This window comes from Molossus molossus, unplaced genomic scaffold, assembly GCF_014108415.1.
Source record: "Molossus molossus isolate mMolMol1 unplaced genomic scaffold, mMolMol1.p scaffold_m16_p_1, whole genome shotgun sequence".
NCBI classification, from domain to species: domain Eukaryota; kingdom Metazoa; phylum Chordata; class Mammalia; order Chiroptera; family Molossidae; genus Molossus; species Molossus molossus.
Genome location: NW_023425344.1, coordinates 229452687 through 229522821, shown reverse-complemented (window position 1 = coordinate 229522821; position 70135 = coordinate 229452687). Strand labels below are relative to the sequence as shown.

General features: G+C 52.0%; 1 protein-coding gene and 1 long non-coding RNA gene across 2 annotated transcripts; one reads left to right on the top strand and one right to left on the bottom strand.

Annotated features, from left to right (window-relative positions):
* Positions 1–18510: 18510 nt before the first annotated feature.
* LOC118634906 lies at positions 18511–23366 on the bottom strand. Its single transcript, XR_004960417.1, has 4 exons — positions 22613–23366; positions 20294–20476; positions 19407–19518; positions 18511–18750 (listed from the first exon to the last, which is right to left on the bottom strand). It is a non-coding gene; the product is annotated as an uncharacterized LOC118634906 (long non-coding RNA).
* A 19621-nt stretch (positions 23367–42987) lies between these two features.
* Positions 42988–47254, top strand: IRF2BPL (interferon regulatory factor 2 binding protein like). Its single transcript, XM_036279517.1, has one exon. It carries the CDS (start codon positions 44089–44091, stop codon positions 46423–46425), a length of 2337 nt encoding a protein of 778 aa, XP_036135410.1. The 5' UTR covers positions 42988–44088; the 3' UTR covers positions 46426–47254.
* Positions 47255–70135: the final 22881 nt, after the last annotated feature.

The following is a 70135-nucleotide window of genomic DNA, read 5'->3' as shown; positions in this document are numbered from 1 at the left end:
TCATATTGTTTCCTCCATAAGTCTGAAATCTGGGAAGATACAGGACTGGAACGCTGGAAGCCATTTTGCCTTTGTAAGAAGAGACAATGGAGAAGAGCAGAATCAAGGCATAAGATGAAACCAAGTCTTTGTGATCCCTGGGTCAAGCTATGCTTAAATTCCTGGTCTTCTCAGTAAATGAGACAGCATCCAGCCCTTTTTAAAGTCATTTAGAGTTGAATTTTCTGTCATTTAATGCAACCAAGAGAGCACTAGGTGAGGCAAGGGCCACATAGACTTGGCCTTTTTTGCATGAGGGCTGATTCCCCTGGGATGTGTGTGGTCCCGCTCTATCCTGCCTCTCCTTAGCTGTCTAGTCACTGAATGGGCACTGCTTCTGGCCAGTAGCTCTCAACCATGAATGATTTTGCCACCCAGGGACATTTGGCAATGTCTGGAGGAGTTTTGATTGTCACAATGAAGGAGAAAGGGAAGGAAGGGATGCTGCTGGTATCTTGTGGATGGACGCCAGGCATTGTCCTAAACATCCTATAATGCACAGGGCAGTGCCCACAACAAAGAACTATTGAACCCAAAATGTCATTAGTGCTGAAGTTGAAAAGCCCTGCTCTAACCCCATGCTGAGCTCAGGCTGTCTGGAGCTATTCCCCTGGAGAAACTGAGGCTCACTGAATGGGCTGTGTTCTCACCGGGGGAGGCCTTACCCTGAGACTCTCCTGGCTGGTCCACTCCAGACAAAGTGTCAACAACTTGTTTATGATTAAGCTCTTCAGGACACTGATCCAAGAGTGTTGTCGTTGCCCGATTGGGGTTGTGACTGCTTCTTGGCATCAAGGTCTGGGAGAGAGAGAAATAGGTGGCTAGGAGACAGAGATTTTAATTTAGGGTATAGCATCTTTTATTTTATTTTATTTATTTATTTAAAAAAAAATTTTAATCCTCCCCAGAGGACATTTTTCCATTTTTTGTTGAGAGGGTGAGAGAGAGAGAGAGAGAGAGAGAGAGAGAGAGAGAGATCGACGTGAAAGGGACATTTCGAGTAGCCGCCACCCACATGACCCAACCAGGGCTGGGGACAAACTGCAACTGAGGTACGTGCCCTTAGTGGGAACTGAACCCAGGTCTCTCTGGACTGCAGGCTGATGCTCTAATGGCTGAGCAAACCGGCCAGGCCTAAAAAGTTTTTTATTTAAAATTTTTTTTTCTTTATTGATTTTTAGAGAGAGAGGAATGGAGAGGGAGAGAGAGATAGAAACATCAATGAGAGAGAACATTGATTGATTGCCTCCAGGGCATAGTATCTTTTAAAGAGTATTGGAGCACTGGCCAGTTTTGCTCAGTGGTTAGAGTGTCGGCCCGCAGAGCAATGAGTTGCGTGTTCGATTCTGGTCAAGGGCACGTACCTCAGTTGGGGTTCATCCCCAGCCCTGGTTGGGGTCGTGCGGGAGGCAATCAGTCGATGTGTCCCTCTTACGTGATGTTTCTCTCTCTCTCCCTCCCTCCCACTCTATCTGAAGATAAATAGAAAAAGATCCTTGGGTGAGCATTTAAAAAAAAAAGAGTGTTGGAGCCCTGTCTCCATCAGATTAAAAAACTAGGCTTGTCACTATGGAAAACAATATGGTGTTACCTCAAAAAATTAAAAATTGAACTTCCATTTGACCCAGTGATCCCACTTCTAGGAATATACCCTAAGAAGCCTGAAACACCAATCAGAAGGAATATATGTACCCCCATGTTCGTAGAAGCACTATTTACAATAGCTAAGATCTGGAAACAGCCCAAGTGTCCATCAGTAGACGAATGGATAAAAAAGCTTGGTACATATACACAATGGAGTACTATGCAGCTGTAAGAAAGAAAGATCTCTTATCCTTTGAGACTACATGGAGGGACCTGGAAAGTATCATCCTAAGTGAAACAAGCCAAACAGAGAAAAACAAGTATCATATGATCTCATTTATGGAATATAATGAACATAACAGTCTGAGGAATGGGGTAGTCCCAGAGACGTGGAAGTGGGGTACAGACTGACAATCCCCAGAAGAGGGGGTGGTGGGGGAGAGATAAACCACAGAACTTATATGCATGTGTGCATGAACAGTAGACATCGACAACAAAGCTGGGGACAGGGCGGGGAGGGAGGAAAAGGGGGAATCAGTGGGGGAAAAAGGAGAAACATCTGTAACAAAAACTAATTAATAAAAAAAAGAGAAAAAAAAAACTAGGCTTGTTTAGGTCTTGAAATACTAACGTCACAGCACAATAAATTCTTTTTGCTAAATATAGAGACCCAGGGTCTGTACTCCCCGAAGACTGCTGGGGAAAGCGGGCTTTTCTAGAAGCTCTGACTATGGATTGTCCCTGCTTTTCAGGCTCACAAATCCACTTGCCTTCCAGCCTGTGCTCAGTGGGTCCTTGCTGGGAGCTTGCTGGGGTGTCTGGTCAGCAGACCAACGCTCTGAAGACCCCTCTTAAAGCAGGACAGAGCTAGTCCCAAGCTTGGTCAAGGAAGACTCAGGCAGTTTCTTTCTTCTTCTTCTTTTTTTTTTTTTTTCAGTAATAACAAACAAGATACTTAAAGGACTGCTCAGACCACAGCTCCAACATCCCTGGGGTATTTTTAAAATTTTTAGCAGAACTCTGCTTCCGGATGCTCTCTTCTGGCTTTGCTCCAACCCCTCCCCCCACTGAGTTGACTTCGCACAAAGATTTTTAAAAAAAACTAGTGTTCCCAGGCGCCGCATCCTCCCAGGAACCTTTCCCCAGCTCGTGCCACCCGCTGACCTCAGCCTTGCTTCCCCTCTGGGGTGAGTTCAGGCCAAGACAGGGCGAAGAGTTCAAGGGTGTGGGTGTTTTGCTTGGGGACAAGGAGTCCTTTTTGTTGTTGCTGCTGTTCTTGGTGTTATTTCCAGAAGATAGAAAGGAAAAAATAGTAAACATTTTTCAATTCTGGACAAAAGCTGAGACAGAAATTGCCGGGGTGGGGTAGGGAATGAAGGCCCGAGAAAGCTTGAGCTCAGCGGGGCCAATCTGCTGAGTGTGGGATGCCATCAAAATGCAACTGTTTCTGCTTCTCACTGTTCCTGTGAACCACTCAGCCAGGGAGGCGGTTTCCCTTCCCTGGGGGGAAGCCCAGCCCACTCCAGCCTCTTCTGGTCACGCTCAGGTTTGGTCATTTTATGGCACAAAATCCACGGTCCATTTAGAGGTTTAAAGCACCCAGTCATAGATACGAAACGACACCTCTGTTCCTGCAGAGATAAATCTTCCTCCTGCCCTACTTAGGCCTGTGGTTGGGGTGTGGGCGTTCAGGGACTGAGCTTGGTAAAGGAGGCTTTTGTCTGTTTTCTCACCTGACCATACCCCACCCCAATTGCTGGATGCTTTCAGGGTCTAAGGGGAAGAAGTGAGGGGACAGGGGAATGATGCAATTCTTCTTTGCCCAGTCGACAGCTCTCTGGGCCTCGCAGATGGTGAGCGCTGTTTTCTGGGGCATCTCCTGGGTTCTCGTCTGCATCTCCTTTTCAGGTAATGACTTTTTTTTTTTTTTATCCTCAGTCGAGGACATTTTTGATATTTTGTTCAGATAGTGGGGAGGAAGAGAGAAAGAGAAACATCGACGTGAAAGGGACACATCGAGTGGTTGCCAACCGCACAACCCAACCAGGGCCGGGGACAAACTGCAACTGAGGTATGTGCCCTGGTTCGTGCCCTTAGCGGGAACTGAACCCGGGTCTCTCTGGACCACAGGCCAACGCTCTAACCACTGAGCCAAACCAGCCAGGGCCGAGGTAATGACCTTTGATTCCCTCTTCAGCCCTTAGGAATCCAGCATCCCCTTCCAACTTCTTCCTGCTGAGACCCCCTTTGCCTCTGTAGGAGGTGCTACAGGATTCAAAATTAGCCTGATCTGGACCTCTCTGCCTCCAGGGCTGCATCTGTACACAGAACGCACCCACCGGGCTCCTGCCCCAGTCCCAGTGCAGCCGGTCCTGTTGGCACCGGCCATGAGGGCCCACTGCCCCGAATGGCTTCCCAGAAGCCCCTATCACAAGGCCTGAGGTGGAGGTGGTAGGCCTCTGGCCCTATTTGGGGTGGAGCTCACAGCATAGCTTTCCTCTCTCAAAAGTTTTTCTCTTTCCAAACCCTCCCATTCTGCACACTCTGACCCTTTTTGTATGCTTAATAGGCTGAGGGGCCCAGGTTCTTTCTTCAAGGTTTCCTTTGTAGATACTGCGCAGGGAGGGCCCACTTCCTGATATTCACACCCCGGTGGAGTCTCCTCCCACCCCAACAGGCTGACCCTTGTAAAGTAAACACTTGCTCTTGCAGAAATGACAGTCTGCGATTTCTGAGGCTAGGTCGTTGTTGTGGACTCGACTGTGTACCCTCAAGAAGATATGCTGCAGCCCTCGCTCCCAGTGTCTGTGCATGTGACTTTATTTGGGAACAAAGTCTGTGCAGATGTAATCAAGGATAATATTAAGATAACATTAAATTAAGGTAGTTCCGAAATCCAATGACTGGTGCTTTTATATGGAGAGAGGGGCACAGAACAGACAGACACAGAGAAGGTGAAGATGGAGGCGGAGTTTGGAGTTCTACTGCCACAAGCCGAGGACCATCTGCGGCCACCAGAAATGGGGACAGGCCGGGAAGGTGTCTCCCCTAGATCCTCTGGAGAGAGTGTGGCCCTGCTTACACCTTGATTTCAGACTTCTGGCCTCCAAAACAGTGAAAGAGTAAATGTCTGTTATTTTTTAAAAATATGTTTATACTGATTTGAGAGAGAGAAACATCTATAGGTCGGCTGCCTTCTGCATGCCCCCTACTGGGGATCGAGGCCCACAACCTGGGCATGTGCTCTGACCTGGAACCAAACTGGTGATCTCTTGGTGCATGGGATGATGCTCAACCACCTGAGCCACACCTGCCAGGCTAAATGTCTGTGATTTTAAGCTCCCCTGTTTGTGACGCTTTGTTATGGCTGCCCTAAGAAACTAACTTAGTCATAAGAGACATTGTGAATTCCTTGTTCTCTCTCGGCTCACTCATCCTGGAGGAAGCCAGCTGCTGTCGGGAGGCTGCCCGAGCAGATCTATGGAGAGAGCTATGTTCCTCATGGCAAGGAGCAGAGTGAGGCCTCCTGTCAACAGCCAGCACCAGCATGTCACTGTGCGAACGAGCAGATCCCAGAGCCCCAGTCAAGCCGTCAGATGACGGTGGCTCTGGCTGGCATTTGGCTGCTACCTCCTGAGAAACTGTGAGCCAGAGCACCCAGTTAAGCCATCCCCGGTTCCTGACCCACAGAAACTGGGCGACAGTAAATGTTCATTATTGTTCTAAGCCACTAAGTATTAACGTAATGAGTTGTGCAGCAATAGATAACAACTACTGTGATTCTGGGGCCTCAGTATAGCCTGAAATAGGAAGAGCTGTATTTTCAATTCTCATATGGCACTTAGAATGGTGAGGGGTCCTGGTGCCATTCTCTCTGGGGACGTTTCCAGCAACGGGCTTCACAGCCATTTGCAGTGAGGTGTCCTACGTCATCCAGGGTGAGCACCTCCCATGTGCCAGATGCTGTGTTAGGGGCTGGGGCTAGAGGTGAGCAGTCTTGTTCATGGCTGGTGGCCATTATGGCTACTCCTCGGCTGCTGACAGATACGGGCGAGAAAGACGACACTCATTTGTAAAGGCAGGAGGGGGGGGTGTTGAGACACCAGGAGGAGAAGCCTTCAGCCGCGAGACTGCAGGTGGGAAGAGGATCAAGCTCAAGAGTCCACGTAAATAGTGGGAGGTGGAGATGGAACCAGCATCCCGATCTCTGGTTTTGGATCTGTGCTTCCTGATCTATATGAGGTTGGTTCATGGTACCAGGGTCTCTGCAGATACCTGGAGGCATGGCCTTGAATCCTGCCGGACACTGTCCTTTCGATAATTGTGTCTCTATGGAAAGATGGAGGCCCAGAGGCCCGGGATCTTGTTTCTGCTCAGCCCACTTGACCAAGTCACACTTGCAGATCCTTTGAACAACCAAAGGACACAACAGCAGCCCCTGCTGAAACAGCACAAGCCTGGCTCTCACCTCCATCTGAGTCCCGGCCCTTCTTACTGGTGGTGCTTTTTAAAAAGGCTGGAACAGAATTTGCCATGCCCAAAGGTCAGTTTGGGACCAGGTAAGAATAGCCATCATTTCTGGAGGATGTACTCACCAGCAAGCGCTGTCTCTAACCTTCACAGCATCCTCCCAGGCAAGGGATTATGACCCAGCTCTGGCACTTTGGGCAAGTGGAGGTAAGGACTGAGCCCAAGGTCACACAGCTAATGAGAGACAGAGCTGGGACTCGAACCCAGGTCTCTAGCCTGGGACTGTCAAACTGTGTCACAGAGGGTGATCCAGGGCATTCGGTCTGGGGATTAAACCAGGGCCCCAGGGACTGAGATTTTCTTCGGGCTCAGGAATGACTGTGGGCAGGGGGTGAGGTGGGGAGATACTGGGGCAGTGAGGTTGCCCAGAGTGGTGGTTAAAGAGAGTGGGTTCTGATGCCACACTGCCCAAGTTTGAAACCCGGCTTCCCCTTTCGTATGCTCCACATCTCAGATTCCTCATCTGAAATTGCAGAGGAGAGCATGCACCTCACTGGGTTGTTGGAAAGATTAAAGGAGATAATGCATGAAAATCATGGTGAGAGTAAACAGTCAGTTACATTTTTTACATATTATTATTGACATTATTCTCCTTCTATGGCCCTTAGACTCTATCAGATCAGTATTTGAAAAGGGACAAATTTAAATAAAACGGGTATATAGATGGAGACTGACGGAAATTTGAGGCTGGAAGGTTGTTTTCAGGTTTTTTTGGAGGGTTTCTTTTCCAGCTGTAAGACAGCTCTGTGTCAGGTGATGAGTGTGATTAATTGCGATGAGCTCCTCTCCAGAGGAAAAGTGTATGTCACTCTGTGGCTTCCATCCCGGCGGGTGCAGTTACCCATTGTGTCCACGAGGTGTTGCTGTCAATCACGCTTTGTCTATCTGTAGCCAACCGAGATACTTAGGGCCTGGAACTCATTCCCAGACTCCCACTCAGGAAGGAGATGATGCAAGGGGCTGAGCATTCTTCAGCAACACCCTTTGAAACTTTTCTTGACGCCACGACACTGTGTAAGTAGAAGAAGGGTGTGGTGGCCAGGAGTGACACACCTAGGTGACCCAGGTTAGGTGCAGAGCTGGAAGAGTGCCAGGGTCTCCTCCTCCCAGTTAGGTGCACCAACCCCACGCCTATCCTGCATGTGTAAGAGGTTTGCTGGGGACTGGAGCCTGGTTTCTGGGTCTCTAGGGGTGGCCAGCTCAGAGGATGTGATTTGAAGCCGAGGGCTCAGGGTGACAATAAGGTCCTCGCCAGATTCCCTCGAACCCTGGTTTGGCTGGGTTGTGGCAGGATAATGGCCTTCATCATTAACCTGGGAAGTGCTCCAAAACCCAGCCCCTGAGGAAGAGTGCCTGGTCCCAGCCCCTGCTCCTGAACAGAGTCCGTATGGCTCTGGAGCCAGGGCAGTGCCACACACCGGGGAGAAGACGCTGCCAGCCAGTACGAAGTTCTCCACCCAGAGTCACCCTTAGGGGACTAGTCTGACTTTAGATGAAGCACCAGAAATGCAAGAAGCTACGGACCGGCCACCCTCCCGACCTCAGCTTCCTCACCTGTACACAGGAAGGGTGTTCTGAGAGGTGGTGTCTGCAGAAAGTCTACTGTTTGGACATAGTAGATGCTCAGCAAGCTCTGCTCCCATTTCCTTCCTCGTTTCCTTGGAGCCTTCTGGAAGGGGCCAGCCTGGCCCCATCCTGAGGCTCTGCTCTTTCTTCTCTGAGGATGAGGAGCTTCTGTGATTTTGTTCCCCTCCCTCTTCATTTTGCAATAATCACCTCTCAGCGGGGGAGCCGTTTGCCCTGGGGCTCCATCCAGAGTGCCCGGGAAGGCCTGGTCTCTGAGCTCCTCAGGGAGGGGGGCCTCGGCCTGCAGGAGAAAACAGTGCAGTAGAAAGCAGGCGTCTTCCTCTGTGAAAGGGCAGCCAGGCCGCCCGCCCTGCTCCCCTGGAAAAGGCAGGTCAGCCTTCACCTCCCACTAGTCAGGCAAACGCTTGGGCAGCAGGGAGGGACCGCCCCCCACCCCAACACAAGATGTGGAAATGACAGGAGGGCCCAGGAATATGGAATTGTGATTTTTTTTTTTTTTTTTTTTTGTAGAGCTGTTGGGGGTAGAGACAAGGGCAGAGACAGATCTGTCTGGGATTGGTTTATTTTTATTGCTTTTTAAAATCATGTGAATAATCTAAGTTCATTGAAAAAAATAGAAAACACAGATAAGCCAAGAGAAGACAACAAAAATCATCTGTTAATGTCTTGGCAAATATCCTTTTTCTATACTTAGATACATAGAAAATACTTTTGTTTTATTAATAAAATGGTTTTTTTTTTAATCCTCACCCAAGGATATTTTTCCATTCATCTTTAGACAGAGTGTGAGGGAGAGAGAAACATTGATGCAAGAGAGACACATCTACTGGCTTCCTACTGCATGGCCCTGACCAGGGGACGAACCGCAACGGAGGCACGTGCTCTTGACCAAAACTGAACCCGTGACTCTTCGGTCCGCAGGCCAATGCTCTAACTGCTGAGCCAAACCGACCAGGGCAAAAAAATGTTTTCTTATTGTACACAGCTTTAAAACCTGCTTCCTTTTCCTTCTTTTCCTTCCTTTCTCTGCCCTCCCCTTCCCTCCCCACCCAACAATACACTAGGACATCTTTTCAGGCCAACAGATCAGTATACTTCCCCTCCATCGAAGTTACTGCTCTGCGATGCGAGCCAGTAGTTGGGAATTTCCTCGTTTTTCTGCCTCCTGGGCACCTGCACCTGTTGGTGCTGAACATCAGTCCTGGGGCAGCTGGGGAAGTTTGGAGCCCAAGACAAATAAGTACACACCGTCCCCACAGACCTATGATAATTTTGACCTTTCGTGGGCCCTCGAGCAGGGTACAGCGCCAGGGAAAGGGGGGGATGAACAGAGGGCAAAGCCAGGGAAGGGGGCGCGGGCGCACAGGTGTCCAGAGGCTCTCCACCCCACCCCGGTGTCTCCTGGAGTGGGAGGAGCAGCTGCTGGGAGGCGGGGACACTGGGGTGGTTAGGGTTCAGGGGTCAAATACAATCCGACTCTGTCATCCATCAGTTGGGACATTTAAATAAATGACCAAGCCCTGGATTATCATCCGTAAAAATAATCATAACTACTAATCACATGAATGTAAATGTAAGGATTAAATGAGAGAATTTATAGAGGAGAAAATGTTCTACAAGGTAGCTGCCTTTCAATTATTATTAGTTTTGTTATTGTTGCCATTCTCCAGTTACTGCAGGAGGCCCTGTCCTCCCTCCATACCCACCCCTCCTCCTGTGCTTCCGTTCTCTCGCCTTCCCACTTCAGGTTTCTCTTCCCTGTCCTCCTGCCCGCTGGGGCCCTGGCCGGGCAGCTGCAGCACCAGGCCACACGAGGGCAGCAAGCCCCTCTCAAATGGCTGTCTTCCTCTCCCACCTCCCTCTGCAGACCTGGGCAGCTCCTGGAAAGAAACCAGCCCATACCTGGGCGCAGGTAGGGAGGTGCTGCCCAGAGAGGGCCCGTGGTCCTCAGGCTGAGCTGGCCCCTGCAACCAGAGTTCCCCAGCAGGCAGGGTGGCCTGTCAGGTCTTGCTGGCCTGGAGCGGAGCTGGATCTGCCAAAGAGAATTGGAGATGGGGGGGGGGGGCAGGGACATGTGAGAGTCTTTCCCCCAGGAACCCACACCACACGGCTCCAGGGACCAGAAGAGACAGCTCCATCCAGCCAGGGGGCAGCCCTGGGAAATTGGCCAGTTCAGCCTGGTCTTTGGGACAATTCAGAAAAGGGGATGAAGTGAAGTAAGTGGGAGCCAGGGTAGCACAGTGGTTAAGCCCATAAACCCTAGAATCTGCTGGGACCTGGCTTCCAGTCCTCACTCTGGCTGGGTGACCTGGATCAAGTCGCTTAACCTCTCTGAGCCTCGGGTTCCCACCTGTACATCACAGTGGTACCTACCTCACTGAGTCTGTGAGAGGTAGTGCCGCATCAGTGGGAGCTGGAGTTATCTTTATCATCAGCAGGCAGGTTGGCCTGGAGAGCTGGGTGAAAACCGCGTGTAGGAAATGAACGTGTCTCCCCAAGTTCCTAGCTGGGCTGGGGTGTGGGTGGCTGGGATTGGAGAGGAAGAAATGAGGGCTGGGGGATGGTTGGAGGGCGAGAGCTTATAAACCTGACCGCCTTTGCAACCGGGTGAGTGTCCAGTCACCCCCTTTGTCAAGGAACATGTTGGATTTGTCTACACGGAACCCCACACATGTACCCCCGAAGAGGCCCGCCTCCTCCCGGGGGCTCGGGCAGTGTCTGGATAATAAGAACTGAGGCAGAGACGCTGCGCCTGTGCCTGTGGGGGGCGGGGAGGGGAGGAAAGAGGGTTGTACTCGGCGGGAGGAACCACTGGCCTGGGGTGGATGGAGGAGGGTCAGTGGAAGATTGCTGACTGGCTGCCACAGGCCTCTTCAGGGGGTGGAAAGGGTCAGGTATTGGAGAAAAGGGGCTTCGTGACCTTGAGTAGCTAAGGGCCTGATGGTCACCTGGGTCCACCCTCCAGAGAAGCAGGTGCCCCCACTGGCCTTCTTGCCTGCACACTGGTAGCTGGGCCCTGGACCAGGCCTCCCCCTTCCCACCGTGCCTGCTAGTGAGGAAGGGCCTCCCCAAGGGCAGAGGGCTCTGCTCGGGCAGGTGGACCAGGGTGGGTGATGGAGAGTGAGAACGTGTCTGCCTATGGTCTTTTAACTTCTCCAGAAAGGTCACCTAGGGGTCTCCATTACGAGTGGTCTGGAGCCCAGTCCGATTTTCTCCTACAATTTAATCTACTCCCTGGATGGCCTCCAGTGTGCAAGCCACTGACAATCGCCAGTCTTTGCAATTGATTTCCTGGAAGCAGCCAGCCCAGCCAACAGCCACTTGATGGATATGGACTAGGGGGACCGACGCAGCCGAGCGGGGTGCAGGAGGCCCCAGGTCGCCCTCCCACACAGGGCAGGGTGTGTCCACTGTAGCATGCATACACTTCTTTGCCCACCGGCTCCACCTCGAGGCATCAATGCCTAGACAATGCCTCACGCATTTGCACCAGGAAGGAGGCCCTGGAGGAGGGGCTGGTCGCAGAATTGTTTGCACAGAGAGAACTTGGAGACGGCTTATCTGTCCATGAGGGGAGGGGACTGCCACCATCTGAATGTGGATCGTATCCCCTGGAACTGTGCAGAGCCGGGGGATCTCATGCACATTCAGAAGCCCCTTGGCCCATGCTTCGGAGCTGGGTGGGTAATGGGGATGCTACCCTACTACCCAAGAGTGGGAGGGCAGTGCTTGAAGCAACCGTCACGTGCACTTGTGGATACAAAAACAAGGGTGCTCCTATATGCTGACATGAGAAAATGTCCAGGATGTGCATTTTAAGGGGAAAATTTGCATAGCAATATGGTCAGCATGATCCCATTTATGTAAAAGCAAAGAAAAACAGCCCTGGCCGGTTTGGCTCAGCGGTTAGAGCGTCGGCCTGCGGTCCGGAGAGACCCGGGTTCGGTTCCCGCTAAGGGCATGTGCCTCAGTTGCAGTTTGTCCCCGGCCCTGGTTGGTCATGCGGGTGGCAGCCACTCGATGTGTCCCTTTCACATCGATGTTTCTCTCTCTCTTTTCCTCTCTCCCCCTCCCACTCTACCTGAACAAAAAATGGAAAAATGTCCTCAGGTGAGGATAAAAAAGAAAAACAGTGATCCTGGCATCATGCTTGTGTGTGTGTGTGTGTGTGTGTGTGTGTGTGTGTGTGTGTGTGTGAATGCCCAGAAAAAGCCTGGGGTGATATATGATACTCAGCCCACTACTAATATAGGTCACTGCTGGCAAAGCGGGGATATTGCTCAGACATGGGAATAAAAGGATCTTTTCACTTTTTCTTTACCTCTGTGTTCACTTTTTTTTTTTTATGGAGAGAAAAAAAACTAGCCTTAAAAGAAAAGAAAACGCCCCCCTTGCCTCCGTGCTTCTTGCCTGACCCCCCCCCCCCCCCACCGGCTCCAATTCCCATTCCCCACCGTACTTCCTGGGACAGTGGGTCCCTCCTGAGCCACTTATTTTTTCTCTCGAAGGAGAAACCCTGAGCAGGGGACATTGCCAGGACCCACATCAAAGGCCCCTGTGACAGTGCAGGGGACCAAGAGCAGCCCAACCTCCATCCTGGCCTGGTGACCCGGTCCCGCACTGTGGCCGTGCTGTCCAGGAGACCCTGCAGACAGCCTGGGGGGAGCGAGGCCCCTCCCACGCGGCATGGGTCTGGGCAGGGGAGATATGTGGGCAGAACCCAGCAAGGCCCAGGGACTGGAGGGTGGAGCTGTGTTAACTAAAGCTCCTTTATCCTGGGGACCCCTCCCCCACACTGCCAGCTGACCCCGCCACCCCAGCGGGTGGTGGAAAGGGGGAAGGAACAGCTTTGCCTCCTGCTGCTCGCCGCACAGGGATGCTGGGGAGTCTTCTGACTGCAAGGCTGGGGCCCAGCCCCACACTGGCCTCTGGATCGAAGCAACTTTGCTGCTAAGAGAGTCAGGGCCCCTCCGCTCTCCCCTCCACATGGCCTGGCACGGCCCGCTCATCCTACCAGCCCGGGCAGGGGTTGGTTGTGGTCTCCAGGGGCTCTGCTGTGAGGGAGAAGCCTGCTCTCCTAGAGACCTAGGAGTCTGCCTGGCCTGCTATAGGCCCAGCCCCAACTGCCGGGAGCCTTTCCTTCCTCCTTCCTTGTTCCGGGAGGAAGGGGCAGGACACCTGGGCCACACACCTCTTATGTGCCAGGAGCCTCCCTGGGTTCTTCTTTTTTTTTTTTTTTTTACTGTGTTTTTTATTGATTTTGAGAGAGAGAGAGAGAAACATCAATTGGCTGCCTCCTGCACTCCCCCTACTGGGGATTGAGCCGCAACCTGGGTATGTGCCCTGAGCAGGAATCGAACCTATAACTTCTTGGTGCATGGGGTGATGCTCAACCCACTGAGCCACACTGGCTGGGCCCTGCCTGGGTTCTTGATACTTAGCCCATTCACATCTCTTAACCATGAGGTGCGCGAGCTTATGGATGTGATCACAGACATGGGGTTGGGGGTGACTTGGCCACACAGCGGCGCAGCACACAGAGCTGAGACTTGTGCTCAGGTCCCTCTGCTCCAAAGGGAGGCTCATACCACCTCACTGCTCACGGGCTGCAGGGCGGGTGTGCTTGTCACTCAGGCCTGGAGAGCAGAGACGGTAGTGATGGAGAGGTCAGCAGGAAGGATCTAAGCTGGGCAAGGAACCCAAGGGGAAAGCCAGTCTCCAGGGTCTCCTGAGGGCTCCCAGCCACTCCCTGACCGGCTCTCCTAGGGGGCTGCTCTCAGGGGGCTCCGGGCTTTCTAGTCCTCTGGGGCTTCCCTGGCTCTGACCGGTGTCATTGAGTTCAGAGCCTGGTCTGCCTGGTCTACCACGTCTGCCCCTCCTCGTGGATGTATTGGCCTCTTCTCTGGCATCCCTCTCTCCCGGCCAGACAAGCGAGACCCCTTTTTCTAAACTTTCACCCCCTTATTGCCCAGATCTTTTAGCCAAGATTGGGTTTTCCATGTACAAATCAGCAAAATGTGATGCTTCCGATGGCTCAGATCCCAAGTCTGCCATCACTAGCCACGTGACCTTGAGAATGTCTCTGAACATCTCCATATGTCAGTTTCTCCCTCTGTAAAACAGGGGGCGGGGGGTGATAGCAGTATTCCCAGGGCCGGCGGAAGCATCCCCAGACATGCAGAACCAGAACCACTCCGGGCCAGCGGTGAGCACTCTGTACACCTCTGCTCTTACTGCCGTCTCTCTTCCTCCGCGTGCCTCACGAAGGCTGGATCACTGCAGACCCAGGGCTGGGAGGAAGTCAGAGTGGGCTGGATGGAAATGAGCCATGGGCCTGACGAAACTGCCAGATGGTGCTTTTCTCAGCGCCTTAGAAAGGAAGAACAAGTTCACATGCCGGCTGGGGAGGTAGGGGGGACCAAGACGGGAAACATGTTTTTAAATGCTCTATTATTTTGCTCTCCAGCTTTCCCCAGAGTCTGTGGCCTCCAATCCCCATGGTCAGGTTCACAGGACTCCACGCCGGCAGAGAAGACAGTGGGTGTCTCTTGGCAGATGCAGGAATTCCCTGAGTATCTTGAATTCCCTGAAAAAGCCCCATGGAGAGAGGGCAGCCGGGAAGGGGAGTCCATGGACACTGGCCACCTGTCCTTGGGGAAGTGCAAAGGGCCTGGGGCACTGATGAGCTCAACTACCACCAGATTCTACACATAATGTTTAATAGTAACGGTGGGCAAAGCCAGTGCAAACATCTCTAGCAGACTGTCTTTTCTCTTGGTTTCTTTCTCCCTGCAAGGGACTCTCAACAAAACAGTGTTTCTTAATGAAAACAACATCGCAAATCTTCATGGCTGGCCCTGACATACCTCATAGCTCCTTCTCTGTCTTCCCCACGAGGCCGCCCTGAGGGTGAGATCACCACGTGTGTCCTGCTCACCACCGTGTCCTGATTCCCACGCCGGATCAATGTGTATTTGTGGACAGAATGACAGGAGCTCTCAGGAAACCCAGGAGCCTCACCGAGAGCCAGCTGATGTGAAAGGGCCTTGCCCAGTGTCCAGCACGTAGGAGGGACTCCGAGTCTGGGGGTGGCAGGGTGTTTGGTCATCCACCTGGTTTATTTCTGGGCTAATACCTCCTGCCAGCAGGTGCAACCATAGCCTGCTCACCCAGGCTGTTAGGGAGCGTCCCCCAATCCTCTCCCTGCGATGAACCTGGCTTCAGCTGCTCCTGGTGTCAGCGCCCCGCTGGCTCTCTGCTCAGTGGGTAGCACCCACCTTCTGCTGCCCAGGGTCTTTCACACCAGTGCGTTCAGGGTTGTTTCCCGAGGAGGGTGGAGAACATCTCTAGTGACCCCGGGCCCAGTGCAGCGCCTTTGCTCACAGGGGTCCAGTGCCTCTTGAGGACAGTAAGGAGGAGCTTCCCTTCTAAGTTCTTTCCCAGCACGGAGGACTCAGGCACTTCCCGGCAACAGGATTCATCATCTGACCAGCGCTTCCTGAAGTCAAAACATTGGAAGATCAGCTGACCACGGGCCTCTAGAAGCCATCTGATGTAGCCACTTCCATCCTCTCGTTTCAGCCCACCTGGACACTCCGGTGACCTGCTACTCCTCCAGGGTCCCCGGGACAGAGGAGCCCTCTGGCTGGGCGTCCTGCTGAAGGGTGATGAAAGGTCACCCCACCCCTGTCCAGCCCACCTAGGGCCACTCTATTTTCCCCACCCCACACTGCCTGCAGGCCTCCCTCCAGGTGCTCCGACATGCCTGCTCCTGCCCACCCCTCGGTCTCTGCATAAACCAGTGGTTCTCAAACATGAGCGTGGTCAGAATCCCCCGGAAAGCTTGTTCAAACACAGATTTCTCGGCCTCACCCCCAGAGTTCCCCACTCAGCAGGTCTGGGTGAGGCCCGGCATTTGCACTTCTCTTACGTTCCCTGGTGACGCTGATGCTGCTGTCCGGGGCCCACCCTTTGAGGACCACTGGTGAGCGCTCTTCCCTCCTCTGCTCGCGGGGATGTCTGCCATTTGTTAAGCACTATCTAAGGTCCCGTTTTACTGTTATCAAAGTGCCTGGCAATGAGGCCGATCTTCAGCCAGACTATCCAGGGATCAGTTCTGGAGATTTCCCTCTGGTAGACATGGGGAGGACTTAAATCCAAGGATGTAGCTCAGGGTTTGCATTTGGAAGACTCTTTCAGAATTTGCCATCCCCACCTGCCTGGGCCTCGCCATGGTCACGGTCACCTGCAGTGTGTTTCAGGGCTGGGGCATGGCCCCCACCGCTCTGGCTGCTCCCCACACGCTTGTGGTTCCTGGCCTTCCCTCACTGCCCGCCTGGCACGGAGCTGACTCACCGCCAGGGGGCGTGGTGATTAGTATGCAGGGCAGGTACTGGAGGAAAGCTGTCTCCACACAACAGCTCTTGATGTGTTTCTCTGATTAATGTGGCAGAGAGAACATTGCAGCTTTTTCCTGAATGGTCGCCACGTGGAGCCAGAGTCATTAGCATTGAGTCTCCCGCTTGCCGTGACCTGCTGACCACCCTAAGTAGATAAAAATGAAAATGGCCAAGACAGCTGCAAGGCTCACAAACAAACTGCTTGGTGGCTCTGCAACCACGGGCGACTTTTATGTGGAAGCTTCCAGAACAGCCTTGCCTTCCCCATTTCCTCACACCCCCGTAAAAGCTGTCCCTGAAGTTTGTGCTTCTGTGACTGCTGGTCCCCAGTGAGGACGGACAGACCCCTTTCTCAGGAATGGAGCCCCAGAGGGACAAAGCATCACTGCCTCCCCTAGTGTGTGCCCCAGGCGAAGGACGATGGGAGGAGGGGCGTGGGGTTCCAGCAGAGGGGTCAGACTGGGCGAAGGACAGGGGTCTGCGCTGGGGTAGGGAAGGCGGGTGGGTGGAGCGAGAAAGGAGACTAGGAACTGGAGCTTTATCCTGAGGGCAATGGCATTTACGAGGTGAGAGAGGAAGTCTGCGTCTGTTTGGTTTCCCATTGTCTTCCTGGTGCCTGACACAGCGCCTTATACACAGTAGGTGCTCAACAAATGGTCGCTGCAGAACAAATGACGGAATAAATGAGTACATGCAAAAGAGACTCAGAGGCTTTGCTGGGAGCAAGACACGGCATTATGACAATCCCCCACCCCCGACTCCAGTGTGATAGATACCCAGGGGGTTCAGTGTGCGGTGGGAAGAACAGTTAGGCAGCTGTGGCCCCGAGGCAGGTGGTGGTGCTGCTGCCTTGAACTAACACCGACATCCTGCAGCGCACTTCCTTCTGACCTGTGGAGCCTGGTGTATCTCGGGGACAAAAGCTTGAGTTGTTCAGGGAAACTGAGGCAACCAGAGGGCACCTTAACAGCCTCCCAAGGATGGGAGTGACGGTCAGAGGGACTCCTTTTATATCATTGCTCCTTCCTTGGCTCTGTGTGGTTGGGCTCAAGTTGCCATGCTGTTCTGAATTATTGGTTTTGATTTTTTTTCTTAAGTTGCCACTTTCCTTCTCTGGGTCTCAGTTTCCCCATCCGTGCAGTGAGGGAGGGCGGGAGATCGGAGAATGGCTCCAGGCTCGCCGGGAAGAATGGTGGGAAGACGGCACAGGTGGGCCAGTCCTCAGCTCCCAACCCACCACGGTGCCTCTGTCGCCGCCCCACACCACCACCCTTGCCCCATTTGGGTGCTGGTCTTCCAAGCCAGCCCCACAGCATTCGCTTGCCAAAAAGCAGGTCTCTGAGCTCAGCCGGGGCTGGAAGGGAAGGAGCAACGGCGCTAATTGCAGAGCCAGCAGGAGAGGCTGGGAGGAGGCAGCCAGAGAGAAATCATCTTGTGATGCGCCAATTACTGATCAGCTGGGACATAATTGCGGGGCTGCCATCCCGGCTGCTGGAGGTACCAGGTCTCCCTCTCGTTAATCAACGATAATCCAGAATTACGACCCTTAATGATTTGCAAAGACACTTATGCACACACGCACACATGCTCTCATACGGACACAAGTAATTGATAATCAACCATGTAATTTGAGGCACTAATTCTGTCCGGGCCAGATGACAGGTTCCATCCTGCTAGCAGAGCCCAGATCGCAGCCGACTCCTGCCTTGGGGGCAGCTTCTCTGGGGGAGCGGGGGCTCCTTCCTGCTCCAGAGTGGGTCTCCAGGCAGGTGGCATATGAATATTGGTTTGTTCCCTACTTTTACTTCTCTACATTGTCTCATTTTTGCACATTGTTATTTGCAGCATTTGGAAACATCATTGTCATTGTCATCTCTTATTCAGAGCCCTGAACCCGATGGTCTCTAACTTCAGTGCATGTTTAAATTACCAGAGATGGTAAAAAATATGGATTCCTGGGCCCCGCCCCAGGAGATTTGGACTAAAAAGTCTGGCATGGGGTCCAAGACTCCGCACAGTTCATGCATGCCCCCCAATGATTTAAGAACTGATACGCTAAACCAGTGGCTCGCAACCCTGGCTGCACATTGAAATCACCCAAGGAGCTTTGAGAACATTCTGATCCCTGGGACCGAAGGCCAGAGACCCAGACTTAATTGATCGCACACGGGGCATCAAGGTTTTTTAAAAGCACCACAGGTGATTATGAGCATCAGCCGGGTTGAGACCCATGCCTTACAATCCTAGGGCCACTCCACAGGCATCTGTCTTCCCAACCTGTTCCCGTTCTCTTTGCCTGGGGCACCATCACCTCACAATAGTTGTCTCACAATAGTATCACCTGGGTATTTGTGAAAATGCAAATTCTGGTTCAGGATGGGGGGAGGGGCAGGTCTGTCTTCCCAAACACATTCCCTGGTGATGCTGCTGCTGCCGGTCCTGGAAAAGTAGGACTCTTCCTTTGTTCAAGGCCCAGGCATGTGGACTCCTGTTGACCGAGCTCTTCTGGGAAAGGCCCGGTGCTGATGCTGGGCCTGCGAGGAGGAACCCAATCCAGTCTCCTTCAGGTGGCTGACTCCCCATGAGTCATGTGTCAGGTCCTTTCAGGTTCCTGCGAACAGGACAAGTCAAACTGACTCAGGTGCTGCAGCCCCAGGAAAGGACGGTGCCTGCCTCGAGGAAGCGAGGTAAGGTCAGTTCTTGCGAAGCCAGGGGAGGAACACGAGAAGTCATTGGGCAGGAGGGCCAGGGAGGATGAAACAGAGGCGCGCCCCTTGTGGTGGGTGCCCAGCGGGGTTTAGCAGGTCCCTGGAATTGAGGGTTTGGGGGAGAGGCTGGCAGTAAGGAGGCTGGCCCACCAGCGGGAGAAATCTATTTCCCCTCCTCCTGCATCTGGCCTCAGCATGTGGCTTGCTCTGACTGGTAGAATTTGCCGGAAGTGACAGTGCTGACCCCACAGCTGGCTCTGAAGGAGCCTGGGAGCTCTGCCTTTATTCCTTCCAAGCCCAGCTGCCAGGTAAGAGATCCAGCTCCCCGAAGCCGCCATGCCGGCCACGCGGAAGGCCGTGCAGAGGGTGCCGGGGTGCCAGGCATGGCAGGAGAGCCTTCTTGGCCCTTCTCTCCCAGTCTCGCCACCAGCTGATCGCAGCCAAGCGGATGACCCCAGCTCATGCCATGTGGAGTGGAAAAACCAACCAGTTGGCCTTGCCCAAATTCCCGACTCCCAGAATCATGAGAAATAATAAATTGTTGTTTTAAACCACTAACTTTTCGAATCCATTGTTATCCAGCAACAGATGACTGGAACACTTGGGTTCTCGTCTTGGTTCTGACACTCACAGGCGAGACTGGTAACCTTGTCAGACCTCAGTTTCCCGCTCTGCAAAATGAGGGTTAAATGAAATTATGCATCGAAAACTCTGGGCGCAGGGCTTGGCACACCTGGCCTTCTCACACGGAGAATCTGCGATTATTATCGAGGCAGTGCCAAGGTTCCGGTACCCATGCTCCCCCCTGAGGGAGTGACAACCATTCAGATCATCTTGTCCCAGGTGCTCCCATGAATGGCCATCATTCTCCTCTAACAGGAATGGCCGGTCACCATGGCAGCATCCTGGCTAAGAGCCGTGGCTTCTGAGCCAAACCAGCCTGGACACAGCCCTTCTCTGCCGGTTTCTAGCTTTATGACCTCAGGCAAGTTATTTAATGTCACTGAGCCTTGGTTTCTTCACCTGAAAAAAGAGGAAGTCTGTTGAGCTCCTCCTCCAGGAAGTGTACCCTGATTAAACTCTCCCACCACATTTCTCTAAATAGAGCTTTGTCATGTTCTGCTTCCGAGACAGGTGCTAATTTCTGAACTTTCAGAAGAGGGCTGAAATGACCCGTATTGGTTGCAAAAGGGTGTGGGGGACCCTGAACCATACTTTAGTCATAAAAGTAGCTTGTTTTTTTAAAAAAATTTTTTCCTTTACTGATTTTAGAGAGAGAAGAAGGGAGAGAGAGATAGAAACATCGATGAGAGAGAGCATAGATTGGCCACCTCTTGCATGGCCCCACTGGGGATCTGGCCCACAACCTGGGCATGTGCCCTAACCGGGAATCGAACCAATGGGACCTCTTGGTGCATGGGTCAACGCTCAACCACTGAGCCATACCGGCCAGGCAAAAGTAGCTTGTTTTTCTCTAGCCTGAAGAGTTCGCGTCTTGTCCTCACACCACGTCTCCTTAGGAACTGGATGGGGCCTTGGGGTGAAGGCTATAATTCGTTGCAGTGTCCAGAATGTGTGGATGTATGAACACTTGTCCTTTCCCTGTACACCTTAGGGACTCAACGACATCTGCAAGAGAAATATTTCTAGAAATCAAAATGGATGATTTCTTGTCCGGCTCACCCCAGCTGCCCTGCCTTCGGAGGACACTGAGAAGTGGATCCCTTTTCACTGCCTCTCCCACCACCACCCTGGTCCCAGCCACCATCCCTCTGCTTGCATCCCTCCACTAGCCCTGTCCCCCTGCTCTCCCACCCGTACCCCAGACTGAATGATCCTGTTCAAATGTGGGACAGATGATGTCACTCATCTACTCAAAACTTGCAATGTCTCCTGTCTCGCTCAGAGTAAGCACCAGTGTCCTCTCAGTGGCCCTCAAAGCCTGATACCACCTGTCCCTCCCCATTCCCTCTCTAACAACATGTCCTGTTCCCCTCCCTTGTTCTCTCCAGGACAGCCTCTCTGTCACATGCCTCAGGGCCTTTGCAGCTGTCATTTCCTCTGTCTGGAACTCTTTCTACCAAAGAACTACATGGTTCACTCTCTCACCTTCTTTAGGTCTTTACTTAAATGTCACCTTTGTAATGAGGCCTTCCCTGGCCAGTCCATTTAAAATTGCCCCTTTATCCCCGGGCGCTCGAACTCCCTCTTCTGCTTTGGCTGTCTCCCTAGCTCATATTACCATCAAACATCATGTTTATGCTTATTTATTTTTCTGTCCCGTGTCCCCCCAACACCCCTCCCCCCCACACACACTAAATTGTAAGCTCCAATGCGGACAAGGATTTGTGTCTGTGTTGTTTATTGCTATTGCCCCAATGCCTTGCAATAGCTCAATAAACTTTGTTACATGAACGAATGCAAAAGCACATGTGCACACAGCATGTGAGCTGATCCCGCAGACATCCTCAAAAAATAAGCTGGACCCAACTTGGGTTGTGTTTTGATGTGGGTGTTAAAGCCTTCCTCTAGCATCGAGGGTTTCCAACCTTCACCTTTGTGTGTGTGTGTGTGTGTGTGTACATACGTGTATATGGGCACATGTACATGTGTGCAGTAAAGGCCACTGGGAGTGAAAATTTGATGGTGGTAGTGATGGCAGATGTTAATAAAAATTCATTGAGAACATATTTCCTTATCCTCCTCAAGTCCTCAAAGACAGACCAAGTGGGCCCTGGCTGGTTTGGCTCAGCGGCTGGAGCACTGGCCTGCGGACCAGAGAGTCCCGGATTAGGTTCCCGCTAAGGGCACGTACCAGGAAAAAAAAAAAAAAAAAAGACAGACCAAGTGGGATGTTGCCCAGTGGCCTAGGAGAGAACAGGGATCCAGGAAGGCAAATGACCCCCACCAGGCTGACACTATGAGGCTAGGCAGTCTGATCAGTTCAAGGAGAACTATCCAGATGTGCCTGGAACACGCAAGGGGGACTTGCAGTGTGGATCATCCCAGCACAGTCCGAGGAGCTCTTTCTGTTTGCGTGAGCCTCCCACGTCCACTCTGATGGCTTCTCATTAGAGGTTAGGGCTCCATAATTAACCTGGAGCAGAAGGGCCCGGAGCCTGGGTCTGCAGGGTACCTAGTGGGTGGGAGAATCTGGGGAGCCTAGCATACCACAGGGGCATGACAGGGTCCCTTCCAAATGAACCAAACAAATGACAGCCCAGGTTCAAAGTGATGAGGTTTCCCTTGCGATGATATGACTGTTAGTGACTTTCAAGTCCCCCCAAGTGACAGAGTCCTGAGACCCACACCCAGGGTTTCTATCCTCCAGTTTGGGGGGAGGGGCTGAGGGGTAGAGAAGACTTCCTATTACAGATGAGAAAACTGCAGCTCAGAGGCATCACATGCCCTGTCCAAGGTCCCACCACACACTACAGGTGCAAGGAACTTGGCTTGCTTCTGTATCAGACGCAGTTTCTGGGGTGGTCTCTGAGCTTGAACTGATGCCTGGTTGACTCCAAAACTAATTGGCTCCCAAAACCTAGCTTTTGCACCCCTCTCAAAGCCTGGCAAGTTGCCAGGTAGGTGACACCTGGTGGGTGCTCTGTGAAGATTGGCTCAAGCTATCAGGTCCCAGCAGGTTGTGCTAACAAAGATCCCCCTGCATCACCCCAGGCCACCCCCACCCCCACCCCCAGTCTGCAGGCCTGCACCTTTTCTCCCAGCCAGCAGGGGGCGCACACACTTTTTTTCTAGTGGACTCACCAACCTCCCCAGCAGCCTTTCACCATTCTCCACTCCTGTGATTGAGTGTGTGTTAGGCACACAGGGGCCCTACTCGAACCAGCCTGTTCAATGTCAGAGGCCTTCAAATTGTGCGGTCTTCCCAGCAGGCAGCCCTCCCGCAATGATGTGATCTAATATTTACTGAGTGCTTCCTACACCAGGCACGTGCTAGGCACCTGACAAGCATTAACTCATTTCATCATCCGAGGTACTAAAATGATCCATTTTACAATGGAGAATACGAAGATACTGTTTTTACCTCATTTAAAAAAGAATTCTGAGGTTTGGAGCTGGTCAATGGCTTGTCACCCCCCACCCTCCAGACCTCCCCTTTCTGCCCCCTGGTGGTGGGCATGGGCAGGGCGGAACAGGCTGAGGCCTGGGCCTCCAGACAGGGCTGGATCGGAAAGAACCCTTCTGAGAAGAGGAATGGTTCCTGCCCAGGTCTGCCCAGGTTCCTGCCTCTTTGCGTTTTGTTACTGTTCCCCAAAGCTCGGGGCAGGCCCCTTGAGCTGCCAGCTTCGCTCTCATGGGGCACCCAGGGACACTTGCTCTGGTGTCAATTCCAGCCACCTGGCAGATACTGGGAAGTGTCCTGGTGGTGGTCGGGAGGCAAGGGCCTGCTCCATGGGAGGGGAGAAGGCCTCACAGCATGGTACAGTAGAACAAGCCAGCCCACCCGTCTGCCATTTTACACGTAAGGAAACAAACCCAGACAGGGGAGGCCACTGGCCCAAGGTCACTTAGCTTGTGATGGCAGAGCCAGGGCTGGAACCCAGGACTCTGAGCTGACGTCGGTCTTCCTTCAGGCTTTCGCTGATCATATTCTCCGGGGCCTGAATTATCTCCTTCCCCCACCCAACTCCCTACCACACCCTGGCCACGTTCCCCGTCAGGTCCTGCCCACACTGTTCCAGACCCAGCCCGGGCCTCTCCACAGACATTTCAATCGCTGCGTTAGAACCAGCGGCTCTTTCACTGGTCTGCAGCACTTGGACTGCTTCTCGTTGGTGTGCCTCACCTCTCCCAGCTGATCTCCGAAACAGCGCCCAGGGACGTACCATGGGTAGGGCACTGGGCCGGTGCTCAGACACCTGAATTTGAACCGAGCTGGGCCACTCACTTGCAGTGTGTCCCAGGGAGGTCACTTCACTTCTCTGGACCTCAGTGTCTCCTCTGGTCTAGATCAGAGCTTTTCTGGCTCTGTCCATGGAGGCTGTCTGTGGCCCCAGAGGACAGGGCCCTGTCCCTGCCCTGGATTCAGTCTCACTTTTTTATTTCTTTCTTAAATACTTGGGCTTTGGGGTGGGGGTTAGAGAAGGTTATAAGGCTGAAAGAAATTTGAAAAACATTTTGAGGTCCTTTCTACTTGAATCTTGTTTTTCTTTGTCTCTCTCTCTCACTCTCAGTCACCAGCAGGAATATGGCATCTTGCACAGAGTATTCTCAGTAAATATTTGGTGGACAGGATTGAATGTGAGAGTTGAACCTGACCTGGCAGGGGCGAGGCACGCAGGGAGCAAACAGCCTGCAGCAGGCTACTAACATGAACAGGGCCCTTGAAATGGGGCGAAGGCTGCCTCGCGTCTGCAGCTTCTGCTCCTCACCTCCTCCAGGTTCCCTCCTGGCTTGCCCAGAAGTGAGGCTGCCTCTCTCACAACCCTGCCACGGGGGCCACAATGTCCTTGCACAAACTCTGTTCCCTCCCCCGCTGCCAGGGCCTCCCACGCACTGGGCGGACAAGAGTCTGGCAGACACTGGTGTGGCTGAGCTCTCCTGGAACAGGTTCAGAAGGCCGTGGGGCTAGCATGGAGGAAAGCTCTGTGGCCTGGTCAGCAGGCCAAAAGCCAGGCAGGCCGCCAGGGCCCAGGGCCCCCAAATGTAGGCTTTCCCAAGCTGCAGCTGTGTGCAGGGCTCGTCTGGGAGGGCAAAGACTTTGTGCTTTTTTGTCAGTTGCAGGCCCTGTTTTACGTTGTGTGGGTATGTTAGTTCTGCTTCCAAATCTTGGCTCCTCCTGGAGCTACAAATTACACTCTAGCCTTCATCCTGCAGCAGGGCTTCCATGCCCCAGGGTAATCAGGGACCACCCCGATTGTGCAAGTGTGGCTGCCCACAATTAGAAAAGCCTGTGTCTCGCAGTGTTTAAGTCTGACCCGGATAAGAAAAGGCCTGAGAAGAACAAAGGAGAACCATTGTTACAGCCTCAAGAAGTTCCATCAGACACTTATTCACACAATGTTTGAGTTTTATTGTCATCGTCATCTTTGTTGTCATTCCAGCACCCACCCATCTCTGAACTGCTCTAAATTTTACTTTATTACTATCTGCCACATTCTTTGGGTCACTCTTCATAGTTATTCATGCATTCACATCAGATTGTCTCAGCATGAAAGTCTCTAATCTTTAAGAACCTACTGTGTTCTGGGCACAGTTAGGGACTTTGCAAACTTTATTTTATTTAGTCATCACAACAACCCTGTGAAGTTGCTGGATGCATGATCTCAGGAAATAGTTCAGAAGTGGGTGGCTCCAAGGCAGGATAATTCAGCTGCTGAATTGTGTCACCAGGACCCATGTTCTTGTCACGTTTCCATTCTATTATCTTTAGTGTGTGGACTTGATTCTCTGAGTAGTTGTCTTCATCACAGCAAAATGGCTGCTGTGGCCCCAGCCATCACTCCAGACATGACATTTAGCTGCTGAAGGACAATTGCTTTTCTCATGTTTTAAGAGCAAGTGAATATTTCCTAGAACAACTTTTTACACGCATGCCATAAAGATCCCTTCCTACATCTCATTGACCAGAACTGGGTCACAAATCTATCCAAAATGAATCACTGGCGAGGGAAACATGGGATACCAAGATTAGTATAAACTAACCAGGATTTCTCCACCCCCACTCCAGGCACATGGACTTAGGAGAAAAAATTCAAGACACTAAGGAAGAAAGCAGTAGTGATGACTGGATGGCAATCAACAATGTCTGCCATACGGGTAATTATTGTTATCTCCATTTTACAGTTGGGAAAATTGAGGCTATAAGAAATGAAGTAATGCCTTAAAGTCACAGGCAGATGCCAAGTTAGGATCTGAACCCAGAACTCTTTGACTCCAAAGCCCCGGCTCTTTCTACTAGGGGATGTACCAAGCTCTATTCTCTATCCGTTTATGAGTAAGAGAGATGATTATATTCACATCTATCTCGAGTTCTTGCTGGAACAGGGAAGGTAGAAAGAATATGCACATACACTCCCATATTATCTTACTGCCAATAAAATTACACTATAAGAATCTATATTCAGGTGACTTCATTTACTAACATTTATTTAAGACTTTCCAGGTGACTTTGGGGATAGCAGGTGAGCCCGTAGGGAAGGTGTGTGTACAGATTGCCATGGGGGTACAGAGACAGCAACGCTGGAGAGCACTTTCATGGGAAAGGTAAGAACCGAGTTGGGTCTTGAAAGATGTATAGAAGTTTGCTCAAAGAAGGAGAGGGAAGCATTCTTCCTAGGCAGAGAGAAGAGTCCTGCGAAGGCAAGGGCCGGAGAGGCCATGTGGCATTCCAGGGACAAAGAGGGGTTTCATGTGGCCAGAAAGTAACTGAGGGGCAGGAGGAGGCAGAGAGAGGGGTTGGAGGCAGTTTCCCAAGGGCCTTGTGCCCAAGTGGAAGACTTTGTTTTGATTCTGTTAGGCGTCAGGAAGGTTTTTAAGCAGGACTGTAAAGTGATCAGATTTGAATGATTTTGAAACCCCTAATGAACGTGAGTGGGCGCTGTAGAAGGGAGGAATTGGTGGCTCAGACACAGATGTGTGCTCCAGATGTGTAGATTCCAGCACAAGTTAAGTCACCAAGAAGGGATTAGAAGTTCTTTCCCCAGCATCAGCAACGTGACCAACTTGGGGCCCATGCGTCTATACAGAGATGAGCGGGTCCTTCCAAGGGTTCATAAAGACTCGCAGAGAATATGAACAACGATTAATGTATCCATACTAAACAAACACAGTAACTCGGAGATGACTGTACATGACCAGTTAGTTCCAGTGTTGCTGGTAAAAGTCTTCAAACTCATGGAGTGAGGAGAGCCAGGAGCTGTGTCCTCTCGTTTCCAGCACTGTAGGCCCCTGCTTGGTCCTTCCTCTCTTGAGGTCTTGGGTCCTCACGGCCACAGGGGATTGACCCAGGAAGAGCAGTCTTTCCCCCTGGAGAGTGGCTGGGGCAGCCCTGCTCCCACCCAGGGCGGCCTTCCTAGGAGCTATTTCTGCTTCCTTTTCCCGTGAACCTGCCTGAATAAGAGGGTATTTCCAGGAAATCCCAGCTGCCTTTGCTTTTGAGAGCCACTTCTATCAGTGAGGGGTCTTGTGAATCCCCGTTGCCCTCAGGCCTCATGTATAAACTTTCTGGTTTTGTGTCCAGATGTTTCTGATACATGTGTGCATGCAGCTATGTGTGTGTTTCTGGGCCCAAGTGGAGTTGTGCTGGCATGGGCTGGGGTTGACAGCACCCTTGGCAGCAACATCCCAGGACACCTTTTACCCATTACATTCTACCCCTGGGTGGGGCACCTTCCTGCCGGGTGAGTATTGACTCTCTGCACTTCATCTAAATCTTAGAGTGTTCTTTAGGCAGGCATTACAAGTGCCGCTAACTTGAGAATAAATGTCAAACCCTGGCCCCCAGCTGTTCTCAGTGTATCTCCTTGGGGAGGGGGGTGTGATTCGACTCACAGACGGACATCGAGGCAGATGTACTAATAAAAGGCTGAACCAGGAACAGGCAGGCCAGCTGAACCACACCTTCGTTTCAGCGTTTTTGGATGCGCACAGATCTTTCCGGCACCGTCTGCCCTTTTGCTCAGGTGGACTCTTGCACAAGACCTGGCTGCCCTCAGCTCAGTCTCTCTGAAAAACATGTTCAGCCCCCTCCAGAGAAACTCAAAACACAGACACTCCTTATGCATTTTCCTGGAAACATTCTATAGCTCCAGCCTGGGAAAACTTCCAAAAGTTTTGCTAAACCAAAGATAACAAAAGAGAGAGGGAGAGAGGAGGGGGGGGGGAGATGTGGAGAGGAGAGAAGCTTGGGCAACGTTCCTGTTGGTTAATGTTCAAGGGAACAGACTTGGATTGTAGGGAAAGGAAAAAGGAAGGGTTTCCCAGGTCAATTTAAACATTTGTGCTGTTTGTTTTAAAGGCAATTCCAAATTGTTGGCCTCCCCAAAGTGAATTTTTGGAATCTACCCAGAGGGCAAAAACTTACCCTTCCTTCCCCCACCTGGAAAGTTTTCACACCAGAGGCCCTGCTCATTCCTGAGCTCTGGCTTTTAGAAAGGACTTTCCCAACCTTCCAAGATTCTCTGCCCTCCCTCACCCTGCTGACCCGCAAGGAGTTATTTTTGCTCCACCCTGAAGCAGCTGCGTTCCAGCTGTGGCGCTGTTAGGAAACATTTAGAAATCCTCTGGCTGGAAAGGTAAATGAGGAATGTGTCCTAATGACACCTGAATGCTGGCAAAACATCTGCAAACAGAGAAGCACAAGGAACAAATTCTTGACTTGAGGTTCCTTTTATAATCCTGTGCAGAAGAGCCAGCTGTCAGCTTACAGAAAAAGTTTTTAGTGGTCTTACAGATACATGTGCTGACCAGCCTGACCCTTCCTTCCTGTGAAATGTAAGAACCGAAATTCGAACATATTTGTGAAAAGTCAAAAATATTTTCACCTACTCATGAGCTCTTATCTTTTTTATTTATTTATTTATTTTGGTGGTACGTGCCCCTAGTGGGAACCGAACCCGGGACTCTCTGGTCTGCAGGCTGACGCTCAACCGCTGAGCCAAACTGGCCAGGGCTCTTTTAAAAAATTTTTTAATCCTCATCCAAGGACATTTTTCCATTTTTTGTTCAGATAGAGTGGGAGGGAGAGAGAGAAAGAAACATCGATGTGAAAGGGACACATCTAATGGCTGCCACCCGCACGACCCAACCAGGGCTGGGGACAAACCGCAACCGAGGTACGTGCCCCTAGCGGGAACCGAACCCAGGTCTCTCCAGACCTCAGGCCGACACTCTAACCTCTGAGCCAAACCAGCCAGGGCTCTTTTTTATTTTTATTTATTGATTGATTTTATAGAAAGAGAAATGAATTTATTTTTCCACCTAATTATACATTCCTTGGTTGATTCCCACATGTGGCCTGACGGGGGATCGAACCCAAAACTCGGAGTACTGGGACAAGGCTACAACCAACTAAGCTACCCAGCCAGGGTAGCTCTCATCTTTTTAATTAAAGGCATCAACTTGCTCAAAACAAGTCTTTGGAACAACAGAGTAAACAGAACCTTAATTCAGAAATTTGCCAATTGATCTTGACTACTGTAAGCAGGTTATAGTAGAGGGTGGGAGAGTCTCTTGGGAGGTGCCCATCCCTTCCAAAGGTGTTGTCTTCACCAGAGGGTTCAGGTGGAGAGGGCCCCTCAGAGACCAACAAAGATCCTTTAAGTACACAGAAGTTGGCCAGACAGGGCAGGCCCCAGCAAATGGCTTTTTAGGCAGCTGAAGCCCTCAGCAGCTGTGAGAACAACTGCCACCAAGCCCTCTGGATTGCCAGAACGCCGAGCATTAAGTGGGGCCTTCCCCCTCAGTCTCGGCCATCAGATTATCTTCTGGGACTGCACTGAAGACCTCAGGCTAATGAGAGCCCATCTCACTACCTAGTTTTGGACCAGCTGGCAGCAGCTGCCCAGCTACATGCTATCTTATCCAAACTGCTCTGTTTCCTAAGTCTTGAGATTCTCTACCTTTCCACCAGCATCACTGGCCACCAAGCCAGATGGCAACAATTAACCACCACGGGAATGCTTCCAGAAGCCGGTATCCAGGGTGAGGCACTCCACGAAGTCCTCCATCTAATTCCCAGCGCTGAAAGCGGATATGGAAATTTGGTAGGAAAGCTAGTGGCTTGTATCCCAGGGGGCCACTCAGCTATTGTGAAAGCTTTCCTTTCCCTACTTCCTCCTGCTCCTGCTGTCCCACTTCAAACACTCCTTACCACCCACCTTTTAACACCTCCAAGGCCACCGTCAGCCATCCCCGCCCGCCCGCCCCCCCCCCCCCCCACTGGCTCAACAATCCACTTCTCACCCAGGTTCTTTCAGAGTGAAACATGCCAGGTTGCCATGGAGAGTGCCCGCCCCCCACCCCCCCATCCCCATCCCCTACCTTTTGGGGCTTTGAGACCCTAGAAGGAAAGTACCAGGAAAGCCCAAAGCATTATCCCTTCCGAAAACAATGGCTTCCAGGGTCTGTGCCAGACACACGCACAGCACCCGAAATAGACCCATTGTCTTCTTGTGCAATATCCAGGAATTTGGTGAAACTCATCATTTTTCAGGTTACCGATAATGCAAGTTTGGAAACTGAAACAGGAAGGAACACAGGCTGAAAGGCTTTTATCCAGCCCACAGCATTTCTCTCTCCAGATGCAATAGTTTTGTTTTGTTTTGTTTTGTTTTGTTTCAGCCATACTTTGGTGGGGTTAAAATTAGCTGGCAGCATTCTGGTCACATGCTAGACAGCAAAACAAAAGGGAGTTGTTCCGCCCAGCCCCTGAAGCAGCCCCAGCAGACCTTACTAATCCATGGCCTTCTGGGAAGCTGCCTCTTCAGTCCTGGTGCAGAGGGGCTGCCCCACCGATGCCCCTCTGTTGTCTGCCTGCTGTAACAGGGCAAAACATGGGCAGGCTGTTTGGAATCTCGGGGCTTGCCTCCATCTGGGAAGGCACTCAATAGCCCCAAAATGGCTTTTGCAAATCTTCCCATTTGGAAGAGGAAGGCTGAAAAAAAAGAAGAACCTTTGAAGCCAACAAATAAGCAAATACCACAAGGACATGGAGAGGGAGAGGAAGGGTAGTGTTTGAAATGTGAACGTAGGCATTGCCTTCTGGGGGCTCTTGGCATGGTTAAAACGGAAAAATCATACATCCGCACTATACGCAGCCAGCTCTGCGGAGAGATTCTTTATCTCTGGACTCTGATAATAAAGGGTTCCTCATGATCTGCTTTGTTCTTCCGGCTTAAAACTGTCACCAGAAGTCCTGGATGAAAAATATAGCCTCTGATTCATGCACACGGTCAGGAAACATCCCTTGCTCAGTACAGAAACATGTCGGTCAACCTGGGAAAGGAATCACCACCATGAAATATGCTTTTTCTTGCCAAAGCTCAGGAACTTTCAGAGCTAAAACGCTGGCTGCCCGGATTGTCTGGGGAAGGTGGGGGCTGGGGTGGGAGAGGGAGGAGGGATCAGGAGAAGGAGGGGCTTTCTGAGTTACCTGATTTCTGCCCCCAATTCTGTCCTGTTTAATTCCAAGCCAAACCTCCCTCCAAATATCTCATGGGCCAATTGATCCTAAAAATCACGTTCAACACTACCCCTTCCAGCTCTGCGCCTGCTGGCAAGGTGAAGCAGATGGCTTTTGTCGATAAATTTATTTATATGGAAGGGGCTACTTGAAGTCAGGAAATGCCAGCAAGACAGAGTATGCGTGGCTCTGGCCAGAACTGCCGTGACAATCATAAGCAGACACCCAGACAGTCAGGTTAAAAGAAATTGCAGCTAAGCCCCGGGAACCTGGGGCATTTTCAGTCTTTCTCCTGTCTGGCCTCCATGTCAGCCGTGCGCTTATGAAGAAATAGCTCATTTGGTTCAACATTCTGTGGCAGTCAGAGGTTTGTATGAGCTATGTAGGGCCTGCTTTCTCAAAAGGGGTTCATAAACCAAACAGGCCTCTGACTTGGATCTCATCCTGAAGCCTTCATTTTACAGACAGACCCAAACAGAAATTCCCACTGCCTTAGAGCCCAGCACATAAAGTCCTCTTTAATAAACATACACCATTTTTCAGTGGAACAGCCTCAAGGTGTTAAAAGTACATAAAGGTCTGAAAGCTGAAACCCTAGATAAACAGTATGCTGAAATATATTTAGCAGAAAATATTGAAAGCCACAGAAAAAATATGTTCCCTTCCTGGGATGTTAACAAAGGTTTAGGTTCAGGAAACCTTCAGGAAATAGCGAGTTGGGTTGAGAAGGAATACTGCTCAATGTAAATAAATCACTAAACCTCTTTGGCCTCCATAGGCTTTGGCTGGAATGGAGTATTTCATTTTTTCCCCATTAAACAGGCCACCCGGAGAGTTGGCATTATAGACCTGTACATGTACCAAATCTGAATGTGCTATTTTGTTTCTGTACATTGAATCAGACTTGTTTCAAATGGCTGCTTGTGCAAAATGGGGGGCTGGCCATCCAGACTGGCGAACCCTCACACTCAGCATAAATAATAGACCTGTTTCACCTCAGATCACCCAGTGTCTTGTCTCTGACAGAAACATCCCCTCTGTGTCATTGCCCAGGGTGATGTCATGCTCATTCTAAAGCCTGAGGTTGCCTCCACTGCAATAAGATGCCTTCAGAAAGACCCGATTTCCTGCGGGCTCAGGGTAGGGAGAGAGAGAACAAGGGAAGGACAGGCGGCCACTCTCCCTAAGATGGATGCTGCATGATGTAAGTGGCTGGCTAAAATATCTGGCATCTCTGCAGTTCTAAGTTGCCAGCAAAATATTATTAAAAAGATAAAATACACGCAAACTGTGCAGAATGTAGGGCTGCTGTGTTTACATCCGGGTTTTGATGACTCAAAGACTTACACTTGGACTTGCTGAAAAGCTCTATTAAAAACACAGCTTTGTGAAAGCCCCCAGAGAGCAGGAAGCGGGGCTGGGGTGTGTGTGATTGTTTGGGTCGGGGTGGGGTGGGGGTGAAGTTGGTGACCTGGCCAAGGAGGGTGCTTAGTCCTGTGGTCGTGGCTGGCACTGAAGACTGGGGAAATGCTGAGAGGTTAACCTCCTCTCCGCTTCGGAACCAGGGAGAGGAGGGTTAACCTTTTTCCAGAACATTTATTTCACCATCTCACTGACTAGAAGGAGGAGGGGCGGGAGGGAGAGCGAGAGCCTGCCGCGCTGAGAGGCTGCGGATCACAAGGCCATTCTGATAGCCTCCTGTCCCCATGGCAACTGCAACGGCATTTATCAGTTCCTTCTGCGCACAGGCACAGCAAATCTGCATTGCACATGGCAGGCTTCCAGCATTTCAAATGAAAGAGCACTTTGAACGGCTGCCAAGTTTGGAAGGAGCAGAACTGTCAGGGCTGCTTAAAACTGGCAGTTTATACTGGGGAGGCTTTCGCTTCCCAGAATCCTCCAGGCCTGGCGAGCTGCCAAGTACTTAGCGGAAGCTAAAAAGTAACTCGTTCCCCTCCCTCCCCTTTCCTCCCCGCCTCCCTTCCCCCTGCTCACGCTACCCGCACCCCTCCCCACGCCATTCACCGCAGTGCTCTCAAAAATTTCCACATGTCCTGTGTCACCAGTGCAGACTGTACAATGAAAACCAGAACGCCGGCTGCCCGCCACCGAGCTTTTATTAATGGGGGGGGGGGGGGGGGCAGGTTGGGATCTGGCACTGACAGCCAGGGCACCGGTCCCGCTGTACCTGCCATAACCACTGGGTGTCACAACCTGTGTGTGTGTGTGTGTGTGTGTGTGTGTGTGTTTGCCTTAAAAATACATCAATAATAATAAAAGGAAAAAGAGCTTCAGAACTGTAGACACCCTGAATACCAGGGTGGCTAGCAGGGTGGATTTCGGTTGGGTGTTTCGGAGCTTCATTTAGGGTGGGGAATGGGGGCCATGCAGGTAGCGCGGTTCAGATCCAACCTTTCCAAGACCCTCGAGGAAGAGGGTTGTTATTGAGAACCCAACCACTTTCTGGAGTTTTTCTTGTACGTCTCCGTGTCATGGTGAAAGCTGAGGCCACTGATGGGAGGGTGTCTGAAGATGGTTTTCAGTGGAAAGTTTACCAGATAACTTCGGATTGTCACACTATCACGCACAGCCCAGAGCACAAGAGCTTTTACTAGCAGAAACTGGAAATTGGCATAGTGTTCATTGCGCTAAAAAAAATTCTTTTGGTTGTTGTTGTTTTTAATTATAATCTACACTGAGATCAAGGGCCCAGGCTTTATTTTCCAGCACAAATAGAACAAAAATTGTCTGCCGCTTAGGCAGTTGGATAGAGTTCAGGAAAACTATGTCTGGCATTAATTCCAAAGTGGAGGTTTTGGTTCAGGCGAGGCCCATTAATTTCAGTAAACTGTTTTCACTAGTCCAGACCCTGCTGTGCAAGGACTATTTATTACCTTTTGCTAACCTGATGTCTGCAGAGTTGTAAAGCAAAGGGGGAAAAAATCCAGGGTGGAGATATCTATATCTTGGATCAAATAGGTTTTGCACCTTCCCTTTGGGGGCCATGTTTTATGGGGCATTTTCTATCCCTGGTTTCTGTTTATCAGCCCCCGTGTTTTGTTTTGTTTTTTAATCCATCTTGCAATGATTTAGAGGAAAAAAATCCTGGTGGAGAGGAAACTGGCAAGAGCAAATACCTATCTCCTGCCTCCTTCAGTAGGGCACCTCCCAGACACAGGGATGTTTTGTATGCCTGACCCTGACTTCCAGGCTGCATGTCCAATGCAAAGCCCTGACATGATTCACCCTGACGATTGGGTCTAAAATACACCAAGACAGTCAATTTTGGCATTTGTTCTCCCTTAGGAATTTTACTAGCTGCCTTAGAAAAGCACATAAATTGCTTCCCCCCTCCCTCTCTTTTTTCCATGCCTCCTCTCTTCATCCCCACTCCCCCCCCCCCATTCCATCTTGATGTCATTTCAACGGGAAGGATGAAAAGGGGGGATTTGTCAGGCGGTCAGGTTTGTGAATGTGTCTTTCTAGCCCTCACCACACACACACACACACACACACACACACACACACACACACCCCAGTTGAGAATGTTAATCAGAATTAAAAGCCAGTCAGTACTATTAAAACCTCAAACATGAAGACTTAGAGAGAGGAGGGGGAGGGTTAGGGTGGGGGTAGAAGGGTAGAGGGAGTGGGAATGAAATATAATTCAGTCCTCTGCCTGACTTACTAAAAGAAAGGAGGGGAAAGGTAACACCAATTTGGTCAGCTTGTCAAATGTCAGAATTATTGGTCTTTCCTTTTAACTACCCCTCCACCCGGCCCCCTCCGCCCCGCCCCAACATAGCAAGTTTTGTGCCTTTCCCAACTGTGATTAATCTCTGGCAGAGGCTAGAAACAGGAGTAGGTTTCTTGGCTGCCCATTCTGATAAACAATCTGTTCTTGGGAAGAGTAGGTGAAGGGGGCGTAAGGGTGGGGGGTGGTAATCTGAGGGCCTGGTGGGAGAGGGAAAGGGGGGGGTGTGCCCGAGGCCAGCCCAGCTAACTCGAGCAGAGGCCCGCCCTCCCGGAAAATGCAAGTGCCCTTCGTTTGGAGCGCGTGGTTTGGGGTGGGTCAGGTTTCCTGCCCTTAAGAATGTGAGCAGACAGTGGATCCATTCTTGCTGCCAGTTCACAACGTCCAGGAAACGTCAGAAGGACAACGAGGGCTGGGGGAGGGAGAGGAAAAGCGAGGGGAGGGGAGCGGAGCCCGCGCGTCCCGAGGCTTCGGGCCCATTTTGATCGCTCTGGGCGCTGCAGACCGGGCTCGCGGCCACAGAGACTGTTTGCCGGGGGAAACCGAGGCAGCCGGTGGGGCGGCGGTGTTAGGAAGTATTGTAAAGCGGAACCGGGAAGGCCAGAAGATGTTCAAAACAAAAGGAGGGACTATTTTGCGGCGTCGGAGGTCGCTGGTATCTAAACTCTTTAGGCAAGAAAGCTGGCTTGGGTTTTGCAGTGAGTTTATTGTGTGGGCAGCCAGGCAGAAAGTGGCAATATGAAAAAGTGGGGAGGGGGAGTCAGCAGTTGAAGAGAAATCAGTGCGGAGAAGGCTGCGCATGGCTGGGAAATGTCACCAAGGAGAGTGCAGTGGAACCGAATAAAAGATGAATAATTGGCTACCATTTGGAAAAAGAATGTAAAGATAATAAATGCGAGAACCCCACTTCTTCTCAGCACGAAAAGCAAATCCATTCTCACCTCCTGCCTCTCCTCTCCTCCCCACCCCAACACACACACACACACACACACACACACCCTCTTGTCTACCTTGCATCCAAGAAGCCTAGGCCAGACTCTCGCTTTCCTTTGGATTTAATTACATGAAAATGCTGAACAAAACCTGTAATTACACCCTTAGTCCCTGCCACTCAGGCGAAGCACACTTCCTGCCTAGTTTTGTTTTTTAAAGAAGAGGTCATTGCCTCTTTATAAATGGACCAAAACAGAAAAGTAAAAGCCCCATATAGATCCAACTGTTCCAATCTCCAGTAACACCAGAGATTTGGGGACAAAGTCCTGTCCTTCTAGGAGAGAGATGAGAAGACAGTCTAACCTTGCTATTGTCTCACTCTAGCTCTTAGGTCCAGAGTAGTCACTGCTTCTTTGGCCGTCAGCCTGGAAGAACAGAGATGCTAGGTTGGCCACCTCAGGAAGAAACCCCCAAGAGCAAGATGAAGAGTGTGGACAGACCTCAGCATCCAGCCTCACTTTCCAGCTTTTTTAAAATTTAATTTTTTTACCTAGAAGGGCCGAGTGCTGGAAAAGAGATTCTTGACAATGCCTCACCTTTCTAAAGCCTGAGGCATTAACATACAAAATTTCACAGTAAACCCTGAAGTAGGGAGAAACTGTTTTAATATCAATACTTGACAGGTGAGGAAACTGAGGCCCAGAGAAAATAAATAGATTGCTCTAAGTCAGTCATGTGACTAGTGAGAGTGTTGAATAAGCACTGCCTCTAATAACTTTTGGGCATCAGGAAACTAGGACACCTATGAGGAAATGGAAGCGTGTAGATTTTAGGCTGGAGCTAATCTGGCTTAGTTGATCATTAAATCCCCAGGACTGAGAAAGTGTTCTCTAAATAAATAGTTGAATAACTGAATGAATGGCAAATGGAAAGGCACAAGTGAAGGGGTTGGGAATGGAAACCCAGCAGGCCACCTGGCAGCCAAGTTTTAGCTCTGAAACAAACCATAAGTGATGAGAATAGTTTCACACCCACTCGGGACGCATCAGACTTGGACCCTCTAGGTCTGACCAGAGAGGGAAATTCAGGTTAAAGCATGGTGGTCCCCTAGATGAGTCAGGGTTGGGGGCCACCTGCTCCCTCAATTTCTAGCTCCAATGATAAGTAGGCCAGTTGTTTTTTATTTTATTTTAGAGAGAGGAAGGGAGAGAGGGAAATATCCATGAGAGAGAAAACGTCCATAGGTTACCTCCTGCACGGCCCCTACTGGGAAATGGAGCCTGAAACCTGGGTATGTGCCCAGACCAGGAATCCAACCAGAGACCTGGTACATGGGATACTGCTCAACCAGCTGAGCCACACCAGCTGGACATTGGTTGATTCTTCTATGTGCCCTGACTGAGGATCGAACCTGCAACCTTGGCATATCAGTATAATGCTCTAACCAACTGGGTTACCAGGTAAGCCAGGTTTGACTGTCAGGGTTATCAGCATCCCCTAGGCTAGAAATGTTTTAAGGGCAGCAGCCTGCCACAGGCATCAAGTGGCCTCCAGCTCAAGCGTAGGATGGTATATACTGGGTGGGTGTGCATACAGTAGGTATGACCTGAATTAGGTGAGAACAAAGGGTTGTTACTTGTATAATATGAGCTGCAAGTCTGGGAAGAGACTCCTTCCACCATAAAATGCACCCTGTCCACTTGCCTCCTACCCCTTCATCATCCAGCCTGGCAACCTCCTCAGGTGTGGACATTTAAAATGAAGTCATCCCACCCTGGTCTGTGTGGCTTAGTTGGTTGGGTGTCATCCCCTGCACCGAAAGTTTGCCCGTTGGATTCCAAGTCAGGGCATATGCCTGGAGTTGCCTGCTCAATCCCTGGTAGGGGGCGTGCAAGAGGCAGCTGATCTATATTTCTCTCTCCATCCCCTTTCCCCTCTCTCTAAAAATCAATAAAAATATCAAAATAAAATAAAATGAAGTCATCTCCAGTAAAAGCAACTCACTAAAGTTCCTAAGTACTAAAGTGTGTTCTAGAGCTTCAGATTTTCCTCCATCACTTCTGCCTAGGGCCAAGGGTATGTAAAACTCAGGAAGAGAGAGAGAAGTCTCAGGGGATGCCAGGGAAGCATGGCTACACAATTTTGCTCAAAGCTAAATGATGATTGATTTTAACTCTAAAATAACTGGTGCTAATTTGTGCATAATCTTGTATCTACTGGGACAGTACTGGCATTCTTAATCTGCAAACTCCTGTAGGGAGAGACATTTGACTTTCTTGCTATTTCATAGAGGCATCTGGGACCCTTCCCCTACACACACACACACACACACACACACACACACGCTAGCAACTGGTGAGGCAGAAGAAGGAATGCTGGGTTTAAAGCCAGAGAACCTGGTTTCCAGTAATTGTTGACCAGCTCTGGACCTGCTTTCCTCACCTATACAGGAGGGCGATGAAAGTAACACCTACCTCACAGGGCTGCTGTGGGGATTGGTGAGATAATGTCTGGGAATGCACTTCAGAGTCCTGGACAAATGTTGGTCATTATAGTGTTCATAACAATCTCTTACATTTGATTAAATACATTATACTATTGTCTTTCACACAGACCAATTAGTCAGGCAAAGGAAGCAGAGCAATTATTCCCATTTTACAGACCAAGAAACTTAAAGTTCAAGTGATTTGCTCAAAGTCAAACAGCTGTTTAGAGTCAGCCAATTCCAAGTTGAACAACAGTAATGTAAATATATATTCAGTCCTAAATTCCCTCCCTTCCTCCCTTTCTCCTGTTTCGGGTTGAACCGCTCAGCTCAGGCAAGTCAAAATATTTGGCGATCCTGGACCATCCACCCCAACTAGGGACTGCAGTGATGGCTTCCAGTCTGTACCAGATTAGACCGAGAGACTGTGAGGCCGCAGGGAGGGCTTCCAGTTCCGAGGCCCTGCCTTCTGGCGGCCCCAGCAGGAAAGCGCCGGCGGCGACGGGTCTCCGTAGCTGGACGGTGGAAATCCCCTGCTCTAGTGCGGGCCGATGGGAACTCACTGGCACTCCTGCTCCCGGCAGTGGCCCGTACGCATGCGGGGTGGGGTGCAGGGTCCCTGGGTACGTGCACCTGTGGCCTAGACGGCCCCAGCCAGGCTCTCCGCCCACTCTCGCCCTCCAAGCCCTCCTTCCCAGCTACTCCCCTTCTTGGGGTGTGGGTGTTTGTTTTAACCCAACCGGGTCAGTGAATAGCACCCTTGTCTGGCGCTTTCCCTTTTTCCCCCTCTAGGTCTGATCCTTGGGAGGCTCATTCCAGGGCTTATTTTTGGACATTTAAAAAAAAAAAATCAGCTTTTGCTGAGGACAGCGCTGGGCTCCCCCGTGCCCTGGCAGGGAGGCAAGGAAAGGAAGCGGGGAGGAGGCAGGAACCAGACGCGACTCCGTCCCCCCCCCCCCCCCCCCCCCCCCCCCCCGCCTTTCTTCCCTTCCCTGCTCCCCGCCCCTTCAGGAAGAAAGCAGTCAGAGATCTGATCGCTCGCTGCAGCCGCTGTGCCAGCACCAACCACTACGTCCTCCTTTTCCTTCCACCCAATTTTGAACGGAGCTCCTGGCGGCCCGCACGCCCCAGGCTGGGCAGGTCTTCGCGGGTGGCACAGTATCCCCTCCCCGGAGGTTCTCAGCGAATCACGCTATTCCTGGGATTTCACAGTCGAGTGGCTCTTGCGTAACTCTACGCCCTGGCCTAAACTAATACTTTTTTTTATTTTTAATACCAGAATTAATCCTTTAGGAAACGGCAAATACTTCCGCTCCCGAACCCGCCCCAGAGTAAATGTGTAAATTACCAGGCTGACTCGATTCCCTCACTCCTACAGCCTCGGGGGTTCCTGGCACGCAGGGATGGGAGCCCTTAGAGACCAGAGGAGAGCCCAACCCAGACGTTTGTTTTCATCTACTCCGAGGCGGCTCTAGCGGGCCGAAGAACCGGGTCCTGCTTAGGGCAGGGCTGACTGTTACCAAAAAAGGGCTTTCTCTTGCCCGAGCGCTTGGCAGCTCCCGTTGCAGCGGGGGTGACGCGAGGTTCAGCCCGGGCCTCCTCGAAGACTCAGCCAGCTGGCTGCAGGGATGCCAGGCAGGCCTGAGTCCCCCGCCAGATCCATCTCTGCCACAAACCGGCGGGGGCGGGAAGAGCAGAGAGATTGCAGGGAGCTTCGAAGTGCGTGGGTGCACTGCGACCTTCTCACCCCTAACGTTGGGCTGTGGCCTCCGGAAAGGCCAAGCGGAGAACTGACCTTGTGTTCCAGTTAAGAGCAGGGTTCTTTGAAGGTGCCAGCTCAGATGGCAAGCTGGGGGGAGGAGGGGGGCAGTAACCGTAGAAAGGAACTTAAGGGAGGACTGCAGGCATTTCCCCTAGCTCCTTGTTGAGCCTGGCTCTGCTGACCTCTTAAACCCTAACGCCAGAGCTGTCTCTGTCTCTCTCTCTCCACCTGGTGTCCTAGGCTGAGCCCCTTTGGTTCTCCCACTGGCCCTTCCCTTCCCACTGTGGGCTCCGTGTTGCCACACGGGATTCTCCTTCTGGGAAAATCTATCTCCAAAACATCGATGTTCTTCCCTCTCACAACCCCTGACACATCCCTAAAAGGGGCTATCTCAGACAAGCAGTTCAGACGAAATTTATCACCATAAATTATGCTGATTTTTTGAGGGCAGGAAGGGTATCAAGAGAGTTATGCTTTTTAAATTAAAGAGTTAGGAGACTGTAATGGAAGTTTGTTTAAATGCATGTTTATTTCTAACTCAGTGTGTCTGAAGACAGCCCACGTGTGTGTGTGTGTGTGTGTGTATCCTTTAGTAACAGGGAAGACGGAGACAGACAAGGAGATGGAGACATATGTGTGTGCATACCAAACATAACACTGTGACAGAATCCAACTTGCTTTCTCTAGCAGCCTGGCTAAAGGTTTGGGGCTAAGTTGCTGGTACTCAGTATTTTTGGTTTAATAAAGAGATGGACTGTATAAATATTAATGTAAAGAAATGGGCAAACCAGCCTAGCCAAAGCAAAGAGCCTCAAGTTTTGGGCTAATGGGGTTGTCACTCCATTTCCCAGCCCTATGTTTTGACTCACTCCAGGGTAGCTGTGGTGTGGGGAGGGCTGAAGTCTGGAAGGGTGAGGCAAGGTTCCTGGAGCGGCTCTTTACAGAGGAATCACTGCCCAGAGCCAGCCAGGCCAAGGAAAGTTTATTATTGTTGGGGAGTGCACAGTGAGCTCACTGTTTTGCAAAAACAAAAATCTGGCTGCTTTGAGATGAAAAAGGGGCTCCCTAGGGCTCTTCCCTTCCCTCTTCTCCCTATCCTTAAAAACTCCCCTTCCTTTGCACCTAGGGCCCCAGAATGAGTGGGAGATCTGGGGCTGGGGAGTGCTGGATGGGAGAATAGACTCTGAAGGTCAAAATAAAAATAAGTACTTTTTGTTGCTTAACTGAACTCTATTACAATTAGTAGTAATGGTAAGAATAATGTTCCTTACATTTTACGCAATTTAAAAAGTACTTTATCCTGTTAACTAGCAATAGCACTAACATTAATATCAATACTGATAACCAATACTTACTAACAGCTTCCTGTGAGCCTGACACTGCTCCGCATACTGTACAGTGTATTTATGTTACAGCCTGTGGCAGTGGTAGGTCTACAACTTCTGTATATGGAAGAACTCAGTGGCACAATCAGTTTGGAAGGGGAGGATTGGGGTTGGTTATGATGGTGTATTTGCATAGTACTTAACAGGAGAGCATATGTAACAAAGAATAAGGGGGGGGGGGGCTGATGGAAATTTTGAGCATCCCAAACCACCACTGAGAACCCAAGCTTGTCAAAGCCATCTCTCAAATCAGATTTACTGGATTCAGATCTCACTCAGCCCCATCTCTAATGGCCGCGTGAACTTTGGCAAATTATTTAACATCTTGACTTTCTGAGTCTGTAAAACAGAGTTAACAATAGACTCTACCTTGTAGATAATATTGAGGGTTTAATGGTGCTGCAAGTAAACCACCTACCAGTGTCTGGCTCACAGCAAGACTTCGTGACTTACCTCCTACTGTGACAAGGAACAAAATGAAATTTCAAACACTCCTAATATGTTGGGAGCTATTATCCCATTTTGCAGATGTGAGGTTATGTGAGGGTAAGTAACTAGTTCAAGGTCACAAAGCCAGTACAGCAGGTCCTTCAAGAAAGGCATTTCTTTCAAGGTCATTTCTTTATAACACTGATGTTGATGAAATGCTATAGGAACCTAACTCTCATTTATAACAATTAGCCTGCGGTGAAACTGGATTTGCTTTAGGTCTTAGAACCTATTGAGGATGTTAAGGAGAAATTCCATACTGGTCTGCCAGACTCCAGAAACAATTTCCTATATTGCCTTCCTTTCTCCAGCCTGACCCAGAATTATCTCAATTTTCGTGAGGGGAAAAAAGCAAAACAAACAAGCAAATAAAAAAAAACCCAGACCCAATTCTAAGAAGATACGTTGAAATGCCCCAACTAGAGCTATGACCAACATATTTGTCCTGCAATAAGCAATAATGATGAGCAATGATCTTGTAGTAGCAGGAAAGAAATCATGGCCTTGTTCAGCCTTCTGGGCACTATGGAATGAAATCACAGCACCTGAGAAAGAACTTTGTAAATTCCACTGTGCTTTACAAAGAGATATCAGTATTATTAAATGCTGCCCTCACCTTCTTTTATCAAACCCGGAAAAACCACTCACCTGTTTGGCCTCTCCAGCACCTCTCTCTCCCTTCCCCCAACCGCAGCTGTGCGCAGCTAGTTGACTATTTTCTTTAAAGGCCTCCGGGTACTCTAGCTTCTTTAGACATTTAGCCAAAATTTTTAGACTGCGGCTGGGGGGAGGGGTAGTTCATCCTGAATTCATTTAGCTCCGTCGTTTAAGCTCAGGTTCCTAGACTAGGGCACAAAAACAAATCGAAAAGGCAGTTTCTGAAGAATGGAAAACAGCTAGTTTCGCAGGTGTTTCAGCATTAGTTGGTAGCTATGAATGTAATATCCATACCGGGGGAAAAGGTTTGATTGCAGATGAAATGGGTAATATCCTATATGAAATTCACAGCGAAAATCTGAAACAGGACATTTAAATTCACTGCCCAGGGTTGGGTGGGAAGCGGGATCGGAAACGAGCTTGTGGTTTGAAATGCGTTTTTACTTGGGAAAGCCGGGCAGAGAAAGGAAAGGTCATCGTCTGTTTAATTCCCCCCCCCAACCCCGGACTTCCAGCATTAGCTCCCCGGGCCTCAGCTGTCGTACACACACGGCGAGGGGGGGAGGGGAGGGCGGAGGCGCGGAGGAGGGGCCGTCAGGGAGGAATCTGGGCGTCCTGCCGCGCATGCGCCTTTGCCGAGCAACAAGTGGGTTCCACAGACAGAGGAAGTGTAAGGGGGGGGAGGAGAACTGGTGCAGAGCATGGCGGTGACGTCAGCGCTCCGCCCGGGCGGCATCCCGCGCGGCCAAGCTGGGGACAGCGCGAGCCGCAGCGCGAGCGGGAGCGCCGAGACGCGCCTCCGGAACGTAGAGTAACAATCACAACCCCACATTCCGGGCGAGTGCAAGCGGGAAGGGATGCGACCCGGGCCTAGGCGCCGCACGAGCGCCCTGCAGCCAACGTGAACGCCGCCAGCCTTGGCGGCCCGGGCGCCGGCCTGGCTCGGGGGCAGCAGGAGCCTGCGTACGAGCGCTCCTCTCCTCTGCTCTCGTGCGTCCTGGAAGCTGTGGTCGTGCAAATCCAGCCGCCGCCAGCGGAACAGCCGACGCTGCGGAGGGGAGAAGGTTCTCTCTCGGTTATCACCCCCTCCCAACCCCGGCCCTCCAGGGAAGCAGCGACTTCAGCAAGATTGGACCCGGGCACCGGGTGGCACTGAACCCTTTGGCCCTCGTCCCTGGGAGAGGACGCAGCTCGTAGTGGGACCCTCGGGGGAGAAGAAGAGACAGCCCCTCTCGAGCTTCCATCCACCAGCCACTCCGGGGAGGGGGCCAAGAGCCAACGGCGGCCAGCACCGGGCACACTCGCCCCCTCCCCCCGGGCCTAAAGCTTCCAGTCCGGGTCCGCAGCACCAGGAAGAAGGCGCCTGAGCTCCCCTCCCGATGAGACAGCCGCAGTAGGAGGTGGGGGCGACGAGTGGGCTGAATTCGTCCGCCGCCCGGGCGGCGGAGCCCCTGAGGAGAGGCGCTGCGCGGGTGGTGGAGACTCGCGCTCCTTCCAGCCGGTGGGGCAGAACTTTCTCGCTCCCCCTCCCTCCCCTGCAGCCGGACTCACTCCCTAGCCGGCCAGTCTTCCCGGAGAAGGCGCCGCGGAGACAGCCCGGGCGGGGGCCTACCTTCCCCAGGGCTGGCATCATGTCGGCGGCGCAGGTGTCCTCCTCCCGGAGACAATCTTGCTACCTGTGCGACCTGCCCCGTATGCCCTGGGCCATGATCTGGGACTTCTCGGAACCCGTATGCCGCGGTTGCGTAAACTACGAGGGCGCCGATCGCATCGAGTTTGTGATCGAGACCGCGCGCCAGCTGAAGCGGGCGCATGGCTGCTTCCAGGACGGCCGCTCCCCCGGGCCGCCGCCACCCGTCGGGGTCAAAACGGTGGCCCTGTCGGCGAAGGAGGCGGCGGCGGCTGCGGCGGCAGCAGCGGCCGCTGCGCAGCAGCCTCAGCAGCAGCAGCCGCAGCCACAACAGCTCAACCACGTCGATGGTTCCAGCAAGCCTGCGGTGCTGGCGGCCCCGTCCGGCCTGGAGCGCTATGGCCTGAGCGCAGCTGCCGCCGCGGCCGCCGCGGCCGCCGTGGAACAGCGCAGCCGCTTCGAGTACCCGCCACCACCGGTGAGCCTGGGAAGCAGCAGCCACGCCGCGCGGCTGCCCAATGGTCTGGGGGGTCCCAACGGCTTCCCCAAGCCGGCCCCGGAGGAAGGACCCCCGGAGCTGAACCGCCAAAGCCCCAACTCGTCTTCAGTGGCGTCGGCGTCGGTGGCGTCTAGGCGGGGGACGCACAGTGGGCTAGTGACGGGGTTGCCCAACCCCGGGGGTGGTGGAGGCCCCCAGCTTACCGTACCCCCCAACCTGCTGCCGCAGACGCTGCTTAATGGCCCGGCCAGCGCCGCCGTGCTGCCCCCACCACCGCCCCACGGCCTGAGCAGCCGTGGGCCCCCGACGCCCGCACCCCCAGGGGCTCCAGGGGGCCCCGCTTGTCTCGGGGGCACGCCAGGCGTATCTGCAGCGTCTTCCTCGGCTTCGTCTTCGACCTCGTCGTCGGTTGCCGAGGTGGGCGTGGGTGCTGGTGGCAAAAGGCCTGGCTCAGTGTCAAGCACCGACCAGGAACGCGAGTTGAAGGAGAAGCAGCGTAATGCTGAGGCCCTGGCGGAGCTGAGCGAGAGCCTGCGCAACCGCGCGGAGGAGTGGGCCAACAAGCCCAAGATGGTCCGCGACACCCTGCTCACGCTGGCTGGCTGCACGCCCTACGGGGTACGCTTCAAGAAGGACCACTCACTGCTGGGTCGCGTCTTCGCCTTCGACGCTGTCTCCAAGCCTGGCATGGACTACGAATTGAAGCTGTTCATTGAGTACCCTACGGGCTCTGGCAACGTGTACTCCAGCGCATCCGGGGTGGCCAAGCAGATGTATCAGGACTGTATGAAGGACTTCGGCCGGGGTCTCTCCTCCGGCTTCAAGTATCTGGAATATGAGAAGAAGCACGGCTCTGGGGAGTGGCGCCTGCTTGGAGACCTGCTGCCTGAGGCCGTGCGCTTCTTCAAGGAGGGCGTGCCCGGTGCCGAGCTGCCCCAGCCCTACCTGGACGCCAGCTGCCCCATGCTGCCCACGGCGCTGGTGAGTCTAAGCCGTGCCCCCAGTGCACCCCCGGGGACCGGGGCCCTGCCGCCCGCTGCCCCCTCGGGCCGGGGCGCGGCTGCCAGCCTGCGCAAAAGAAAGGCATCCCCCGAGCCTCCGGACTCCGCCGAGGGCGCGCTGAAGCTGGGTGAGGAGCAACAGAGGCAGCAGTGGATGGCGAACCAGAGCGAGGCACTAAAGCTCACCATGTCGGCCGGGGGCTTTGCGGCGCCAGGGCATGCGGCTGGGGGTCCACCCCCGCCGCCTCCACCCCTGGGGCCCCATTCCAACCGGACCACCCCACCCGAATCAGCCCCTCAGAACGGTCCATCCCCCATGGCCGCCCTCATATCGGTGGCAGACACTCTGGGCACAGCGCACTCGCCCAAGGATGGTAGTTCCGTTCACTCCACCACTGCGTCCTCGAGGCGCAACAGCAGCAGCCCAGTGTCGCCGGCCTCAGTGCCTGGGCAGCGCCGCTTGGGCTCACGGAACGGGGACATGAATTTGCAGGTGGCACCCCCGCCGCCTAGCACCCACCCAGGCATGGACCAAGTGCACCCCCAAAACATTCCGGATTCCCCTATGGCCAACAGCGGGCCCCTCTGCTGTACCATTTGCCACGAACGTTTGGAGGACACGCATTTCGTTCAGTGCCCATCCGTCCCCAGCCACAAATTCTGTTTCCCCTGCTCAAGAGAGAGTATCAAGGCCCAGGGAGCCACGGGCGAGGTGTACTGCCCCAGTGGAGAGAAATGCCCCCTAGTTGGGTCGAATGTACCTTGGGCCTTCATGCAGGGCGAAATTGCGACGATCTTAGCTGGGGATGTTAAAGTGAAAAAGGAGAGAGACCCTTGAGCCACAAGACGGCCACCTCCTTTGACCCAGACCAGCTCCTCTCCAATCCAGAGGGCCCCTCCCCCATCCACATCGACCTTCCCTTCCCTCACCCCCAAGATGTAGAATTGTGAATATAACAAAACTGCAAAGAGTTAGTCTTATGTATAGACATTATTTTCGTCGTATGTTTCTATATTTTGAAACTAAGGTATGTAACTTCTTCATTTGAAGGATAAGCTGGTTTGTGTTAAGCAGTATAATATTGGTTGGATCATTTGCATCATATTTGTTAGCATTTATTTGATGGCAGAGTGTTTGTCTAGGTACAGAATTAATAGCCCTTAGCAACACTACTGCTGGTGTGTATTTTTGTAAATGTTATGCACTCTCTAAAAGGAAAAAAAACACACAAAAGAAAATGACTTTTTTTTTTTTTTTTGCCAAGGCCAGTGTTGCTGCCTAAAAGAAAATGATGCTATAGAATGGTGACAGCTTCTTTCTAAACAGCCCCAAGTGTTGAAGTCTTCACTTTATTTTGTTCTGTTTTGTTTTTGTTTTTCTGTTTTGTTTGCAAAATGGTAAAGGGGATGTTGGGGGGGCGGGGTGTTTTTTGTTGCAAGTTTGTGAGGGAAAATGTTTGGGTTTGTTTCTACTGACCTGAATGTGTTGGATCTTCACGTGTTGTTTTGTTTTTGCTTTATTGATGCACGGATGCTTTTGAACAGTAGAGCGAAATGCTAGACATGGAGAATCTGCTCTGTTTGTCCTTTATACATTTCTGTAGTTAACAGAACACTGTAATGTGCCTTGGAGCTTAGTAACTTGTAATAAATTCAATTGATATTAATTCTGCCCTGAGTCAGCAAGTGTGTTTTTCTAGGGGTAGGCCACACGGTTCCAACATAGGGGACACTCTCCCCACCTCCAACTAGAACACAAATGCTAGTGCCTTTGAAAGCCTTCAGAGGTGGCATCTGCAGAAGGCCCTGTGCTGGCTGACTGACCCTCCCCCTCAGTACCAGGCTATTTACATTCACCTCTGGGGCAGGGACAGTTGCTGACTAAGCCATTTCTGTTTACTCTTCAGCATTTCTATTTTCTTCTGGATGCTAGGTGCCCCAGCTGCAAATGGCAGTTAGGAATGCTTCTTGGTGCCTTGCCTTGTGGCCACGAGTATATACTGATACCCAATTCACTAAGACTTGTGCAAGGTGGTGGGAGGGGAACCTAGGGTGCTTTGTCTCTTAGATATAGCAGAAATCACAGTATTCACACATTTAAAGCAAAAATGCCATGGAGCTGAGAGCCATCAATGGAAGTAGGAGAGGTGTGGGTAACTGGAAACAAATGAGTGTACTACTAAGCCAGGGGAGTTCCCAGCAGTTTCTAGCTGATGCATTGGGAAAGCAGTTTCACCTCATTCATTACACGTTTTTCTCCCCCCTCCCCCCTTTTTGATAAGTATTTCTAAAGGCAGGACGCTTAGCTGGTCAAAAGAAAGTTGGGGGAGTGGGGAAGAGAAAAAAACCCAAACCCAGTTCCTGAGCAAAAGTCACTTATGACATCAAATAAAACCCATATTCCTGGCGAAGAAATGCAATTACTCATCAACTTTCTGATGGCATTTGTGAGGTATGGAGGGATGGGGAAGGGGACTGGGGAACAGGAATGTCTTTTAGAGCTTTGAGCCCCCTTGGCAGTGTCCAGACTGGAGCCCTCCCAGAGCTGAGGGAAGGCAAACAACCCTGATGTGAACCTTGTATTTTCCTAGGAGGCAAATGGAACCAGAGTAGAGAACAGAAGGGCTGAAGCAAAACAACCTGTGAGATCCGAGATCTGAAATTCATTCCTGGCCACACCCCATTCCTAGTTGGGGCAAGCTGGGCCAGGACAGTTCCCACCAAGGAATAAGTGAATAAGGAGAGAGACTTGGCACCCCCCTCACCCGACTCCCATCAAAAGGGGGGCAGGAGGGTAGGGAGGTGGTATGGGTGCGGGCACGTTTGGTGAAAAACAAATCACGGGTTAGCCCAGAACACCACCGGTGTGGAGGTGTGGAGGTTGGGTTGATGTTGGGACTTGCTGTTAATAACACCCTTTTAGTTTCTGTTCCTGCTTTGTCACTACCATCATTGAAGTAGTGGAAACCATGACTCTGTGTGTGTGTGTGTGTGTGTGTGTGTGTGTTTGGGGGTGTAGATAGATGGCAGTTGATGGATCTGCTGCAGCCTCTTAGTCCTGGTGCATGGGAGGTGCCTGGCTCACCTCTTTAAGAATCTCCCCACATATAAATAGATATTCGTGTCAGCTTACTGCAAATGTGTCCTTGCATTTTCATCTGCTGCCAAGTGTTGTATTGGTGCTTATGAGTCATGAAACCTATTTTCATCCTCAGGGGTAATTAACTTGGGGGTGATAATGCATAGCAGACTGTAGGAAGAGTTAATTCTAAAACCCATCCTCGCCTGGCTACCAATCACACATTTCACTTAAAGGTCTGGGTTGGCTTTTCTCATAAGCTCATTAATAAAAAGCAAGCATGCTTCGCCTGGAAGATCCTCTAAGTTGGGGGGGGGGCTCCCAACCCCCACTCACAATGCACACACTCTTAAAATGGGGAAAGCTCGGCAGCCTGAGAATAAAGATCGAGTGTCACGGGTGTAAGCGAACCACCGTTGAATGAAGGAGCGGTGGGTGCAGCCACAGCGTTGAATTGGACATGTGAACTTAGATGTGTGGATTACCTGTCCGGGCGTGGACCTGTGAGCACTGCCCAGCGACTCCAAGTGGGAGTGAGCCCTGCTATGCGCCCCTGAGTACACATCTGCTCCTGCTGGCCTGCCGCTGTCTCTTCATTGCTATGGTATTACCTTCCGGAACTTTTAGGATTACAAGACCTTTGATTTAGTGCACAGAGGCAAGAAACGGGCCTGTCATTAGGAGCTGAGAACAGTGTAGCTTGCCCCCCTTCTTGTTTCTGGGTGCATTGTGAGCAGGAGAGGCAGTAGCTATAATAATGAGGCACCCAGCAAAGGCAGCCTGTGGGTTTCACTAAGGAAACCTGCCTTGATGAGACCTGGGGGAGAGGAGGAAGGGAGTGGGAGGGAGAAAGTGGGTTGGGGTGGAGCTCAGGCTGGAAGTGAATTATAATGGTGCAGTTAATTAAAGTTTACCATAGCCAGGGGCCATTTGTTAAATGGCTTCACTCCCTTCTCCTTTTTTGGAACCATGTGACCTTTCTCTTCGACCAGTTCAACTGCTAGTCCGGTTGCTATAACCAGTCTTGCTTTGATCCCTCAGCTAGATTCCTCCTTCCCTGAAGCCTTCCACACTGCAGATCTAGGAAGCTTTCTCCTCTTCTGTACTGGGCGATTCTTGTGGGTTTCAGAGATTCCAACCCAGGTCTTTGGGCATGCTTCCTTCTGGGCTCCTTCATCTCCCGTTCACTCTGATCTTCCACCTCCTCCATCTTCCATCCTTCCCCACTTCCTCCCGAGAGCCAAAGTGGCCAACATTGAAAAATCCGCATTGTATTTCCTTATATGCATTATTTGAACAGCTAACCCAAGCTGGATGTTTCTTTAGGGCAATGATGCGGGCCAGGGAGAGAGTAAAGGTTTAAGAGAATAGGCTGATTGGGGTCATATTTTTACCTTGATCTTTGAAGGCTACACCCTAGGAGATCCAAAATGTCAAGCCCGGCATTCGCGTGTGAACCGGCTCCGCTCACGCAGGCATGTTATTAAAGCATACGTTATTAAATGTAAGGTTCATGTACATGCAGCCCAGGCTGTTGTGTAATGAGTATGGGAATTCACTCTGTTTTCTCTCTGCCCTTATCAAATTAAGGACATTGGAACTGGGAATGACTCTTAAGGTCATCTAGTGAAATGCTTTCTAAACCTTTCTGAGGTTAGGGACACCTGGGATGCCTCCAGTGTTCCCTGACTTACAAAGGGGTTTATAAGCACATCTAAAGCCCATCCATGGAACCTGGGTTAGAACTAAGGTCTCGTCCATTCACCTCATAGAGATAAGGGTCCCAAGGCACAGAAAGATGAAGTAACTTGCTTAAGGTCACACAGCGGCAGAGCCTGGGCTAGCTCCCTATTAGGGAACAGTTCTAATGGACATTTTAAAAACTGTAAGTACACGGGGCTTAACTAGAGTTGTGTTTGAGAAAGGCTGATGGTGAGATGGGCAAAAGGAGAATAAGTAGCTGGTGGGGTGGGTGGGTATCACTGTTTGTCATAACTCTTGGAGGACTGGGGACAAGCATTTGTCTCTTGCAGCCAGACCTTTTGACAAAGGGATGTTCAGAGAAGTTTCTGGGTTTCTGACTGTAAATATCAGGTGGGCCTGAACTAGTGGAGTCTTTTTTCAACCTTTGAGCTGTGAGCCTTCGTTCCACCTCTGCTTTTGCTGACTGGAAACCTCGGAAGGGTTGAAGACAGCCAGACAAGCAACTATCTGCACACAGAAATAACTAGGGAGCGAAGGAATATGGACCAGGACTCCTCCTGCCTTTCCTTGAGCTTGGGGCGTCTCTCCCCTCTCCCTGCCCCCGCCTCTGCCTGGCCTCTCTCCCCACTGCTGAAGAGGGAACTGAAGGAGACAAGGGGCATGCCAGGGACTGTGTGATGTGCTGGGCAGATGCACACTATGCCAGCCACGCTTTAGTCCAGCCATGAAGAGGGTGTGATGACTTTCAATTTCCACATGTGCCAACTGAGCTCTGAGAGGTTAAATACCCAAGGCCACTCTTGATATGTAAATCAAGCCCAGGGCGGCCTGGTGCCTGGACTCTCCCCTAGACTATGTTGCTCTGTGTAAAGGGCCTCTGACTGCTGACCCACAGGGCCCAGGAAACTCAGACTCCGAGCGTCGGCCCCATCCCTCAGCCCTTCCCCCATCTCCCAGAGTCCCAGTGTGAGCCTGGCCGGTACCAGTGAGCAAGGCTGTCCACAGGAGGGGCACTGGGAAGCCCCTAAGAGAGGGCATTTCCTAGGCTCGGTATTGTCAAAGCAATATGTCCAATCGGTTTCTGAGCAAGGCTGTTTTTCTGTAGTCTCCCTCAGCTGCCTGCTACCCCCAAACTCAATTCAAGAATGAGCCTACCTCTGTCTCAGCTTTGACTGAACAGAGAAGTGGACAGAAAGTGTGTGTGGGGGGGTTCTAATTTCTATGGGGAGCATCAGCCCTACGAACTTGTCTTAGAAAAAAGAAGTGACAGTTGACTGTTGGGCCTGCCTTGGTTTCCTGCCTCCTTTGGGGTCACTTACTTCTCTGTGGGTACCATACTATGGACCCACAACCTATGGGTCCCCAGTTCAGGCTAGACTCGAGAAAAGGAAGTGTCCCAACCTCCCCTGGTCTCCTGTTGTCCCGTCTCTGCCCACTCCAGGCCATGGCTCGGTGGCAGTCTCTTCTTTTACACATCTGAGCATGTCACATCCTTGCTTAGAAAGCTCCCTTGGCTCCCAGCTGCCTACAGGAGAAAGTCCGAATTCCTTAGCACTGTAAGCAAAGCCCTCCACCATTCCTCAGTCCCAGGGGCAGAGTATTTTAATTTTTAAAAAGGTAACATATATATATATACATAATTAAAAAAATCAAACAGCATGAAAAGATACTCAGTCAAAAGGCAGTGTCTCTCCCAGTCCAGTCTTCAGTGCCCCTCTGCCAAGGGACGTGCTGTTGGCAGGTATTTCGTGTATATTTCCAGTAGGATTAGATGCCCAGAGAAGCTTAGACTTATAAGATATATCTCCTGGGGGTAGATATGGGGACAAGCCAAAGACAAGAAGGAAGGTCCAGGGCAAGGAACTGGACTTGGGTCAGAGTCCCCAATCTGGGTCTGGGGTGTCTTCTACCCCCACAGTCAAGGATTAGTATCATTCTTCATAGGCTCCGGGGCAAGGGGTGTGTGTGTGTGTGTGTGTGTGTGTGTGTGTGTGTGTCCTTGACCCACACACAGTGCTCCTACATTGCTGTGGTGCGTTGGGCTCCTTACGGATGACCCTGTGTGGTGGTGGGGGGGAATGGGGGTGTCTGCAGTGAGGGTGGGGAGAGGTGGGATGGCATGGAGGCCAGGTATCTCCTGCAGTGTACAGTGCCTTCCTCACCAACAGCAGTCCCCTCCCTCTCCCACCACCCAAGGCAGCTCCGTGAAGCTGGCAGAATTGCATTTTTAGGTGACAGACTGGGAAACTGTGGCTGAAAGAAAAAAGGAGGGAGAAACATCACTGAGTGTACGCTTTGAACTTGACAGTGGGCTAGGCATTGTCATATACTAGTTCTCCTTTATCATGGCAAACTTTTAAGGCCACTTGCTCCTTTGACAGGAAAATACCCATAGTAGGCACTGTCATTACCCCCATTTCACAGACAAAGTGACCAAGGCACAGAGCAGGAAACAGGTTGCCCTGTCTGGGGGCAGGCCTCCCATCTCTGAAGGCCATTCCTGCACTCCCTAGCCCCAGCCCCTCCGCCAGCACAAACCCTTCAGGAGAGGCCCGGGTGTTTGTTGTAAGGAGGAATGAGCCTTTGAAACCTGGAGCCTGAAAGTTAGTGACTCAGGAGTCTTAGCTCCAAGAGGCTGGGCTGCGTCTGAGAACAGGTTTAGGTCACTGGGGGTGCCTAGGGCAACGCTGGCGGCCAGCACCCCTGGAGAGGCAGCTCTGGAATGCTGGGCCACGTGAACAAGAAGGAATTAACTCTGCGCCCCTGGGTCTCAGCCCAGACAGTCACATGACCACCTCCTACAAACTCCACCTCCCCCCTCCTGCACTTGGAGCAATCGTCCTACAATGCTCCTCAGGCTAAGACCAGGCAACCAATTCTTGACTTGAGGAGTTGCCAACATGCCCACCTGGGAGCCCTCTGGAATTAGGATCGTTTTAGGGGCGAGAAAGAGAGGCAACTGGGAGCTTCCAGGGTAGGACAGAAAGGGGGACAGTTGGGAGGCCAGTTGCGGGGTCCTCCCTCTCACCTGGGGTTAAACTACGCGGCAGGGCCACGTGCCTGGAGGCAGCCTCTCAGGCTTCAGGCTGGTCCTTACCCTGAAGAGCCTCCACGTCACCTCAGTGAGTAGGGCAACCCCGCTGGAGCTGGGAGAGGCAGGCTGGTAGCTACAGCTCTTCATCAGCCCAGGCACAGCCTTGTGACTGACTCCTACCTGTCCTCAGCCTGCCCTTCCCCAGGAGGCACACGGGGTCAGCAGGCCTCCAGCACCCTGGGACCAGGGAGGGCCTCCGACAGCCTGCACCTCCTTTTCTTAATCCCACATGGTCCAGGTCAAGCCCTTCTCCCTGGGAACCAGCTGAGTCAGAGCCTGGACTCTTTATCCCTTCATCTCCTGTGGCACCTGCCGGTGGCTTCTTCCCAGGACTCTCTCCTCCCCACGAGGTTAAGTGCCTGCAGCTGGGTCCTGCTCCCTCAGGAGCCCCGAGCAGGCTGCTGCTCTGTCTGCAATGTTGCGTCCCTGTCCCCTGTCCTCCCATCACCCCCTGCTTCTCCTTCAGTGCTTCAAAGGCCCATGCTTCAGCGAAAACTTGGATTCACCCAACAAACTGACTGACTGATTTTCGGGTTATAATCCTGGCCCTGCTGTTAACTTTGGGCAAGTTGCTTGACCGCTCAGGGCCTCGCTGTTGTCCTGTGAAATGGGAATACCCCTCACGGGGTCGTTGGGAGATCCAGACAGTGCATGTCAGCGTCAGCACCACCTTGGCTCGGTTCCTTGGCTCCTAATAAATGTTGGCTATTGTCACCCTTATTCTTTTTTTTTTTTCCTCACCCGAGGACATTTTTCCATTTTTTGTTCAGATAGAGTGGGAGGGAGAGAGAGAGAGAAACATTGATGTGAAAGGGACACATCGAGTGGCTGCCACCCGCACAACCGACCAGGGCCGGGGACAAACTGCAACCGAGGTACGTGCCCTTAGCGGAAACCGAACCCGGGTCTCTCAGGACCGCAGGCCGACGCTCTAACCGCTGAGCCAAACCGGCCAGGGCTTGTCACCCTTATTCTTGTTTGGCTCTGGTGTCCCCCCTCTCCATGCCCCTCACACTCCCAGTGCCGGGAAGAGAAGGGGATTTGTAGGTGCACAGATGGGGCACTGGGGAGAGACCCCTTCCAGAAAGTGGGGCTGTAAAAGGGAAGGAGAGAGGAGAAGGGGGCTGGGCAGCAGGAGACAAGAGTCCACCAGAGAAGGGCAAGGTGTTAGCTTAGTTTGGCTGGAGCTGGGGGGAAGTGAGGCAGGGCCAGCAAGCAGGACCCCTGGGCTCAGCTGAAGGGCTTGAACTTCATCTCGAATGGCCACTGAAGGATGTGGTAAGCAGAAGACACCATCTGACTCGCCGTTAGAAAGCTCCTTCTGGCAGTAGGAGAACTAGATTGGCGGGGAAGGAGGACCAAGGTTGGGAAACCAGCGAGATGGCAATTGTAGTAATCCAGGCGGAAGGTGATGAAATCCAGTTCAGGGAGGGGTTGCATTTCCTGGAGGGTCTGAGGGCTGCTAGGAGGAGAGCTGGCAGGCCCTGCTGCCCAGATGCCCGAGGGAGAGGCAGAGCAGGAGGAGCAGGGTAGCCCTCGGCTTCGGGGCCCAGGGAGAGCAGCACTGGAACAGGTTGAGGGGAGGCGGTGAGACCACCAGCCTGAGGTGCTGTGGGCCAGTGGGGGATGGGGATGGGGTGGAGGGACGGGGGAGGGGAGACGCCAGGTAAGCAGGTGGACATGCCAATCTGGGCTCTGCAAACAGGTCTGAGCAGGAGCTGAGAGGTATTGTCATCTTGTGGGTGGCAGGGGAGGTATGAATTTGGATGAGATCCCCGACGGAAAGTGGGCAGAAGGAGAAAACACGGAATGCTGGGAGGGGCTCCCCTTCCAGGGCTGGAGGGGGGAGGAGCCTGGGGCAGGGAGAATGAGTAGCCAGAGAGATGGGAGGACAATCACAGGAAGTAGTGTCCTGTCTGCCAAAGGAGATGCCACAAGATAGAGATAAGGCCTGAAAGGTGTTCCTTCAGTTTGGCAGCAGGATGGTCCCTGGAGACTCTGGCCAGAGCGATAGGTGCAGAATGGTGGGGGGCAGAAGCTCGAATGCAGGGTGGTGTGAAGGGACAGCCGGAAAATGTGGGAACAGCAGAAGGCCCAGCCTGTCCCTGGGTCTTGTATCTGCAGGGAAGAAGAGAGCCTGGCAGCCAGGGGGCAGTGGGGCAGTTTCTCTGAGGCTCGTTGAGAGAGACTCATGCATGTTTATAGGGAAAGGGGTAATCCAGAATGGGAGGTGGGATATACCAGAAGGGGGACAAGCAACTGATGAGTGACAGCCTTGAAGATGGGAGGCAACATTCAGGAGAGACAGTAGGGGATGAGCAGTCATTACCAATGGCCGCCATGTACCAGGCACTGTTCTGGATGCTCTACATATGCTAATCCATTGAGTCCAACACCGACCCTACAAAGTAGGTGCTATTATCTGCATTTTACAAATGAAGGACCCTGATATAGAAAGAGTAGCTTGCCCAGCTGGTGTGGCTCAGTGGACTGAGCATCGTCCCATGGACTGAGAGGTCCCGGTTAGATCCCTGGTCAGGGCCCAGGCCCTGGTTGCAGGCCTGATCCCCGGTGGGGGGTGTGCAGGAGACAGCTGATCGATTTTTCTCTCTTACATCGATGTTTTTATCTCACTCCCTTCCTCTCTCTCTAAAAATTCAATACAATCATATTTTAAAAAGAAAGAAAGAAAGAAAGAAAGAAAGAAAGAAAGAAAGAAAGAAAGAAAGAAAGAAAGAAAGAGTAGCTTGCCAAAGGTTACCCAGCTAATATGTGGTGCTGCTGGCGGGCCAGAACTTGAACCCAAGAAGGGTGCTTCCAGCCGTGTATAGTGAAGAGCATGGACTCTGGGGCCATGGGGCCTGGGTTTGAATCCCAGTTCCTCCATTTATTTGTTTCACTCCTCTGTCTCTTAGTTTCTCCACCAGGAAGATGGGGCATGAGAATTATACCTACTTCGTGGTGCTCCTGGGTGGGTTAAATGTGTAAATGCCCATACAGCACTCAGAGTAGGGCTTGGTACATAGAACACAGGCGGAGGGACTCACCTGGGACAGAATTGAGAGCCTCTTCCACTGGGGCTGAGGGGGAAAGCCAGAATGAGGCTGATAGAGGGCCCTTTGTACAGCATTGATCTATTTGCGGGCTCTCCTGGGACACACAGGGCTCCTTACAGGCAGTTTAGAAGCAGTTTGGGCTAGAACTGAAGAAACCCTTGGGCCCAGATCCCAGTCTCTTCTCTCTAGTTAGTTGCTTTGGGACCTCCAACATGTTCTCAGAGACTCAGCCCCCTCCCAGGCCAAAAGGGGCATGATGCCCATGGGCCAGGCTGTGGGGAGAATTGAATGAGGTCATGCGTGTGAACAGGCATGCTCAGCACAAGGTCTGACACCCAGGTGACATTGCACAGAAGCTACCTCTTCCACTTCTGCAAACAGTGATGGGTTAGGGGCAGGCACTGCTCTGGAGTGAAGTTATTGGTGCCATCCTTGGATCCTTAGCAGAGGACCTAGATGCTCACTAAATGTTGATCCAATGAGGAAAGAGGGTATTTCCAGCAAAGATTAAGGAATAGGTGAAGGAGGAGGTGCTAGGATTAGTTAGTCACAAAGGCAAGGGGGCTCTGCTCTATAACCTATACCATTAGATGTCCTCGGGGCCCAGCTAAGAAGCATGCTATGGGCAATAGATGGGCAGATCCCTCGTTACATGCCCATGTGACCTGGAAGACGAAAGTGACCTGTCCTGAGCACCTGAGGACAGGTGGGCCAGGGCAGCATTTGCTCCCCAAGGCTTATACTCTTTTTTTTTTATCCTCGCCTGAGGACATTCTTGCATTTGTCTTCATACAGAGCAGGAGGGAGAGAAAGAGGAAGAGAGAGAGAGAAACATCAACGCGAGAGAGACACATTGAGTAGTTGCCACCCACATGACCCCAACCAGGGCCGGGGACAAACTGCAACCGAGGTATGTGCCCTTAGTGGGAACCGAACCCGAGTCTCTCTGGACCGCGGGCCAGCGCTCTAACCGCTGAGCCAAACTGGCCAGGGCAAGGCTTCTACTCTTGAGGCCCTTGAACTTCAACCCACCTGACTTGGCTATGTAATTTCCCAGGTGAGGAAGGAGTTTGTTTGGGGATGATGTGGGTTCTGGGCAGGACTGGCATCATGGATGTGACCCATGCAGTCACACCGGGCCCCATTTTCGATGGTTTAATGCTTTGCTGTTGCCATCTTGAAATTCTTAATACTTTTTTTTTTTTTTGCATTTATCTTCAGATAGAGTGGGGGAGAGAGAGAGAAACATCGACGAAAGAGAGACACATGGAGTGGTCGCCACCCACACAACCCCAACCGGGGCCGGGGACAAACTGCAACGGAGGTACATGCCCTTAGTGGGAACCGAACCCAGGACTCTCTGGTCTGCAGGCTGAAGCTCCAACCGCCGAGCCAAACCAGCCAGGGCAAAATTCTTAATACTTTTGAACAAGGGACCCACGTTTTCATTTTGCTTTGGGCCTTGCTACTAATTACGTAGCCTGTCCTTATTCTGGGGCCTGGAAAGCTTGTTTGTCTCCTTGTACATAATGGGAGGGCGCACCCGGATAGGAGCTGAGAGGTGCATGGTGGAGCCAGGGAGAGGGAGGGAGGCAGCTGCATCTCTGTCCCTGCAGAGGCTGGAGCAGGGGTGAGACCTGTGGTACTGAATCAGGCATGCTGGACAGAGTCAGACAAGGTTTGTATCCTAACCTTGGCTGTGGGCTCACGGTGTGCCCTTCAGCAGGTACTGGGCGTCTCTGCGCCCGTTTCCCCATCTGTAGAATGGGAGCCAGTGGCCACAGCACAGGTGCTGTGAGGGTTAAACGAGGTAATGCACAGATAGTGCCTGGTTTCTAGTAGGTGCTTAGCAAGTGTTCGCTGTTGGGTGCTTGGTTGAGCCAGAAAGGCAGTTGCTCCTGCTCTAGGAGACTACAGGGGAACAGGCACAAGTCCCTGCTGTGCCCGCCAAGGGACTCAGAGGGCCCAGTGCCATCCTTGGAACCATCTTCCAGGAAATGGGCTGCCAGCTCCTCCTTCAAAGTGGCCACACCTCTGGCCACTTCTAGCCAACAGCCTTGCCATGTCCAGAGTGAGCAGAGGGAGAACAAGTTCCAGGTCTGGTCCAGGGGTGGGAATTTCAGGCGCTGGGCTTTGTTCCAAGGCCCCTGCGTGATCCTGCCCCTGGCTCCTCGCCGCTCTTCACACCTCAGTTTCCCCGGAGGAGTCCATATTCTCTAACGCAGGCCTCACACTTCTGGGGTAACTGGTCTGCACCAGCTTTCCCTCTGTAACAGTGCCGTGTCCCCTTCTGCTCAGAGGCCTCCCCCTCCAGGGGGCAGAGCTATGGGCTGAGGTCACAGGCTTCCTCCCCATCCACACCTGCTTGGCCCCACCCCCTTTTGATCTTTGATTTACCCTGAGCTGATAGCAGCCCTGAGAGGTGAGAGGCTAAGGTGTGCCTCCCCCACCCACATAAAATTCAAAATAAAAGCCATCCTGCTCCTTAAAATCAGTGTGAGGAAGTCCCACCAAGTTCTGATTTTTCCCAGGATGACTACTTCGCTATTTTTGCAATACTAAGAACCAGACCTTAAAGAAAAAAAACCCAAACACTTTGTTGATGCCCTTTTACCAACAGTGCCCTAAACAAATGTTTAATCTGCCTGTTGGGTAACCTGGCCTTGCCTGCCCCTCCCCGGAGCCAGAGCAGGACAAAGGCCTGGCCTGCAATACAGGGCTCTGGCCACTCTGCCCAGAGACTCCCCAGGGGAGACGGAAGCCCTGGGCTGGCAGCCCCTGCTGGGGAGGTGATAGAAGGAAGCCCAGAAGGTTCCACTTCTTCCCCTGCCACAGTGCACGCTATCTCCCCACCTGCGAAGCCCGGCCCCATTCCAGTCCTCTAGCCCATTGAGGAAGACCCAGGTGAACTAGTCCCTTCACTCCACACCTGTGGGCAGATCGCCCTGCCCCACAGGACTCACCTCCGACTGCGGGGGAGGGAGGGAGCAAATGCTGGAACTTCTGCAGAATGGCTTTTCCAGGTCTTGCTTGCAAACTCTGGTCAAAAAGAAACCCAGCATGTCTGGGAAGGAGAGGGTAGGGGTGCAGTGGCAGCAGGCTGAGAAGGCCGCAGGAGGCCGTGGATGAGCAGGAAGGTCGGGCCTGCTGAGTACGTACCAGGAACTTGCCCAGAGCAAGGCTGGTTTGGAGCATGCTAGTGAATTCCAGGTGGGAGGGGCCTTTCAGAGGGCTTCATCTTGCAGAGAAACGGGCCTAGAAAGGGAAGAGCAGGCCATTTTCACAAGGCCACTGGCCAGCTAGCAGCAGGTGGAATGGAGCCTCCTTGGCCTTGCCTCCTCCTCCCTTTTCCCTGAGTGAGACATGAGGGCCACCCCCCACCTCCCGTCTGCTCCTTCTCTGAGTGCTCCCTGAGAATCAGAAGGCACCTCCACATCTCTGCCCACCCACCCCTGCCCACTCTCTGCTTAGCTCTTTGTCTCCCCTCCCCCAGTGCCCATGCAGCGTTCACCCCTCCGAGGGACAGACCTTCACTGGGAGCCCAGCACAGAGCATATGAAGCCATGCATTCCTCCTGATAATAAGCCAAAGCTGGAGACGAGATGTTTTCTACAGGAAATTTCACATTCCAGGGGAGAGAAGGAAAGGAGGGAGTGGATTGATTCAGACACTTCCCAAGTGCAAGGCATTTCCTCCACACGACTTCGAGCCCTAGAACAGCCCGCAGAGTGCTGTGAGTGCCTCCATCCTAGAGAGGAGCCCGGAGCTGGGGCAGCAGAAGGCACCAGCTCAAGGTCCTCAGGTAGCTGAGTTGGGGCTGGAACCTGCCTCCCTCCCTCCTGCAGCCCCACGGCCTCAGTACCCAGCTCTGGTTGTAGGCTTGGAGGGACGGAGGTTAGAGGCTGAGAGCGGAGTTTGATATGGTGTCTTTCACTCTCTAGCTCTTTTGGGGGTTTAGCTTTGTTCCCATTGTGGTGGGGGATTAAGGTTATAGGTTTCCTTCATTAGCAAATGCTCCTCCATTAAAGGCTGTGAAATCAAAGATGGGGTATTTGGAAAGAGTTCATTCAGGCTCTGGGATCAGGCGGAAAGGGGTTAAATTTCTTCTGTACTAGTGATCTCAGAGGGGTCACTCTGAGCTTTGATTTTTTTCTGTCTGTCAAGCAGAAGCAATAGTGCCTCCTTCCCAGCACTGTGTGTTACCGACATTGAGTCGGCTCCGACTCCTGGCGACCCTGCGAGTGAGTGATGTCCACAATGTCCTGTCCTTAGCGGCTCTGCTCAGCATTATAAAGGCGATCAAATGGGATAATAGATTATTGTAAACTGTGAAGTCATCTATAGTTGTCAGTTATGACACACTGATGCTATTATCTTCCTAAAGGAAAGAGCTGGTTTCAGGGTTAGTAAAGGCAGTTGTGGGGTGACAAGCTGAAGGCAGAGAGAGGCTGCTGGTAAAAGTGAATTTTGTTCCAGAGCCCTGAGACTTCTGAGCTCCAAGAGAGGCTGCAGATGGGTTGGGTATTTGCTTTACCTGTGCCCTGGGGAGTATCAAGAAGCTGGCAGACCTGCCGAGGGAGGAGCAGCTGCTCACATGACCTCGGTGGAATTCACCCTTTTGCCCTTCCAGAGTGCAGGGCCCCAGGGCCTATTTGTCCACAGGAGCTGTGACATTCCCTTCCCAGCTGATTCCCCCGCTAAAGAGGAGGGGCTCCTGACCTGTCTGGAAAGCTGCTGGGCCACACCTGTCGGGGATTCTGGTTTCTAATCAGCCTGGTGGCTGTGGGGATTGGAGGCTGGGGGAAGATACAAGGAACCTTGGCCCAGAGGCCCATGGCTTTAGGAGGCGGCCGCTGCAGAATGACACAGTCTCTGCTGGATTATGTAATCATTTCCCTCACCCCACCCCCTGCAGAGTATAAACAAATGATAACTTGGAATAGATACCCATCTGGTTGAGGCAGGTTATCAAAATCTGGAACTGTCCCTGCCAAACAGGAACGTCCTGCCTCAGCCAAACTGACAGCTGGGTTATGGGGGAGGAATGAGAGTTGCAGTCAGACTCTCGGAGGCAGAAAACATGGATTGTCCTTGCTTTATTTGGTCATCTGGTCATTGATTATTTCTTCAGCATTCAGAATGTGGTAATACATAAGCCAAAGTCCTTGTTATTGATGTGCTCAGTCTAGTGGGGAAAAGTTCTAGAAACCCAAAACTTGGTAATGGAGAGCAACTGCTTTAGCTTGGGCAATTTGGCTTGGGCTTTGACAATTGAATGGGAGTTCACTGAGCAGGGAGGAGAAAGTCCCAGGTTTTACTTGTACTTGAGCATGGCAGAGCCAATGTTCACCATTTGCAGGACTGGATGGACCAACTTCAGGGCAGAGCCTGTGGAGTGGGCATACCTGGTCTGCTTCTGAGCACATCCACTCCTCGTTGCTTAAATAGCAGAGAATGCAGAGCCATGCATGGGTTTGGTCTCAGCTGAATTTATGTGCATTTATCTATGGATGAGTCAAAAGCATGTCTGATTTCTTTTCAAGTTAGAGTTTCCCCATGGGGCAAATGGGAGTGAGGTTTCGTCACCTATTTCACCAAAGGGCAAGTCAAAACACTGGAGAGTGATTTGTCCACAGTTTCTTTATTTAACAGACACCGATGAGCCATCTACTACCTGCCACTTGTTACTACAAGCACAGGGGATTCTGGAGGAAGCAAAACTAAGGCACTGCCCTCCGGAAGCAGACATGCTGGTGGGGCAGACCACCAACAGATACACATATCAAAATATGTCGGGTGGTGGTGAGTGCTAAGAAGATGGATAAAGTAGGTCAGGATTGACGAGATGGAGAGAGTGTTATTATTTTATACATACAGGTAGTTCTAGAAGGCCCTGCAGGTGAGGTGACACGAGAAAAGAGATTTGATATATATACATGAGGCAAGAGTGTTCCAGGCCGCTGGACAATAGCATCAGAACCGCGCTGCACTGCGCTCCCCTCTTCCGTCTGCCTGCCTCTCTTGCTCCCCGCAGCTAGGCAGTAACTCTTTGAAGGAGGGAATGACATTTACTCATCTTTGGGTCTTCACCTTGGAATATGGGCAAAATGCCATTTGCGTGTTTCTGCCTCCCCCTCTAGAAGGTCTTTTGAGACACTGGGCGCTCAGTTCAGCAACAACGCCGGGAACAGAGGATACCGTTTGTTGACCGACTGCCTTGGGGACAGAATGCATGATCAGAGGATGCAGCTGGAGGTGGGGCACAGGCCCTGGGGACAGATGCAAGTCCTAGGAGGGAGGCAGGAATCATCTCCAATTTCAGTCCCTGCGGCTGATTTGGTGGCTTTGTATTATTCTTCTGTAGAAAAATAGTTGTAAACATCTATATGGTGCCAGCCACTGTTCCAAGCACTTTGTACCCAGGATTGCCTTTAATCCTTATAAAATCCCTATGTGACAGGTGCTATTATTATGCCCATTTTACAGGCCAAGGTTCTGAAGCACAGAGAGGTTAAGTGGTTTAGCTAAGGTCACACAGCTAATAATTGGCAGAGCCAGGATGTAAACCCAAGAGTCCTTGTTCTTATCCTCACGTGGATTCATACCCCATATCCTTTCCCCACAGACTGGTCTCCTAGGTCTTTCACTGGGGCGTTTGTGCCCTCAGAGTCTCCAGGATAAGCTGGAGGGTTTCTTAGTTCAGGAAGGTCAGTATTAAGTAAAAATTTCAGAAAAAAAAAACTGATTATAGGAAATTTAAGACATTTTTATACTGCCATGATGGCAGATATGTTATAGTGAATAGCACCAAAAGCCAGATAAATCTTTAAGTTTAAAAAGGGGAGAGACTTTCAAGAAATGCTACTGTGATATGATGGTGGGTTGCAGGGTGTCTGTCCCCAGGCCCCCTCCTCGGCCTCCAGCCCAGGGTAAACTATCATAATCTGTGACTTCTCTGCATCCCAGCACACACAGAGTCCCCAATCACTGTGACTGTCTGGCTGGAAGTGAGTCGTGGTCCATGTCAGGCTGGGCGGCTGCGGGAAGTACTGATTTCTGATTATTCTTTGTGGGCCTGGGCCAGAGGGGCTGGGGACCAGGCCGGGAGGGGGCTAGGCCGTGGCTCTGCACAGAAGCCTGCACAGGGCTCAGGGTGTCTGATTTGTACCTGTGGGATAGTGGAACGCAAGGCTGCTTCTGCATAACACCACCGAGCCAGGAACACAGGAGTCAGGTGCAGGAGGCTCTCGTGCTCGGCGCTGTGAATACCCCACCCAGCCTGGCCTCCAGTTTGCAGAGCACATCCTTAGATGCTCCCTCTTGCAGACTGAGAGGTGTGTCCTGCGGCCTGTTTTCTGTGTGTCCGTGTATGGCAAGCCCGGGAACGCGTGTCCTCACGGCTACATGCCACAGAACAGGCCCCCCCGGGGAGACAATGACCACGGGAGTTTTAAAGGCTGAGCATAACCTGACACCTCTACCCACTATTGACAAGATGCTGACGTGCCTCTCAGAGGACAGGCCTGGTAATTAATGTGCCAGCATCTTCATTGACAAAGCAAAAAAGCAAACACACGAGGAAGGGACTGAGTCACGTGGGGAGACAGCGGTGGCGGGAGAAGAAGGGCGAGATGTGTGGAGCGTGTCTGGGGACAGCAAGGGCGCAGGCAGGGCCGAGGGGGCGGAGCGGGAACCGAGGCGTCTGCATCCGTGAGGACATGGATGTGAGAGAGAAGGAAATGTGAAGGACTGTGTGTGAGGGGAATGCGTGAGTGACTGACAGGGCGAGGGAGCCAGGGGGAGGCAGCAGGGTGGAGGGCAGCGGGGCTCTGTCTCCCTCTCTTCCGCCACTAGGGCTTCTGGAAAGCTCTGCAGCGGAGTGAGGGACAGGCAGGAGAGGTGAGATTTCATTACCTTTCCCTTTGTGTGATGTTTCCGTGTTAGAAATGAAGACTGGAGCTATAAATAATCCAGTCACAGCTGCAGCATCCTGGAGGTTTATGGTGCAATGCCAGCCAGCTTCGGGCTGGGGCGGGGGCTGCTTTGCAAAGCTGAGATGAAAGGCTGCCTCTCCTGCACTTGGTCCTCCAGCCCCAGCGCCCCCCCCCCCCCCCCCCCCGCCCAACCCCTTTCTCCTGACGCCCGCCCGGAGCCTGGAGCCTGGGGCAGAGCAGTTCCCCAATGCGCAGACCCCCTTGTCCTGGGCAGTGTGGAGCCAGGGATGGCTGTCTGAGCAGGAGCTGAGTTCCCAGGGGGGCTGCTTTGCTCAGCCGCCTCAGACAAGGGCAGGCTGGCTGTGCCTGGTGGGGCCACCATGTGGCCTGGACACAGAAGGGCTCAGGCCTGGTGAGGAGGTCCCTAAAGCATGGGGCAATGGCCCCCATTCCTGTTCTCCACTGTGGGCTGGGGCTTTGTTTCCTCTCATCAGCATACACCACCAAGCTGCACTTGGCGCAAGAGTCTGTGGGGGCTGGGAGATCCGTCCTGAGGGAGGGCGCACACCCAGTTGGCCTGGGAAGGGGCCATTCCCCCAGAACTTGGGGGCTGCTGATGGAACAGTGACGCCTAAAGCAGAGGCAGCCAGTGCGTCTGGGCCAGCGACAGGGCAGGGTGGAAGTGTCCCAGTGTCCCCAGATCACCTCCCAGGATCTGTGTCCAGCTCTGCTATGAGGGCAGATATTTGGGAGTTCAGCCACAGGTGCTGGATGAAGAGGAGGAGGGTGGGGGTCTCGGGGAGAGGAGCTGCTTCAAGACACCCCTGTAACATGCCGGTGCCTCCCTGCAGTGTCTGACCAAGGCGCTTACCCCGCTATATCCCCCACAAGCCCTGGGCCTCCTGAGGGGAGTGGCTCTCACTGCAGACCAGTGAAGCATGAGCTCTGGTTTCGGTGCATCAGTTCCCCAGGAGGGTGGGACCCTGGTGCTGCTCGTGAGCAGGCTGGTGAGCTGGAGCCCAGGCTGGTGTGGGTAGGGAGGGGCCAGCTGCACACCACTTGGTTCCTTCCTGCCTGTCCTCAGGCTGACCCTGGGGCTGAGACACTACAGGCCCCTCTGCCCCCTGGCCCTCCTGCCCCCCCGGCTGGTGTAGCCCAGTTACCTCAGGCACTAGCCTGTCACCTTAGTGGTTTCCACCTTGCTGTTCTTCTAATTCCCTGAGCAAATATTGAACATCCAGAGAAACATCCGAATCCTGAATCCTGGGTGTTGGGGTGGGGATGGAGGTGGTAACGCAGCTGGTTACTCCGTGAGGCAGCTCGGGCAGGATAAACACATGTCAGCCGGAGGTTTCTGGCAGAAGGAGGCAGCTGAGGGGGGCGGGGTGTCTCCCCAGGGGGTGGGCAGGGGCCCCTTCTCCAGAGGATTCCTCCAGGAGGGATGTCTGCTGCATGACTGTGGACTTTCAGGGCAGCCACACCTGGGTTGTCGCAGGGTCTTTTCTGTCTGTCCTTTTTCAACCTCCAATAGCAAACCTTGTCTGGGAGTGGGGTACACACAGTTGCATTCACTCCCCTGGGGTGTCCCAGTGGCAGCTCAGCTGAAAACACAAATGACCTCAGAGCAAGCTTGCCTAATTTCATGGATGGCATAAACCCGGCACTCAGAAGCGGAACTGAGAGGCTCTGATGACCTCCCTGACAGGCAGCTTAGATGCAGCCTCCCTGAAGCATTGCTGGTGCACCTGTCAGGGGCCCACCCGCCACTGTATGCATCATCAGTGTGTCCTGCGTGGCTGTGCCAGTCAGGATTCTTATTTCAAACAGCAGAATGGACTCTGACACTCTTAAGTAGAGAAAAGATTTGTTGGAAGGATTTGAGGATGCTCATAGCATCAGCAGGATGTCTGGAGACAAAGCTTAGAAGATGAGCAGGATCCAAGGGATGCTAGGCAGTCAGCATCATTGCCAAGGTCACACCACAGGCAATCCGCTTAGGATGCCTTTGCTGTCACCACACCCCTGCCATCCATGGTGTGATGATGGTTAATTTTATGTGTCAACTTGACAGGGTCACAAGATGCCCAGATATTTGATCAAACATTCGTCTGGGTATGTCTGTGAGGGTGTTTCTAGGTTAAGAGTCACATTTGAATCTGTGGGCTGAGTAAGCAGAATGCCCTCCCCAGGGTGGCTGGGCCTCATCTCATCAGTTGAAGGCCTGAGTAGGACAAAAAGGCAGAGGAAGGGGGGATTTTCTCTCTCTGCCTGACTGCCGAGCAGGGACATAGGTCTTCTCCTGCCCTTGGGCTGGAACTTAACACCATCAGTTTTCCTCACCCTCAGGCCTTTGGATTCAGACAGAAACTTACATGTTGGTACATAAATACTCCTCAGGAAGGGGAACTCTCACGCCAGCCCCAGACGGGACAGGCGCCCTCTGGATGGCCTTCTCAGTTTGCTCCTCCGGAGCTGATGGAAGGATGCTTCTGGTCGGTGCCCTCAGCTCCGCAGTCCAGGGGGCTGACCTGTGTGGGCGGCGCCGGCTGAACGCCCATGCCTCTGGCTTGAGGCTGGGCTTCTCTAGCAGGAAAAACTGTGGAGGAGACGGAGGGTGGGGGGTGTGTTGGGGAGCTTGTCCCCCTAGTTTCTTGTCTTTGCAGCTATGGCTCTCTCTAGCTTCCAGTCATCTCCTTCCCTGTCCCACAGGGTCTTTCTTCATCATTCCTTTTGGTTCCCCTAAACACTGGCCACCCTTGGTCAATAGTCCCTTTTGGACGGGCTCCTCTCTTGCTCTTTTGCTGGGTAGCACCTATTTCCTCTGGGGACCCCAAATGACATGGGTATTTTGGAGACTGAAAGTCAACAAAGCCTCAACAAATGCCCATAACATAATGGTACAGATGCCCAGGGGAGGCAGGCAGTGTGGCAAAGTGGCCAGAGCGTGTGTGGACTTTGGAGAGAGACCTACTAGGGTCTGAATTCTCAGCCCAACTCTTATTGCCTGTGTGAACTTGGTCAAGTTCCTTAACCTTGCTGACCCTTCTTTTTTTAAACTATGTTCTTATTGATTTTAGAGAGAGAGCAAGAGAGACACATCAATGTGAGAGAGAAGTATTGATTGGCTGCCTCCTGCATGCCTCCTACTGGGGATCAAGCCCACAGCCTAGGTATGCATCCTGCCCGGGAATCGGGAACAAACCAGTGACTTTTCAGTGCATGGATGATGGTCAGCCGACTGAGCCACACCGGCCAGGGTCCCTGCTGACCCTTCTCTGCTCTTCATCTGGGAAATAAAAGTTAATCTTTATCTCATGGGTTTGCTGTGAGAGCTGAATGAGAGATTTATTAAGCACTTGGTACTTAGGGGACCAGTGATGACAAAAAGATTCACCATCTGTGCCAGCTTCAATCGATCAGTAATGGTCCTTGGCTCTCATCCTGGCCTGGAGGTGATGGGTACAGTCAGGATGAATTAGTGACGTCTGTCACGGTGTAGACAGGGATGTGGCAGTAGGTTGCCCTTGCCTTCTCTGTAGTAGACACTCACGTAATGATAACTATTGGTTTTCATATTTTTTTGCTCCTATTAAGGGAAGTAGAATTCTTCTGGGGTCAGAGAGGCCAGGATCCTGTTTGACCAGTGTCCATTCCCAGCAGCACTGAACAGGGCGTGAGTCACAGGCCACCTCTCCTGGCACAGTGCAGACGCGCCGGCAGTGCGGCCTCTCCTTCAATAGCAAACTGCTCCGCCCTGTCTGGGGTCTTCAGGGTCTTTCTCCTGGGACCATCTCTTGCTCTTTTCAATCCTCAATTGCCAGACCTGACCCTCACTGCCAACAGATACAGTTCTCTCCCTCTCCCCCATGTTCACCACCTTTCCCCATAGGAAGTGTGGGAGTTATACATATTTATTTGAATGTCTCCACCCCATCACTGCATTTTCCAAATCTTCCCCATTATCTCCTGCCCCAACTTAGGGGCCCAACATTGTCCCAGCAACACATACCGGAGTTGGTTGAAGACAGAAGGCGTAGAAGAGAAATCATGGCCACAGGCATTCTGTGATGCAGTCGTCTCTGGCGTAACAAGAAGGTAGAGGGAGCAAGAATTCTTTTCTTTTTTCCTTCCTTCTTTCTTTTTTTTTAAAAAAAATTTATTGCATTTTTAGAGAGAGAGGAAGGGAAAGATAGAAATATTGATGTGAGAAACATTGATCTGCTGCCTCCTGCACACATCCCACTGGGGATTGAGCCCACAACCTGGGCATGTGCCCTGACCAGGAATTGAACCGGGACCTCTGAGTCCATGGGACGATGCTCGGTCCACTGAACCACACAGGCCAGGCAAGGAATCCTTTTCAAATATAATCTCTAGTTGTACTGGTACATAGGAACAACTTTCATTTGCTCATTTGTTAAAAAAATAATAATTTTATTGAGCACCTACTATGTGCCAGGCAGCAGTGCACAAAATAGATATGCTCTCTGCCCTGGAGAGGAGACAGATAAGTGTAACCTGGGGGGGGGGGGGAGGGAAGTGCTTGGCAGTGCAGTCCATGCTAAGAAGGAGCACAGGAGGGCCACTAACTGGAGTGGCATGGTGGGGCAACCAAGGAGGACTTTCTTGAGGAGGTAGCTCCTAAGCAGAGGCTGGAAGGATAACAAAGCTCTTCCAACTGGCAGTGGAGGCATCATATGCAAAAATCTGAAGGTGTGTGTTTGAAGAGCTGCCTGTTGCTGGCACGCTGCTGTGGCTGGGCTCGGGCTGGAAGGGAGAAAGTGTTGCCAAGGAGCCAGCTGCCGGTGCGGGAGTGAAGGGGCAGGTCCTACAGGGCCTTGAAAAGGCCTTTTTGAGGAGTCCAGATTTGCCCAGAGTATATACACACCTTCCCCCTATGTCCTGTGAGTCATTAGGAGTGAGCTGATTAATGCTAGGGGTGGTTGGACAGGAACTGCAGACTGGGGATGGGGAGAGGCCCCCGCCTGATGAATGAAGGCTTTAATGTAGACTCGCTGATAACTGGCTGACCCAACCATCAGGTGCAATTTAGGGTACAGCAGGCATTTGTTTCGGCGTTTTCTTTCTCCACTGACTGAGTAGGTTTGCAACGACCTCCTCCTCTTGTAAAACCCCTAACACCTTTTTTTCCAGCCACCTCCCCTGCTCTGACTTGCTTCTCTTTGGAAAATGGGAAATGGCGGGTCTGTGCAGAAATGTGTATAGCTGTATGTGTGTGCCTGTGCATGAAAGTATCTCATAAACGTGTGAGGAAGTGTATAAGGGGAGTGTGTGCTTGCATATGCATGAAAACATCTCTTCTGGTGCCATGTACGGGAGCATACGTGCATGAGACTCTCTGCCTCTCTTTATGTTGGGGAACATGGATGCATGCATGCAAACCTGTGTCCGGGACAGTCTGTGGGTGGTTAAGAGTGTGGGGGCTGTGAGGTGTGTTTGCAGTATGCGTGGGATTCTATGTAACTGGCCGCCATGATTGTCTTTACAGGAGAGAAGTTGTTGGGCTGAGATACTGATATTAACCAGAGCAATAACATGCTGAACTGGTCTCTCTGCTTCCCTCTTACTCTCTCGTAACCCATTCTCCACCTAGCAGCCAGTTTGAGCTTTTAAAAATGCAAATCAAATCATGTCAGGTCTAAACTGAAAACTCTCCAGTG

Excerpts from the sequence above, each read along its gene's own strand:
- IRF2BPL (XM_036279517.1), top strand. The coding sequence starts at position 44,089 with ATGTCGGCGGCGCAGGTGTCCTCCTCCCGGAGACAATCTTGCTACCTG.